Source organism: Globicephala melas, chromosome 1 (genome assembly GCF_963455315.2).
Source record: "Globicephala melas chromosome 1, mGloMel1.2, whole genome shotgun sequence".
NCBI lineage: Eukaryota > Metazoa > Chordata > Mammalia > Artiodactyla > Delphinidae > Globicephala > Globicephala melas.
In genome coordinates this window covers 66,597,497-66,669,400 of record NC_083314.1, presented here as the reverse complement: position 1 = coordinate 66,669,400, position 71,904 = coordinate 66,597,497, and positions in this window count along the sequence as shown.

The following is a 71,904-nucleotide window of genomic DNA, read 5'->3' as shown; positions in this document are numbered from 1 at the left end:
GACCGTTTCTGCCAGCCTAGATGCTCTGACCAGTAGTCTGCTCTTTCTTCAATTAGGCCCCTGAATTAACGTACAAACAGCACCAGGTGTCAGAGCCCTGCCCGCTCAACTCCCAGACAGTCCAGGGTCAGTGGTGATCAAGGACCATGATGGCCACTGAGTCAACAGCCTTTTGAAGTAAACAGGAGGCCAGCCGGTCTTATTGGCCACCATCATCACGGTGTCTGTAGGCTTTTCTATGGTGACAGTGTGATATACGGTTCCCCCGCCAAGAATATTAGCTTCCCTCTGGGTGCAGTAAGTCCTGCAAGCAGTAGTCTACTCCTTCGGGACACACTATTGTTGTTTTATGAGAGAAACTCCAGGTCAAGTGATGTTCACACGAGTCGTCATGGTGCCCTGTTGCCCCCGGTTATCTCTCTGGATGTTGGAGTTGGAGGGCCTCCTCACTCGAGGTCGGTGTGCCCACGGAGCGAACCCTGCAACTTCAGTGCATGTTTGGTGATTAGGATCACCACGTGGGGTCCTTTTCCGTTAGGAGGGAGGTGGCCTTTTGGGCTGCTGATTTCCAGGTTTTTAGATACCGCCAGTATCTTGGCCAGATATGGTAGTGGGCCAAGCCCCTTGGTGACTGTAGTTTATCCTACCTGGATGGCATTCTTGCATTGTTCCATTTCAAGTGGTCCCAGTTTTTGCACTAATTCTCCAATGGCGATTCACCTTTCACCGGGAACGTAAAGGTCAAAGGGTTTAGCTCAATTAGGGAGTTCCAGGGCAAGGGTCTGAATTGACTGCTCTTTCCATTCTTGAAAGGCCACTTCTGGATTCTGTTCAAAAGGATCATCATCTTTTCCTTTCAGTGTTTCATATAGAGGCCCAGCTAGTAGACTGTAGTTAGGGATCCAGAAGCAGCAAACCCTGGCCTCCCCAGGAACCCTTAAGCTGTCTTCTAGTTTTAGAAAGGGGTAAGGCTGCAAATGGTTTCTTCCCTTTCCTGGGATGAGCTTCTCCGACCTTGTGTGAGAATGAAGCCCAGGCAGGTCACTGCAGTCTGTGATATTTGAGCTTTATCTTGGACAACTTCTATCCTTTATTGGCTTGGTAGTTCAGAGGCCTCCTTAGTAGGGCTGGCGATCAGAATGTCATCTGCATATTGAAGGAGGGTTACCTTTTCCAGAGGTAGAACTTTTCGGTCTTTAGCTAAGCTTTCCCCAAAGATGGTGTGGGAATTTTTGAACCCTTGGGGCAAGACGACCCGGAAGTATTGTTTTAGTTGTATGTTGAGTCCTGCCACTCACAAGCCAAAATTTCTTGTGACTCTGGGACTAGTGGAATACAAAAGAAGGCATCATTGAAGACTAATACAGAATACCATGTCCTGGTGGTTGGTAGAATGACCAGCAGGGTGTAGGAATCAGGAGCAACTGGAAGTATATCCTCGGTGGCTTCACTGACTGTCCTGACATCCTTTACCAGGTCCCCAGCAGCCCATGGGGCTCTCGTGGTCAGGCCAATCCCAGGATATGGAGCTCTCCTGGGCAGGTACCCCACCCCCAACCCAGCCCACAGGGCTCTCATGGTCAGGCCCCTCCCAGGATACAGAGCTACCCTTGCAGGTACCGTGGCAGGGCTGGGCACACAGGAACCGTGCACATAGCCCTCATTGAAGAGCACCCCCAGCTCACCTGTCGCTCAGAGCTGACACAGAGCACCTCAGAGCAGGACTTGAACTAACAAACAGCAGCTGCGACAGGTCTGTGACCCTGGGCATCACTCTGTGTGGCCTCCCTCCACCTGGTCTTCCAGAGACTTCCACTGCACCCAGGGCACCAGGCCTCTGTCTCCAACCACCACACACCCCTCCTCTCCCTGACTCCTGGGTTCCTCTCATTAGGAGAGGGTTTTCCTGAAGTTGTCTCCCACTCATGGGCCAGATAAAATGATTAGAAAACAAGCCAAAGCTGCAGCCCCTTGTCTATCCTGACTCTCAGGAGCCCACACCTGTTCCTTGGACCTGGCCGGTTCAGCAAGTTCCATTTTCTGCAACTGTGAGCCCCTGAGGGGTGATGATTGGCTGACCTGGGCAGCCTTACCATGCCGGCCAGCCCTCCCCAGGTGTGCCTGGGTTGAGATCAATATAAATACCACTCCAGGCAGCAAGAGCCCCTGCAGCTGTGCCTGACGCCATTTTCTCTGCCCTGTCAGCAGTCTCGGGGCTGGGCTGGTGGGAGGGAGTGAGAGGCCACGGCTTTGTGGGTGGCCCAGTGTGAGTGGGGCTCTGCTGGACTTTCTGCAGCAGTTGCCAGGCTGCCACCTGCTAAAGAAGAGGATGTGTCACCCATACCTGCTGCTGGAATTTCTCCCTGGGCAGAGGTGAGGAAAGAAAAAAGCAGTGGGGGCAGGGACAGGACGGGTATCTCAGGCAGGGAAATGGAAATCTTCCAGAAGAGCACCCAGGGCCAGGACCATCCTGGCTGGCCTGCAGGCACCAAGTCAGCTGGCATGCTGTCACTCGTGTGGCTCCATGGCCCTTCCTCTAGGCTTTCAAGTCCTTGTATCTATTCAGGTGTTTTACCTGGGAAGGGTGGGAACAGTTCAGCAGCAACTGGCCTGGGGCTCAGCTCACGTTTACTCACAGATGCCTCGGCACGGTGCCCCAGTTTTGCAATGAGGACGCTTGTTGTGTGGGGGCTGCTGGCTGAATGGGAGACGATTCCCCACCACTGACCAACTTCAGAATTGTTTACAACTGGAGCAAGTGCCCTGATACGGTTTTCCTCTGAGTAACTGGTGGGTTCTGTTTTTTTTTTCTCTTTTTCGTTTTTGTTTCAAGGTAGATTTTATTCCTCTTTTTTGTATTTACAGATATAAACATGGAAATAATTTATTCATATAAATACATGTATGTGAAGGGAATAATTGTTTTTTCTGTTTTATTTTTTAAACTTTATTTCTTTTTAATTTTGAATTTTATTTTATATTTTTATACAGCAGGTTCTTATTGGTTATCTATTTTATACATATAAATGTTTACATGCCAATCCCAATCTCTCAACTCCTCCCACCACCACCCCCCCCAAGAGCTTTCCCCCCTTGTTGTCCATACGTTTGTTGTCTACATCTGTTGCTCTATTTATGCCTTGCAAAACGGTTAATCTGTACAGTTTTTCTAGGTTCCACATATATGCATGAATATACAAGATTTGTTTTTCTCTTTCTGACTTACTTCACTCTGTATGACAGTCTCTAGATCCATCGACGTCTCTACAAATGACCCAATTTCATTCCTTTCATGGCTTAGTAATATTCCATTTTATATATGTACCACAGCTTTATGCATTCGTCTGTCTGTGGACATTTAGGTTGCTTCCATTACCTCGATATTGTAAATAGTGATGCAATGAACATTGCGGTGAATGTCTCTTTTTGATTTATGGTTTTGTCTGGGTATATGTCCAGGACTGGGATTGCTGTATCATATGGTAATTCTATTATTAGTTTCTTAAGAAACTCCATATTGTTCTCCATAGTGACTGTATCAATTTATATTCCCAACAATAGTGGAAGAGGCTTCCTTTTCTCCACACCCTTTCCAGCATTTGTTGTTTGTAGATTTTCAGATGATGCCCATTCTAACAGGTGTGAGGTGATACCTCATTGTTGAGTCCATTTCGTTGAGCAAGGGGTAGGTCTAGTCTATTACATATTTGGCTTATGGAACGGTATCTGTGCTAATTTCAAACTCTGGTTTTATGCAGCACCCCAACTCACCTTTCCCCTTAAGCAAGCATAAGTTGGTTTTCTAAACTTGAGACCCTGTTCTGTTTTGTAATTCAGTTCATGTGTAGCCAAGTTTACATTCCGTGCATTAGTGATACCTTATGATGTTTCTTTTTCTGTGTGACTTATTTCACTTAGAATCATCGTGCCTCAATCCACTCATTATGCTGGTACAGGCCTGGTGACACAGATTTCATTGCTGAGTGGTATTCTGTTGTACGTAAGTACCGCAACTTCTTTATCAATTATTTGTTCTCTAGGATATTTAACTTGTACCATAGAAGAGGTTCCTGTAAACAGAGTCGTCCCAAATTTTGGGGTGGCTGTGTCTTTTTGATTTTAATTTCCCTAAGCTATAGGACCATAAGTGGAAATGCCCTAGACTCTGTTGCTTTGTTTTTCAGATGTATTAGGAAACACCATACACTTCTCCAGAGTGGCTGTTGGCAATGTACATCCCCCCATCAGCATAACAAGGCTCCTTTTTCCCCATGGCCTGTCTTGCCTTTCTGGATTTTACACTTTTCTCAGATGGCCCTTTAGACTGGGGGGAAGTGACACTTCATAGTAGTTCGGATTTCCATTGCAAGCTTGCTTGGTTTGCCAAAAAGGGCTTATGTGTTTTTTCCTGAATATATTCAGGAACAAACTCATACGCCCTCTTTTGCCAAGTGCATCATTGTCGATGTTCTGCCTCTTTTCCTATGCTTTAAATGCAAATCCAGTCTACCTCCTGAAATCGGTTTTCTGAAATTCTGCCCCACTTTCAAGTCCTCTTCGCAGCCTTACTTCAATATATTTTTGGACATTATCTGTCATTTATAACTCTGCAGGTTTGTGAATTACAGGGCCCCTGAGCTCCTTTCTTCAACTCGCTTTCTTGTGAGCTGGCCGCAAACCCACAAGACTGCTTCAGGCCCTAATCTGCTTCTGGCAGGACACGCTGAGCCTTTGGTTAATTCCTCTTCCTGGTGGGAAATGAGTGTTAAATATGCCCGTCCAGACACCTACCTCACTCTCAACCCCTTGGTGATGTGGGTCCTCTGGTTTGTGGCCACCTTTGCTGGGTTCCTCACCTTTCGATGATGTGGCCCCACTAGTGTGAGGACACTCCTGCCTGGTTCTCATCCACGTGGTTATGTGGACCCCCTGGTGAGAGTCTGTTCTTGGCTGTGTTCCTCACCCTTCTGTGAGGGAGACCCTCTGCTTATAGGTCACTCCTGCATGGCTGGCACACATTGCCTTGGTGAAGTCAGCCATGTGGTGGCAGTTGGAGCGTGCTGGGAATCTCCTCCCCCCGGTGATGAGGGCCCTCTTGCGTCAGGCCCTAACTGCTGGGCTCACCAACTTTTCTTAGTGAGCCCAGTGATGCTCGGGCACTCCTCTTAGGATCCCATCTCCATGGGGATGTGAGCCTTCTGCTCTGAGGTCCCAACGGCTGGGTTGTTCACATTTTCATGATGTGGGCTCTCTGGTGTTAGTTCACAGAGGCCTGGATCCCATAGCCTCTGTGCTCTTGGCCGCCTGCTGGGAGGTTCCAACTGCTGGATTCCTCACTTTTTTAATTTTTTGGGCCCTCTGTTGTGAGGATCCTCCTGCCTGCCTCACTCCCAGCCCCTTCGTGATGTGTGTCGTCTGGTTTGAGACCACATGTGCTGGGTTCCTCACCTTTCCATGATGTGGGACCAATGGTCTTAGGAGACTCCTGCCTGGTTCACATCCCCTTGGTGATGTGGGCCCTCTGGTGAGAGTCTGATCCTGGCTGGGTTCCTCACCCATCTGTGAGGTGGGCCGTCTGCTCTGAGGTCACTCCTGCCTGGCTTGCTCACGTCGCCTTGTGGACATGAGCCCTCTGGTGGCACTTGGAGTGTGCTGGGATCCTCCTCCCCTCGGTGATGAGGGCCCTCTGACGTCAGGCCCTAACTGCTGGGCTCCCCACATTTTGTGATGTGCGCCCAGTGGTGCGAGGACACTCCAGCCAGGTTCACATCTCCATTGGGATGTGGGCCTTCTGCTCTGAGGTCCCAACGCCTGGGTTGCTCACAGTTTCATGATGTGGGCTCTCTGCTGTTAGTTCACTCCTGCCTGCATCCCATAGCTTCTGTGCTCTCGGCCGCCTGCTGGGAGGTTCCAACTCCTAGGTTCCTCACCTTTCTTATTCTTTGGGCTCTCTGTTTTTAGGCTACTCCTGCCTGCCTCACTCCCATTCCCTTTGTGATATGTGTCCTCTGATTTGAGGCCACATGTGCTGGGTTCCGCACCTTTCGATGATGTGGCCCCACTCGTGTGAGGACACTCCTGCCTGGTTCCCATCCCCTTGGTGAGGTGGGCCCTCTGGCGAGAATCTAATCCTGGCTGGGTTCCTCAACGTTCTGTGAGGTAGGCCCTCTGCTGTGAGGTCACTCCTGCCTGGCTGGCACACGTCACCTTGGAGACGTGAGCCCTCTGGTGGCAGTTGGAGCGTGCAGGGTGCCTCCTCCTCTCGGTGATGATTGCCCCCTGGCGTCAGGCTCTAAATGGTGGGCTCCCCACATTTTCTGATGTGCGCCCAGTGGTGCGAGGACACTACAGCCAGGTTCCCAATCCCATGGGGATATGGGCCTTCTGCGCTGAGGTCCCAACGCCTGGGTTGCTCACAGTTTTATGATGTGGACCCTCTGCTGTGAGTTCACTGTGGCCTGGATCCCGTAGCCTCGGTGTTCTGGGCCGCCTGCTGGAAGGTCTAAATGCTGGAATCCTCACGTTTTTTATATTATGTGCCCTGTGTTGTGAGGCTACTCCTGCCTGCCTCACTCCAAGGCCCTTGGTGATGTGTGTCCTCTGGTTTGAGGACACATGTGCTGGGTTCCGCAACTTTCAATGATGTGGCCCCACTGGTGTGAGGACACTCCTGCCTGGTTCCCATCCCCTTGGTGTTGTGGGCCTTCTGGTGACAGTCTTATCCTGGCTGGGTTCCTCACTCTTCTGTGAGGTAGACCCTCTGCTATGAGGTCAATCCTGCCTGACTTGCACACATCACCTTGGCGACGTGGGCCCTCTGTTGGCACATGGAACCTGCTGGGAGCCTCCTGCCCTCGGTGATGACGGCCCTCTAGCATCAGGCCCTAACTGCTGGGCTCCCCACGTTTTCTGAAGTGAGCCCAGTGATGCCAGGACACTCCTGTCAGGTTCCCATCCCCATGGGGATGTGAGCTTTCTGCTCTGAGGTCCCAACGCCTGGGTTGCTCACAGTTTCATGATGTGGGCTCTCTGCTGTTAGTTCACTCCTGCCTGCATCCTATAACTTCTGTGCTCTCGGCCGCCTGCTGGGAGGTTCCAAATGCTGGATTCCTCACCTTTTTTATTCTTTGGGCCCTCTGTTTTTAGGCTACTCCTACCTGCCTCACTCCCATCCCCTTTGTGATGTATGTCCTCTGATATGAGCCCGCATGTGCTGGGTTCCTCACCTTTCGATGATGTGGCCCCACTGGTGTGAGGATAATCCTGACTGGTTCCCATCCCCTTTGTGATGTGGGCCCTCTGGTGAGAGGCTGATCCTGGCTGGGTTCCTAACCCATCTGTGAGGTGGGCCCTCTACTATCAGGTAACTCTTGCCTGGCTTGCTCACCTCGCCTTGTTGACATGAGCCCTCTGGTGGCACTTGGACCCTGCTGGGAGCCTCCTCACCTCTGTGATGAGGGCCCTCTGACGTTAGGCCCTAACTGCTGGGCTCCCCAACTTTTCTTAGTGAGCCCAGTGATGCTCGGGCACTCCTCTTAGGTTCCCATCTCCATGGGGATGTGGGCCTTCTGCTCTGAGGTTCCAACGGCTGGGTTTATCACAATTTCATGATGTGGGCTCTCTGGTGTTAGTTCACTGTGGCCTGGATCCCATAGCCTCTGTGCTCTTGGCCGCCTGCTGGGAGGTTCCAACTGCTGGATTGCTCACTTTTTTAATTTTTTAGGCCCTCTGTTGTGATGCTCCTCCTGCCTGCCTCACTCCCAGCCCCTTTGTGATGTGTGTCCTCTGGTTTGAGGCCACATGTGCTGGGTTCCTCACCTTTCCATGATGTGGGACCAATGGTCTTAGGAGACTCCTGCCTGGTTCACATCCCCTTGGTGATGTGGGCCCTCTGTTGAGAGTTTGAACCTGGCTGGGTTTCTCAACCTTCTGTGAGGTGGGCCGACTGCTGTGAGGTCACTCCTGCCTGGCTTGCTCACCTCGCCTTGTGGACATGAGCCCTCTGGTGGCACTTGGAGCCTGCTGGGAGCCTCCTCACCTCAGTGATGAGGGCCCTCTGGCGTCAGGTCCTAACGGCTGGGCTCCCCACATTTTGTGATGTGCGTCCAGTGGTGCGAGGACACTCCATCCAGGTTCACATCCCCATTGGGATGTGGGCCTTCTGCTCTGAGGTCCCAACGGCTGAGTTGTTCACAGTTTCATGATGTGGGCTCTCTTCTGTTAGTTCACTCTGGCCTGGATGCCATAGCCTCTGTGCTCTGGGCCGCCTGCTGGGAGGTTCCAACTGCTCGATTCCTCAACTTTTGTATTCTATGGGTCCTGTGTTGTGATGCTCCTCCTGCCTGCCTCACTCGCAACCACTTCGTGCTGTGGGTCCTCTTGTTTGAGGCCACATGTGCTGGGTTCCGCAACTTTCAATGATGTGGCCCCACTGGTGTGAGGACACTCCTGCCTGGTTCCCATCCCCTTGGTGATGTGGGCCTTCTGGTGACAGTCTTATCCTGGCTGGGTTCCTCACTCTTCTGTGAGGTAGGCCCTCTGCTGTGAGGTCACTACTGCCTGGCTGGCGCATGCCACCTTGTAGACGTGGGCCCTCTGTTGGCAGTTGGAACCTGCTGGGAGTCTCCTCCCCTCAGTTATGAGGGCCCCCTGGCGTCAGGCCCTAACTGCTGGGCTCCTAACATTTTCTGATATGTGCTAAGTGGTGTGAGGCCACCCCTGCCAGGTTCATATCCCAATGGGGATATGGGCCTTCTGTTTTGAGGTCCCAACGGCTGGGCTGCTCACAGGTTCATGATGTGGGCCCTCTGCTGTGAGTTCACTGCGGCCTGGATCCCATAGCCTCGGTGCTCTAGGCTGCTTGCTGGGAGCTTCCAACTGCTGGATTCCTCAACTTTTATATTCTATGGACCCTGTGTTGTGAGGCTGGTCCTGCCAGCCTCATTCCGAACCCCTTGGTGATGTGGTTCCTCTGGTTTGAGGCTACATGTGCTGGGATCCTCACCTTTCAATGATGTTGTCCCACTGGTGTGGGGACACTCCTGCCTGGTTCCCATCCCCTTGGTGATGTGGGCCCTCTGGTGAGAGTCTGATCTTGACTGTGTTCCTCACCCTTCTGTGAGGTGGGCCCTCTGCTGTGAGGTCACTCCTGCCGGGCTGGCACACATCGCCTTGGCGACGTTGGCCCTCTGGTGACAGCTGGAGCCTGCTGGGAGCCTCCTCCCCTCGGTGATGAGTGCCCTCTAGCATCAGGGCCTAACTTCTGAGCACCCCACGTTTTCTGATGTGAGCCCAGTGATGCCAGGACACTCCTGTCATGTTCCCATCAACATGGGGATGTCGGCCTTCTGCTCTGAGGTCCCAATGTCTGGGTTGCTCACAGTTTCATGATGTGGGCTCTCTGGTGTTAGTTCACTCCGGCCTGGATCCCCTAGCCTCTGTGCTCTGGGCCGCCTGCTGGGAGGTTCCAACTGCTGGATTCCTCACCTTTCTTATTTTTGGGCCCTCTGTTGTGAGGCTCCTCCTGCCTGCCTCACTCCCAGCCCCTTGGTGATGGATGTCCTATGGTTTGAAGCCACATGTTCTGGGTTCCTCACCTTTAGATGATGTGGCCCTACTCATGTGAGGACACTCCTGCCTGGTTCCAATCCATCTGGTGATGTGGGCCCTCTGGTGCGAGTCTGATCCTGACTGGGTTCGTCACACTTCTCTGAGGTGGGCCCTCTGTTGTGAGGTCATTCGTGCCTGGTTGGCACACATCGCCTTGGCGACGTCAGCCCTCTGGTGGCAGTTGGAGCCTGCTGGGAGCCTCCTTCCCTTGGTGATGAGGGTCCTCTGGCGTCAGGCCCTAACTGCTGGTCTCCGAAAATTTTCTGATACGTTCTCAGTGGTGCGAGGACACTCCTATCAGATTTCCATCCCCATGGGGATGTGGGCCTCCTGCTCTGAGGTCCCAATGCCTGGGTTGCTCAGTTTCATGACATGGACCCTCTTCTGTGAGTTCACTGTGGCCTGGATCCCATAGCCTCGGTGCTCTGGGCCGCCTGCTGGGAGGTTCCAACTGCTGGTTTCCTCAATTTTTTATTCTATGGGCCCAGTGTTGTGAGGCTACCCCTGCCTGCCTCACTCCGAGGCCCTTGGTGATGTGGGTCCTCTGGTTTGAGGACACATGTGCTGAGTACCTCACCTTTCGATGATGTGGCCCCACTGGTGTGAAGACACTCCTGCCTGGTTCCCATCCCCTTGGTGATGTGGGCCCTCTGGTGAGAGTGTGATGTTGGCTGGGTTTCTCACCCTTCTGTGAGGTGGGACCTCTGCTGTGAGGTAACTCCTGCCTGGCTTGCTCACGTTGCCTTGGCAATGTGAGCCCTCAGGTGGCAGTTGGAGCCTGCTGGGAATCTCCTCCCCTCAGTTATGAGAGCTCTGGATAAAACACATATGCCCTTTTATGCCAAGTGCATTATTTTCCAAGTTCTGTCTCTTTTCCTATGCTTTAAGAGCGACTCCCGTGTACCTTCTGAAATCGGTTTCCAGCAATTCTGCCCCGCATTCAAGTCCTCTTCGCAGCCTTACTTCAGTATAATTTTGGATGATAGCTGTCATTTATAACTCTGAAGGTTTGTGAATTACAGTGCCCCTCAGCTCCTTTCTTCAACTCGCTTCGTTGTGAGCTGGCCGCAAAACCACAGGATCTCTTCAGGCCCTAATCTAGTTCCAGCACGGCATGTGGAGCCTTTGGTTCATTTGTCTTCCTGGTGGGAAATGAGAGTTAAATTTGCCCGTCCAGACACCTACAGATAGTCTCCCATTGTTTCTCCTTATTCCTTTTCATCTTCCGAAGAAATTGCAAACTGGGCCAAACAGGAGGTTAAAGGCACTGACTCTACAAGTGGGGAGTGTGTTAGTAAAGCATTTGGAATGTTGCACCCGAGTACCAGGGGACGAAAACTGAGACACATTTGAACACATTTCCCGAACACACGGTGGATCATACTGTGGGTTCCACATGCATGTTTTAGCTGAAGGAAGAATCCCTTAAACCTGGAGAGTTGAGACCCATGGAATGGGTACCATGCAATATGACTTCAAAGGGTCTGCATTTGCTCACCAAACCTCACCAATCCTATCACTGCTGCGTTTATGCCGCTGTACACACGCTTGATTCTCTTTCAGAGACATATAAATCCATAGGTTTTAAAATTCTTACTAGTCAGGTATATTCTTAGGCGTTTAATATCGGGTGTTGAGTCCACTTCGTTGAGCAAGGAGTAGCTCTTGTCTATTACATATTTGGCTTATGAAACGGTATCTGTGCTAATTTCAATCTCTGGTTTTATGCAGCACCCCAACTCACCTTTCCCCTTAAGCAAGCATAAGTTGGTTTTCTACATTTGAGACCCTGTTCTGTTTTGTAATTCAGTTCCTGTGTAGCCAAGTTTACATTCCGTGTAGTAGTGATAACTTATGATGTTTCTTTTTCTGTGTGACTTATTTCACTTAGAATCATCTTACCTGAATCCACTCATTATGCTGCTACGTGCCTGATGAGATAGATTTCATTGCTGAGTGATATTGCATTGTACGTAAATACCACAACTTCTTTATCCATTTGTCGCTTTCTGTGATATTGGACTTGTACCGTAAACTAGGTTCTTGTAATCAGAACCATCCCAAACTTTGGGGTGGCTGTGTCTTTTTGATTTTAATTTCCCTAAGCTATAGGACCATAAGTGGAAGTGCCCTAGGCTCTGTTGCTTTTTTTTTTAGATGTTGAAGGAAACACCATACACTTCTCCAGAGTGGTTGTTGGCAATTTACATCCCGCCCATCAGCATAACAAGGCTCCCAGTTCTCCATGGCCTGTCCTGCCTTTCTGGATTTTACACTTTTTTCAGATGGCCCTTTTGACTGGGGGGCTGTGACACTTCATTGTAGTGTAGATTTCCTTTGCAAGCTTGCTTGGTTGGCCAAAAGGGCGTATGCTTTTTTTCCTGAATATATTCAGGAAAAAACGCATACGCCCTTTTTGGCCAAGTGCATCATTGTGGACGTTCTGCCTCTTTTCCTATGCTTTACATGCAATTCCAGTCTACCTCCTGAAATCAGTTTCCTGCAATTCTGCCCCGCTTTCAAGTCCTCTTGGCAGCCTTACTTCGATATATTTTTGGACGATAGCTGTCATTTATAACTCTGCAGGTTTGTGAATGACAGTGCCCCTGAGCTCCTTTCTTCAACTCGCTTTCTTGTGAGCTGGCCGCAACACCGCAGGATTGCTTCAGGCCCTAGTGTGGTTCCGGCACGGCACGCTGAGTCTTTGGTTAATTCCTCTTCCTGGTGGGAAATGAGAGTTAAATTTGCCCGTCCAGACACCTCCAGCTAGTCTCTCATTGGTTCTCCCTATTCCTGTTCATTTTCCACAGAAATTGCAAACTGGGCCAAACAGGAGGTTAAAGGCACTGACTCTCCAAGTGGGGAGAGTGTTAGTAAAGCATCTGGAATGTTGCGCCCGTGTACCAGGGGACGAAAACTGAGACACATTTGAACATATTTCCCGAACACATGGTGGATCATACTGTGGGTTCCACATGCATGTTTTAGATGAAGGAAGAATCCCTTAACCCTTGAGACTTGTGACCCATGGAATGGGTACCATGCAATATGACTTCAAAGAGTCTGCATTTGCTCATCGAACCTCACCAATCCCATCACTGCTGCATTTATGCCACTGTGCACACGCTTGATTCTCTTTCGGAGACATATAAATCCATAGGTTTTACGATTATTACTAGTCAGGTATATTCTTCGGCGTTCAATATGGGGTGTTGAGTCCACTTCGTTGAGCAAGGAGTAGCTCTTGTCTATTACATATTTGGCTTATGGAAAGGTATCTGTGCTAATTTCAATCTCTGGTTTTATGCAGCACCCCAACTCACCTTTCCCCTTAAGCAAGCATAAGTTGGTTTTCTACATTTGAGTCCCTGTTCTGTTTTGTAATTCAGTTCCTGTGTAGCCAAGTTTACATTCCGTGTATTAGTGATATCTTATGATGTTTCTTTTTCTGTGTGACTTATTTCACTTAGAATCATCGTACCTGAATCCACTCATTTTGCTGCTACGGGCCTGATGACATAGATTTCATTGCTGAGTGATATTGCATTGTACGTAAGTACCACAACTTCTTTATCTATTTTTCGCTTTCTGTGATATTGAACTTGTACCGTAAATGAGGTTCTTGTAAACAGAGCCATCCCAAACTTTGGGGTGGCTGTGTCTTTTTGATTTTAATTTCCCTAAGCTATAGGACCATAAGTGGAAGTGCCCTAGGCTCTGTTGCTTTGTTTTTTAGATATTTCAGGAAACACCATACACTTCTCCAGAGTGGCTGTTGGTAATTTACATCCCGCCCATCAGCATAACAAGGCTCCCAGTTCTCCATGGCCTGTCCTGCCTTTCTGGATTTTACACTTTTTTCAGATGGCCCTTTTGACAGGGGGGCAGTGAGACTTCATTGTAGTGCAGATTTCCTTTGCAAGCTTGCTTGGTTGGCCAAAAAGGGCGTATGCGTTTTTTCCTGAATATATTCAGGAAAAAACGCATACGCCCTTTTTGGCCAAGTGCATCATTGTGGACGTTCTGCCTCTTTTCCTATGCTTTACATGCAATTCCAGTCTACCTCCTGAAATCGGTTTCCTGCAATTCTTCCCCGCTTTCAAGTCCTCTTGGCAGCCTTACTTCAATATATTTTTGGACGATAGCTGTCCTTTATAACTCTGCAGGTTTGTGAATGACAGTGTCCCTGAGCTCCTTTCTTCAACTCGCTTTCTTGTGAGCTGGCCGCAACACCGCAGAATTGCTTCAGGCCCTAGTGTGGTTCCGGCACGGCACGCTGAGTCTTTGGTTAATTCCTCTTCCTGGTGGGAAATGAGAGTTAAATTTGCCCGTCCAGACACCTCCAGCTAGTCTCTCATTGGTTCTCCCTATTCCTGTTCATTTTCCACAGAAATTGCAAACTGGGCCAAACAGGAGGTTAAAGGCACTGACTCTCCAAGTGGGGAGAGTGTTAGTAAAGCATCTGGAATGTTGCGCCCGTGTACCAGGGGACGAAAACTGAGACACATTTGAACATATTTCCCGAACACATGGTGGATCATACTGTGGGTTCCACATGCATGTTTTAGATGAAGGAAGAATCCCTTAACCCTTGAGAGTTGAGACCCATGGAATGGGTACCATGCAATATGACTTCAAAGAGTCTGCATTTGCTCATCGAACCTCACCAATCCCATCACTGCTGCATTTATGCCACTGTGCACACGCTTGATTCTCTTTCGGAGACATATAAATCCATAGGTTTTACGATTATTACTAGTCAGGTATATTCTTCGGCGTTCAATATGGGGTGTTGAGTCCACTTCGTTGAGCAAGGAGTAGCTCTTGTCTATTACATATTTGGCTTATGGAAAGGTATCTGTGCTAATTTCAATCTCTGGTTTTATGCAGCACCCCAACTCACCTTTCCCCTTAAGCAAGCATAAGTTGGTTTTCTACATTTGAGTCCCTGTTCTGTTTTGTAATTCAGTTCCTGTGTAGCCAAGTTTACATTCCGTGTATTAGTGATATCTTATGATGTTTCTTTTTCTGTGTGACTTATTTCACTTAGAATCATCGTACCTGAATCCACTCATTTTGCTGCTACGGGCCTGATGACATAGATTTCATTGCTGAGTGATATTGCATTGTACGTAAGTACCACAACTTCTTTATCTATTTTTCGCTTTCTGTGATATTGAACTTGTACCGTAAATGAGGTTCTTGTAAACAGAGCCATCCCAAACTTTGGGGTGGCTGTGTCTTTTTGATTTTAATTTCCCTAAGCTATAGGACCATAAGTGGAAGTGCCCTAGGCTCTGTTGCTTTGTTTTTTAGATATTTCAGGAAACACCATACACTTCTCCAGAGTGGCTGTTGGTAATTTACATCCCGCCCATCAGCATAACAAGGCTCCCAGTTCTCCATGGCCTGTCCTGCCTTTCTGGATTTTACACTTTTTTCAGATGGCCCTTTTGACAGGGGGGCAGTGAGACTTCATTGTAGTGCAGATTTCCTTTGCAAGCTTGCTTGGTTGGCCAAAAAGGGCGTATGCGTTTTTTCCTGAATATATTCAGGAAAAAATGCATACGCCCTTTTTGGCCAAGTGCATCATTGTGGACGTTCTGCCTCTTTTCCTATGCTTTACATGCAATTCCAGTCTACCTCCTGAAATCGGTTTCCTGCAATTCTGCCCCGCTTTCAAGTCCTCTTGGCAGCCTTACTTCAATATATTTTTGGACGATAGCTGTCCTTTATAACTCTGCAGGTTTGTGAATGACAGTGTCCCTGAGCTCCTTTCTTCAACTCGCTTTCTTGTGAGCTGGCCGCAACACCGCAGAATTGCTTCAGGCCCTAGTGTGGTTCCGGCATGGCACGTTGAGCCTTTGTTTAATTCCTCTTCCTGGTGGGAAATGAGAGTTAAATTTGCCTGTGCAGACACCTCCAGCTAGTCTCTCATTGGTTCTCCCTATTCCTGTTCATTTTCCGCAGAAATTGCAAACTGGGCCAATCAGGAAGGTAAAGGCACTGACTCTCCAAGTAGGGAGAGTGTTAGTAAAGCGTCTGGAATGTTGAACCCGAGTACCAGGGGACGAAAACTGACACACATTTGAACACGTTTCCCGATCACACGGTGCATCATACTCTGGGTTCCACATGCATGTTTTAGCTGAAGGAAGAATCCCTTAAACCTGGAGGTTTGAGACCCATGGAATGGGTACCATGCAATATGACTTCAAAGGGTCTGCATTTGCTCACCGAACCTCACCAATCCTATCACTGCTGCATCTATGCCGCTGTACACACGCTTGATTCTCTTTCGGAGACATATAAATCCATAAGTTTTAAGATTCTTACTATTCAGGTATATTCTTAGGTGTTTATTTTTGGGTGTTGAGTCCACTTCGTTGAGCAAGGAGAAGCTCTTGTCTATTACATATTTGGCTTATGGAACGGTATCTGTGCTAATTTCAATCTCTGGTTTTATGCAGCACCCCGACTCACCTTTCCCCTTAAGCAAGCATAAGTTGGTTTTCTACATTTGAGACACTCTTCTGTTTTGTAAATCAGTTCCTGTGTAGCCAAGTTTACATTCCGTGTAGTAGTGATATATTATGATGTTTCTTTTTCTGTGTGACTTATTTCACTTAGAATCATCGTACCTGAATCCACTCATTATGCTGCTACGGGCCTGATGACAGAGATTTCATTGCTGAGTGATATTGCATTGTACGTAAGTACCACAACTTCTTTATCCATTTTTCGCTTTCTGTGATATTGAACTTGTACCGTAAATGAGGTTCTTGTAAACAGAGCCATCCCAAACTTTGGGGTGGCTGTGTCTTTTTGATTTTAATTTCCCTAAGCTATAGGACCATAAGTGGAAGTGCCCTAGGCTCTGTTGCTTTGTTTTTTAGATGTTTCAGGAAACACCATACACTTCTCCAGAGTGGCTGTTGGCAATTTACATCCCGCCCATCAGCATAACAAGGCTCCCAGTTCTCCATTGCCTGTCCTGCCTTTCTGGATTTTACACTCTTTTCAGATGGCCCTTTTGACTGGGGGGCAGTGAGACTTCATTGTAGTGCAGATTTCTTTGCAAGCTTGCTTGGTTGGCCAAAATGTGCGTATGCGTGTTATCCTGAATATATTCAGGAAAAAACGCATACGCCCTTTTTGGCCAAGTGCGTCATTGTGGACTTTCTGCCTCTTTTCCTATGCTTTACATGCAATTCTAGTCTACCTCCTGAAATCGGTTTCCTGCAATTCTGCCCCGCTTTCAAGTCCTCTTGGCAGCCTTACTTCAATATATTTTTGGACGATAGCTGTCATTTTTAACTCTGCAGGTTTGTGAATGACAGTGCCCCTGAGCTCCTTTCTTCAACTCGCTTTCTTGTGAGCTGGCCGCAACACCGCAGGATTGCTTCAGGCCCTAGTGTGGTTTCGGCATGGCACGTTGAGCCTTTGGTTAATTCCTCTTCCTGGTGGGATATGAGAGATAAATTTGCCTGTGCAGACACCTCCAGCTAGTCTCTCATTGGTTCTCCCTATTCCTGTTCATTTTCCGCAGAAATTGCAAACTGGGCCAATCAGTAAGGTAAAGGCACTGACTCTCCAAGTAGGGAGAGTGTTAGTAAAGCGTCTGGAATGTTGCACCCGAGTACCAGGGGACGAAAACTGAGACACATTTGAACACGTTTCCCTATCACACGGTGGATCATACTCTGGGTTCCACATGCATATTTTAGCTGAAGGAAGAATCCCTTAAACCTGGAGAGTTGAGACCCATGGAATGGGTACCATGCAATATGACTTCAAAGGGTCTGCATTTGCTCATCGAACCTCACCAGTCCTATCACTGCTGCATTTATGCTGCTGTACACACGCTTGATTCTCTTTCGGAGACATATCAATCCATAGGTTTTAAAATTCTTACTAGTCAGGTATATTCTTAGGCGTGTATATGGGGTGTTGAGTCCACTTCGTTGAGCAAGGAGTAGCTCTTGTCTATTACATATTTGGCTTATGGAACGGTATCTGTGCTAATTTCAATCTCTGGTTTTATGCAGCACCCCAACTCACCATTCCCCTTAAGCAAGCATAAGTTGGTTTTCTACATTTGAGACCCTGTTCTGTTTTGTAATTCAGTTCCTGTGTAGCCAAGTTTACATTCCGTGTATTAGTGATATCTTATGATGTTTCTTTTTCTTTGTGACTTATTTCACTATGAATCATCGTACCTGAATCCACTCATTATGCTGCTACGGGCCTGATGACAGAGATTTCATTGCTGAGTGATATTGCATTGTACTTAAGTACCACAACTTCTTTATCCATTTTTCGCTTTCTTTGATATTGAACTTGTACCGTAAACGAGGTTCTTGTAAAGAGAGCCGTCCCAAAATTTGGGGTGGCTGTGTCTTTTTGATTTTAATTTCCCTAAGCTATAGGACCATAATTGGAAGTGCCCTAGCCTCTGTTGCTTTGTTTTTTGGATGTTTCAGGAAACACCATACACTTCAACATAGCGGCTGTTGGCAATTTACATCCCGCCCATCAGTATAACAACGCTCCCAGTTCTCCATGGCCTGTCCTGCCTTTCTGGATTTTACACTTTTTTCAGATGGCTCTTTTGACCGGGGAGAATTGAGACTTCATTGTAGTGCAGATTTCCTTTGCAAGCTTGCTTGGCTTTCCAAAAAGTGCGTATGCGTTTTTTCCGAATATATTCAGGTAAAAACGCATATGCCCTTTTTGGCCAAGTGCATCATTGTGGACATTCTGCCTCTTTTCCTATGCTTTAATTGCAATTCCAGTCTACCTCCTGAAATCGGTTTCCTGCAATTCTGCCTTGCTGTCAGTGCCTCTTCATAGCCTTACCTCAATATACTTTTGGAAAATAGTTGCCCTTTATAACTCTGCAGGTTTTTGAATTGCAGGGGCCCTTAGTTCCATTTTTCAGCTCTTATTTTTGTGATCTTGCCTCATATCCACAGGATTCCTTCAGGCCCTATTCTTCTTCTGGGGCGCCTTGCTGTGCCTTTGGTTAATTCTTCTTCCTGATGTGAAATTAGAGTGACATGTGCCCATTGAAACCACTACAGCTATTTTCTCACTGGTTCCCCCTATTCCCATTCATCCTCCGCACTAACTGCAGACTGTGCGATACCGGAACTTAAAGGCATTGACTCTCCATGTGGGCATGTTGTTAGTAAAGTGGCTGGAATGTTGATCCGGAGCCCCAGGAGCGGAAAATGAGGTGCGTTTTAGAAACCTTTCCCGATCATATGGTATACCATCTGCTGGATTTTCCATGCATGGTTTAGCTGTAGGAAGATTCCCTTCAACCTGGAGTGTTGGGACCCTTGGAATGAGTAGCATGAAGTATTGCATTAAACTTTCAGCAGTTGCTCACCAAAGCTCACTAATCCTCTCAGCCCCAAGTGTCCAGCCTTATGTCTTATCCAGCTGTGGGTTTATATGTGGTCATTCCAGGTTGCATCACAGCCCCTGAGCGAATTTTGTAAGAATTTTTCTCTCTTTCATTGTTTTTGCGTTTTGGTTTTAAAATTTATTTCTATAATGGGGTTTAGCTCATTTTCACTGCTGTGTTTGTGCCACTCTGCACACACTTGATTCCCTTATGGAGATATATCAATACATGGGTTTTAAGATTCTTATTACTCAGATATATTTCTCTGCAGTGTATAGGGTGTGTTGAGGCCAGTTCATTGAGCAAGGTGTAGATCTTGTGTAATACCTATTTGGTTTATTGAACGGTATCTGTGCTAATTTCAAACTCTGGTTTTATGCATCACCCCACCTCTCCTTTCCCCTTAAGCTGACATAAGTGTGTTTTCTAAATGTGAGACACTGTTCTGTTTTGTAATTCATTTTTTGTGTAGCCATATTTATCCTCCCTCTATAAGTGATATCTTATGATATGTTTCTTTTTCTGTTTGACTTATTTCAAGTAGTATTATCGGACCTAAATCCACTCTTTATCCTTCTACTAGCCTTATTACATTGATTTCATGGTGAAGAGATATTCCATTGTACATAAGTACCAAATTTTCTTTATCCATTGTTCTCTTTCCTGGGATATTTAAGGTGTACTGAAGTTGAGGTTCTTGTAAACAGAGTAGCCCTAAACTGTGGTGTGCTTGTGTCTTGTTGATTTTTAGACTTCCTTAGATATACTCCCGTGATTGGAAGTGCCCTATGCTCTGTAGCTCTGTTTTTTAGATGATTTAGGAACCACCATACACTTCTCCAGAGTGGCTCTCGGCAGTTCACACACTGTCCATCAGCGTATAAAGGCTCCCTGTTCTCCATGGCCTGTCCTGCATTTCTGGTTTTTACAATTTTTTAGGATGGCCCTTTTGACCGGTGGGAAATGAGACTTCTTTGTTGTGCACATTTGCATTGCTTGCTTGCTTCGTTGCCCATAAAGTGCGTATGCGTTTTTTCCTGGATATAATCAGGAAAAAACGCATACGCCCTTTTGGGCCAACTGCATCATTGTCGAAATTCTGCCGCTTTTCATGTGCTTTAAAGACGAGTCCAATCTATCTCTTGAAATCTGTTTCTTGCAATTCTGTCTTGCGTTCAGATCCTCTTCTTTGCCTTATCTCAACATATTTTTGGACATTAGTTTTCATTTATAACTCTGCAGGTTTGTGAATTGCAGTGACCCTGAGCTCCATTTTTTAAGTTGCTCTTTTGTGAGCTGGCCTCAAAGCCGCAGGATTGCTTCAGGCCCTATTTTGGCTCCGGCGAGGCGGGCTGAGCCTTTTTTTAATTCTTATTCTTAATGGGAAATTAGAGTGACATGTGCCCGTCCAAACCCCTACAACTATTCTCTCATTGGTTCCCCCTCTTCCCGTTCATCCTCCTCACAATTTGCAAAATGTGTGAAACAGAAGTTTAAATGTGCTGATTCTCTAAGTGGGGAGATTCTAAGTAACGTGGCTGGAATGGTGAACAGGAGCACCAGGAGAGGATAAATGAGGTGCATTGTAGACACATCTCCTGATCACATGGTGTACAGTCCTCTGGGTTTTCCATGCATGTTTTAGCTGTAGGAAGATCCCTTGAACCTGCAGATTTGGGACCCACTGAATGGGTACCAGGTAGTATTACTTTAAAGGGTGTGCATTTCCTCACCCAACCTCACATTTTTCTTAGTGCGAACAGTTTCCAGCCTTATGTCTCATCCTGCTGTGGGTCTAGATGTGTTCAATCCATGTTGCATCACCGTCCCTGAGGAAAAGTTGTAAGAGGTTTTCTCTGTCTCTCTGTCGTTTATTTTTTTCAATTTATTACTATATTGGTTACAGCTGATTTTCAAAGCTCTGTTTCTTGCTGCTGTACATCCACTTGATTCACGTACAGAGAGACATCAATAAATTCTTTTTCAGATTCTTAACAGTCATAGATATTCTTTTCTGGTGACTTGAGTGTGCTGAGTGCAGTTCTTTTAGCTACCGTGTAGGCCTTGTTGATTATCAGTTTGGTATTTGGAATGGTACCTTTGCTAATTTCAACCTCCTGGATGATGCCTCACCCCTCCCCACTTTTCCCGTTTAGCAGCCTTACGCGTGTTTTCTACATATTTGACTATGTTTTTGTTTTGTAATTTATTTCATGTGTAGCCATTTTGGATTCCACCTTTAAGTGATATCTTATGATATGTGTCTTTTTCTTTTTGAATTATGTCACTTAGAATGATCATACGTAACTCCTCCGGAGTTGTTACAACTGGCCATATTTCATTGATTTCCAGGCTGAGTAATATTCCACTCTACATAAGTACCACATCTCTATCCATTTTTTCCCTCCAGAGACATTTAAGTTATATCCTAGTCGAGGATCTTTTAAACAGAGAGGCAGTAAACATTGGGGTGCCTGTGTCCTCTCGATTTTTGTTTTTCCCAAGATATACGCCCATGAGTGCAAGTGCCCTATGCTCTGTAGCTCATTTTTTAGATGCTTTAGTAAACACAATACACTTCTCCAGAATGGCCGTTGGCAATATACATTTCCACTATAAGCCTCACAGGGCTCCCTCTTCTCCTTGCCCTGTCCTGCATTTCTGGTGTTTACACTTTATGAGGATGGCTCTTCTGACTGATGCGAAGTGATATCTTTTGTAGTATTGATTTCCAGTGCCCACCTGTTTGGTTGGCTAAAAAAGTGTATGCCCTTTTCTTGAATATATACAGAAAAAAACGCATACAGCCTTTTTGGCCAACTGCAATGTTGTCAATGTTCAGCCCCTTTTCTTGTGCTTAATGGCGAGTCCTTTCTACCTCCTCAAATCCCTTTCCTGCCATTCTCGCTTGCTTACCAATCTTTTTCTCTGACTTTCCTCAAGACATTTTTCAGTGATGGATATTTTCAACTCTGCAGTTTCGTGAATCTTACTGCCCCTGAGTTCCATTGTTCAACTTGTGTTTATGGGAACTGGCCACAAAGCAGTGGGATTTCCTCAAGCCCTATACTGTTTCCATGGGCAACCCTAGCCTTTGGTCAATTCGTCTTCCTGATTGGAAATTAGAGTGACATGTGCCTGTCTGAACACCTAGGACTTGTCTCTCATTGTTCCTCATCCTTCCGCTTCATCCTCTGGACAAATTCCAAACTGTACGCAACAGGATGTTGACAGTGCTGACATCTCCAAGTGGGGAGACTGTTAGTAAAGACGCTGGAGGGGTGAACCCGAGCACCAGGAGATGAGGAGATGAGATGCCTTTTCTAAACTCTTCCCGATCAGACGGTATACCATCCTCTGGGTGTGACAGACATGTTTTAGCAGTAGGAAGAGTCCCATTCATGTAAGGAGAACACCAGGGCTTTTTCAAAATCAGTGTCTCCCCGAAACCCCAACTGGGGAATTTTTTAAGCTACGGCTACACATATGTTCATTAAGGGCCTTGGGAAGTAGGCAGAGTCCAAACTTTAGATGATTGAAGTCTTCAGGGTCAGAAGCACTCACCACCGGCTTCCCTTAGGTTACACTTTAACTGTCATTGATAGACGATGTCAATAAAAATATCTATTCTTTTTCCGATTATTTCCCCTTATAGGTTATTGCAAAATGTTGAGTGTAGTTCCCTGTGCTATACAGTAGTTCCTTGTTGATGATCTATTTTATACATAGCAGTGTGTATGTGTTAATTCCAAACTGTTAATTTATCTCTCCTCCCACCTTGCCCCTTTGGTAATAAGAAATTATAAGATTTTCTACTTCTCAGAAATGGGGGAGCTGAAAGAGAGGTATCATTTTCAATGGAAAAGCATTTAAAACAAGATTGAAGCTTTAACCAAGATTATTAGATGTACATCCTTGGAAAGAAATCACTTCATTTCTCTAATATTGACCTGACAAATAAGACAAACCTTTTCACTGAACTTGCTTATAATAAAGTGATGGAAATATCAAATGGAAGTGTTAGAAACATCTTATTTTACCCGAGCCTTATAAACTGTTCTATGTTAACTACAGTTTGGCTCACACATCTGTTCATTGAAGTTAAAATAGTCTCGATTTCTGTTACTGATCCTCCAGAGTGGACCCCAACAAGTGTCCCCCTGCCCAGTATCATTGGGGCCAACAGATCGAGACTGAGTTTGGTTCCCAAGCAAAGGAAACTTTATATTTTGATCAGAGAATGGAGAGGTGAGAGCATGCACTACCCTGTGGGCTGTGGGCTGGGCTGCTGTGTAGAGATCCTGTCAGAGTCAGTAGGAGGGAGGGGGCGGAGCTCTGGAGGGCCAGGTTGGCTGCAGCTCAGGCTCTATATCTCGGAGTCTGCACTGGGCCCCAGGAGCTGAGGTGTCGACCCAGCCATTCTGCACTAGGAAATCTGGTCTGAAGTGCCGGGTGTGGAACCTCTGCATGCGGGACCCTAGGAGCACGTGAAATTAGACAAATCACAAAGGATAAAAAAGGTCAGACTTGACTTTATTGCCCAGATTCTATTTTTATCTCCCAGGGATTTTTAATGGGCTTTGCTGGGGACAAACCCCTCCTCTGCCTTTTGTCCCGTTCCTCATTCTTGGAGTGCTGAGGGTGCAGATCCTTCTTCTGTAACTGCTGAGTGCTGAGTTGGGAGCCCTCATACCAGGGGACGAGGGTCAGAACTTCTCCCCAGCAGCCTCCAGGTGACGTTGATTGGCCCCAGGACCCCTGCCTCCCTGCTCGTCCGCCTGAGCACCAGCATTGGAAGTGTTATAGATTCTAATGACCTTTAAGGGTTCAGGAAAGAGATGTGCAGAGACGCTGTGGGGGCCGGTTTCACCCCGCCCCACATTTGTTCGGCCACCTTAGGCTGACCGTTTCTGCCAGCCTAGATGCTCTGACCAGTAGTCTGCTCTTTCTTCAATTAGGCCCCTGAATTAACGTACAAACAGCACCAGGTGTCAGAGCCCTGCCCGCTCAACTCCCAGACAGTCCAGGGTCAGTGGTGATCAAGGACCATGATGGCCACTGAGTCAACAGCCTTTTGAAGTAAACAGGAGGCCAGCCGGTCTTATTGGCCACCATCATCACGGTGTCTGTAGGCTTTTCTATGGTGACAGTGTGATATACGGTTCCCCCGCCAAGAATATTAGCTTCCCTCTGGGTGCAGTAAGTCCTGCAAGCAGTAGTCTACTCCTTCGGGACACACTATTGTTGTTTTATGAGAGAAACTCCAGGTCAAGTGATGTTCACACGAGTCGTCATGGTGCCCTGTTGCCCCCGGTTATCTCTCTGGATGTTGGAGTTGGAGGGCCTCCTCACTCGAGGTCGGTGTGCCCACGGAGCGAACCCTGCAACTTCAGTGCATGTTTGGTGATTAGGATCACCACGTGGGGTCCTTTTCCGTTAGGAGGGAGGTGGCCTTTTGGGCTGCTGATTTCCAGGTTTTTAGATACCGCCAGTATCTTGGCCAGATATGGTAGTGGGCCAAGCCCCTTGGTGACTGTAGTTTATCCTACCTGGATGGCATTCTTGCATTGTTCCATTTCAAGTGGTCCCAGTTTTTGCACTAATTCTCCAATGGCGATTCACCTTTCACCGGGAACGTAAAGGTCAAAGGGTTTAGCTCAATTAGGGAGTTCCAGGGCAAGGGTCTGAATTGACTGCTCTTTCCATTCTTGAAAGGCCACTTCTGGATTCTGTTCAAAAGGATCATCATCTTTTCCTTTCAGTGTTTCATATAGAGGCCCAGCTAGTAGACTGTAGTTAGGGATCCAGAAGCAGCAAACCCTGGCCTCCCCAGGAACCCTTAAGCTGTCTTCTAGTTTTAGAAAGGGGTAAGGCTGCAAATGGTTTCTTCCCTTTCCTGGGATGGGCTTCTCCGACCTTGTGTGAGAATGAAGCCCAGGCAGGTCACTGCAGTCTGTGATATTTGAGCTTTATCTTGGACAACTTCTATCCTTTATTGGCTTGGTAGTTCAGAGGCCTCCTTAGTAGGGCTGGCGATCAGAATGTCATCTGCATATTGAAGGAGGGTTACCTTTTCCAGAGGTAGAACTTTTCGGTCTTTAGCTAAGCTTTCCCCAAAGATGGTGTGGGAATTTTTGAACCCTTGGGGCAAGACGACCCGGAAGTATTGTTTTAGTTGTATGTTGAGTCCTGCCACTCACAAGCCAAAATTTCTTGTGACTCTGGGACTAGTGGAATACAAAAGAAGGCATCATTGAAGACTAATACAGAATACCATGTCCTGGTGGTTGGTAGAATGACCAGCAGGGTGTAGGAATCAGGAGCAACTGGAAGTATATCCTCGGTGGCTTCACTGACTGTCCTGACATCCTTTACCAGGTCCCCAGCAGCCCATGGGGCTCTCGTGGTCAGGCCAATCCCAGGATATGGAGCTCTCCTGGGCAGGTACCCCACCCCCAACCCAGCCCACAGGGCTCTCATGGTCAGGCCCCTCCCAGGATACAGAGCTACCCTTGCAGGTACCGTGGCAGGGCTGGGCACACAGGAACCGTGCACATAGCCCTCATTGAAGAGCACCCCCAGCTCACCTGTCGCTCAGAGCTGACACAGAGCACCTCAGAGCAGGACTTGAACTAACAAACAGCAGCTGCGACAGGTCTGTGACCCTGGGCATCACTCTGTGTGGCCTCCCTCCACCTGGTCTTCCAGAGACTTCCACTGCACCCAGGGCACCAGGCCTCTGTCTCCAACCACCACCCACCCCTCCTCTCCCTGACTCCTGGGTTCCTCTCATTAGGAGAGGGTTTTCCTGAAGTTGTCTCCCACTCATGGGCCAGATAAAATGATTAGAAAACAAGCCAAAGCTGCAGCCCCTTGTCTATCCTGACTCTCAGGAGCCCACACCTGTTCCTTGGACCTGGCCGGTTCAGCAAGTTCCATTTTCTGCAACTGTGAGCCCCTGAGGGGTGATGATTGGCTGACCTGGGCAGCCTTACCGTGCCGGCCAGCCCTCCCCAGGTGTGCCTGGGTTGAGATCAATATAAATACCACTCCAGGCAGCAAGAGCCCCTGCAGCTGTGCCTGACGCCATTTTCTCTGCCCTGTCAGCAGTCTCGGGGCTGGGCTGGTGGGAGGGAGTGAGAGGCCACGGCTTTGTGGGTGGCCCAGTGTGAGTGGGGCTCTGCTGGACTTTCTGCAGCAGTTGCCAGGCTGCCACCTGCTAAAGAAGAGGATGTGTCACCCATACCTGCTGCTGGAATTTCTCCCTGGGCAGAGGTGAGGAAAGAAAAAAGCAGTGGGGGCAGGGACAGGACGGGTATCTCAGGCAGGGAAATGGAAATCTTCCAGAAGAGCACCCAGGGCCAGGACCATCCTGGCTGGCCTGCAGGCACCAAGTCAGCTGGCATGCTGTCACTCGTGTGGCTCCATGGCCCTTCCTCTAGGCTTTCAAGTCCTTGTATCTATTCAGGTGTTTTACCTGGGAAGGGTGGGAACAGTTCAGCAGCAACTGGCCTGGGGCTCAGCTCACGTTTACTCACAGATGCCTCGGCACGGTGCCCCAGTTTTGCAATGAGGACGCTTGTTGTGTGGGGGCTGCTGGCTGAATGGGAGACGATTCCCCACCACTGACCAACTTCAGAATTGTTTACAACTGGAGCAAGTGCCCTGATACGGTTTTCCTCTGAGTAACTGGTGGGTTCTGTTTTTTTTTTCTCTTTTTCGTTTTTGTTTCAAGGTAGATTTTATTCCTCTTTTTTGTATTTACAGATATAAACATGGAAATAATTTATTCATATAAATACATGTATGTGAAGGGAATAATTGTTTTTTCTGTTTTATTTTTTAAACTTTATTTCTTTTTAATTTTGAATTTTATTTTATATTTTTATACAGCAGGTTCTTATTGGTTATCTATTTTATACATATAAATGTTTACATGCCAATCCCAATCTCTCAACTCCTCCCACCACCACCCCCCCCAAGAGCTTTCCCCCCTTGTTGTCCATACGTTTGTTGTCTACATCTGTTGCTCTATTTATGCCTTGCAAAACGGTTAATCTGTACAGTTTTTCTAGGTTCCACATATATGCATGAATATACAAGATTTGTTTTTCTCTTTCTGACTTACTTCACTCTGTATGACAGTCTCTAGATCCATCGACGTCTCTACAAATGACCCAATTTCATTCCTTTCATGGCTTAGTAATATTCCATTTTATATATGTACCACAGCTTTATGCATTCGTCTGTCTGTGGACATTTAGGTTGCTTCCATTACCTCGATATTGTAAATAGTGATGCAATGAACATTGCGGTGAATGTCTCTTTTTGATTTATGGTTTTGTCTGGGTATATGTCCAGGACTGGGATTGCTGTATCATATGGTAATTCTATTATTAGTTTCTTAAGAAACTCCATATTGTTCTCCATAGTGACTGTATCAATTTATATTCCCAACAATAGTGGAAGAGGCTTCCTTTTCTCCACACCCTTTCCAGCATTTGTTGTTTGTAGATTTTCAGATGATGCCCATTCTAACAGGTGTGAGGTGATACCTCATTGTTGAGTCCATTTCGTTGAGCAAGGGGTAGGTCTTGTCTATTACATATTTGGCTTATGGAACGGTATCTGTGCTAATTTCAAACTCTGGTTTTATGCAGCACCCCAACTCACCTTTCCCCTTAAGCAAGCATAAGTTGGTTTTCTAAACTTGAGACCCTGTTCTGTTTTGTAATTCAGTTCATGTGTAGCCAAGTTTACATTCCGTGCATTAGTGATACCTTATGATGTTTCTTTTTCTGTGTGACTTATTTCACTTAGAATCATCGTGCCTCAATCCACTCATTATGCTGGTACAGGCCTGGTGACACAGATTTCATTGCTGAGTGGTATTCTGTTGTACATAAGTACCGCAACTTCTTTATCAATTATTTGTTCTCTAGGATATTTAACTTGTACCATAGAAGAGGTTCCTGTAAACAGAGTCGTCCCAAATTTTGGGGTGGCTGTGTCTTTTTGATTTTAATTTCCCTAAGCTATAGGACCATAAGTGGAAATGCCCTAGACTCTGTTGCTTTGTTTTTCAGATGTATTAGGAAACACCATACACTTCTCCAGAGTGGCTGTTGGCAATGTACATCCCCCCATCAGCATAACAAGGCTCCTTTTTCCCCATGGCCTGTCTTGCCTTTCTGGATTTTACACTTTTCTCAGATGGCCCTTTAGACTGGGGGGAAGTGACACTTCATAGTAGTTCGGATTTCCATTGCAAGCTTGCTTGGTTTGCCAAAAAGGGCTTATGTGTTTTTTCCTGAATATATTCAGGAACAAACTCATACGCCCTCTTTTGCCAAGTGCATCATTGTCGATGTTCTGCCTCTTTTCCTATGCTTTAAATGCAAATCCAGTCTACCTCCTGAAATCGGTTTCCTGAAATTCTGCCCCACTTTCAAGTCCTCTTCGCAGCCTTACTTCAATATATTTTTGGACATTATCTGTCATTTATAACTCTGCAGGTTTGTGAATTACAGGGCCCCTGAGCTCCTTTCTTCAACTCGCTTTCTTGTGAGCTGGCCGCAAACCCACAAGACTGCTTCAGGCCCTAATCTGCTTCTGGCAGGGCACGCTGAGCCTTTGGTTAATTCCTCTTCCTGGTGGGAAATGAGTGTTAAATATGCCCGTCCAGACACCTACCTCACTCTCAACCCCTTGGTGATGTGGGTCCTCTGGTTTGTGGCCACCTTTGCTGGGTTCCTCACCTTTCGATGATGTGGCCCCACTAGTGTGAGGACACTCCTGCCTGGTTCTCATCCACGTGGTTATGTGGACCCCCTGGTGAGAGTCTGTTCTTGGCTGTGTTCCTCACCCTTCTGTGAGGGAGACCCTCTGCTTATAGGTCACTCCTGCATGGCTGGCACACATTGCCTTGGTGAAGTCAGCCATGTGGTGGCAGTTGGAGCGTGCTGGGAATCTCCTCCCCCCGGTGATGAGGGCCCTCTTGCGTCAGGCCCTAACTGCTGGGCTCACCAACTTTTCTTAGTGAGCCCAGTGATGCTCGGGCACTCCTCTTAGGATCCCATCTCCATGGGGATGTGAGCCTTCTGCTCTGAGGTCCCAACGGCTGGGTTGTTCACATTTTCATGATGTGGGCTCTCTGGTGTTAGTTCACAGAGGCCTGGATCCCATAGCCTCTGTGCTCTTGGCCGCCTGCTGGGAGGTTCCAACTGCTGGATTCCTCACTTTTTTAATTTTTTGGGCCCTCTGTTGTGAGGATCCTCCTGCCTGCCTCACTCCCAGCCCCTTCGTGATGTGTGTCGTCTGGTTTGAGACCACATGTTCTGGGTTCCTCACCTTTCCATGATGTGGGACCAATGGTCTTAGGAGACTCCTGCCTGGTTCACATCCCCTTGGTGATGTGGGCCCTCTGGTGAGAGTCTGATCCTGGCTGGGTTCCTCACCCATCTGTGAGGTGGGCCGTCTGCTCTGAGGTCACTCCTGCCTGGCTTGCTCACGTCGCCTTGTGGACATGAGCCCTCTGGTGGCACTTGGAGTGTGCTGGGATCCTCCTCCCCTCGGTGATGAGGGCCCTCTGACGTCAGGCCCTAACTGCTGGGCTCCCCACATTTTGTGATGTGCGCCCAGTGGTGCGAGGACACTCCAGCCAGGTTCACATCTCCATTGGGATGTGGGCCTTCTGCTCTGAGGTCCCAACGCCTGGGTTGCTCACAGTTTCATGATGTGGGCTCTCTGCTGTTAGTTCACTCCTGCCTGCATCCCATAGCTTCTGTGCTCTCGGCCGCCTGCTGGGAGGTTCCAACTCCTAGGTTCCTCACCTTTCTTATTCTTTGGGCCCTCTGTTTTTAGGCTACTCCTGCCTGCCTCACTCCCATTCCCTTTGTGATATGTGTCCTCTGATTTGAGGCCACATGTGCTGGGTTCCGCACCTTTCGATGATGTGGCCCCACTCGTGTGAGGACACTCCTGCCTGGTTCCCATCCCCTTGGTGAGGTGGGCCCTCTGGCGAGAATCTAATCCTGGCTGGGTTCCTCAACGTTCTGTGAGGTAGGCCCTCTGCTGTGAGGTCACTCCTGCCTGGCTGGCACACGTCACCTTGGAGACGTGAGCCCTCTGGTGGCAGTTGGAGCGTGCAGGGTGCCTCCTCCTCTCGGTGATGATTGCCCCCTGGCGTCAGGCTCTAAATGGTGGGCTCCCCACATTTTCTGATGTGCGCCCAGTGGTGCGAGGACACTACAGCCAGGTTCCCAATCCCATGGGGATATGGGCCTTCTGCGCTGAGGTCCCAACGCCTGGGTTGCTCACAGTTTTATGATGTGGACCCTCTGCTGTGAGTTCACTGTGGCCTGGATCCCGTAGCCTCGGTGTTCTGGGCCGCCTGCTGGAAGGTCTAAATGCTGGAATCCTCACGTTTTTTATATTATGTGCCCTGTGTTGTGAGGCTACTCCTGCCTGCCTCACTCCAAGGCCCTTGGTGATGTGTGTCCTCTGGTTTGAGGACACATGTGCTGGGTTCCGCAACTTTCAATGATGTGGCCCCACTGGTGTGAGGACACTCCTGCCTGGTTCCCATCCCCTTGGTGTTGTGGGCCTTCTGGTGACAGTCTTATCCTGGCTGGGTTCCTCACTCTTCTGTGAGGTAGACCCTCTGCTATGAGGTCAATCCTGCCTGACTTGCACACATCACCTTGGCGACGTGGGCCCTCTGTTGGCACATGGAACCTGCTGGGAGCCTCCTGCCCTCGGTGATGACGGCCCTCTAGCATCAGGCCCTAACTGCTGGGCTCCCCACGTTTTCTGAAGTGAGCCCAGTGATGCCAGGACACTCCTGTCAGGTTCCCATCCCCATGGGGATGTGAGCTTTCTGCTCTGAGGTCCCAACGCCTGGGTTGCTCACAGTTTCATGATGTGGGCTCTCTGCTGTTAGTTCACTCCTGCCTGCATCCTATTACTTCTGTGCTCTCGGCCGCCTGCTGGGAGGTTCCAAATGCTGGATTCCTCACCTTTTTTATTCTTTGGGCCCTCTGTTTTTAGGCTACTCCTACCTGCCTCACTCCCATCCCCTTTGTGATGTATGTCCTCTGATATGAGCCCGCATGTGCTGGGTTCCTCACCTTTCGATGATGTGGCCCCACTGGTGTGAGGATAATCCTGACTGGTTCCCATCCCCTTTGTGATGTGGGCCCTCTGGTGAGAGGCTGATCCTGGCTGGGTTCCTAACCCATCTGTGAGGTGGGCCCTCTACTATCAGGTAACTCTTGCCTGGCTTGCTCACCTCGCCTTGTTGACATGAGCCCTCTGGTGGCACTTGGACCCTGCTGGGAGCCTCCTCACCTCTGTGATGAGGGCCCTCTGACGTTAGGCCCTAACTGCTGGGCTCCCCAACTTTTCTTAGTGAGCCCAGTGATGCTCGGGCACTCCTCTTAGGTTCCCATCTCCATGGGGATGTGGGCCTTCTGCTCTGAGGTTCCAACGGCTGGGTTTATCACAATTTCATGATGTGGGTTCTCTGGTGTTAGTTCACTGTGGCCTGGATCCCATAGCCTCTGTGCTCTTGGCCGCCTGCTGGGAGGTTCCAACTGCTGGATTGCTCACTTTTTTAATTTTTTAGGCCCTCTGTTGTGATGCTCCTCCTGCCTGCCTCACTCCCAGCCCCTTTGTGATGTGTGTCCTCTGGTTTGAGGCCACATGTGCTGGGTTCCTCACCTTTCCATGATGTGGGACCAATGGTCTTAGGAGACTCCTGCCTGGTTCACATCCCCTTGGTGATGTGGGCCCTCTGTTGAGAGTTTGAACCTGGCTGGGTTTCTCAACCTTCTGTGAGGTGGGCCGTCTGCTGTGAGGTCACTCCTGCCTGGCTTGCTCACCTCGCCTTGTGGACATGAGCCCTCTGGTGGCACTTGGAGCCTGCTGGGAGCCTCCTCACCTCAGTGATGAGGGCCCTCTGGCGTCAGGTCCTAACGGCTGGGCTCCCCACATTTTGTGATGTGCGTCCAGTGGTGCGAGGACACTCCATCCAGGTTCACATCCCCATTGGGATGTGGGCCTTCTGCTCTGAGGTCCCAACGGCTGAGTTGTTCACAGTTTCATGATGTGGGCTCTCTTCTGTTAGTTCACTCTGGCCTGGATGCCATAGCCTCTGTGCTCTGGGCCGCCTGCTGGGAGGTTCCAACTGCTCGATTCCTCAACTTTTGTATTCTATGGGTCCTGTGTTGTGATGCTCCTCCTGCCTGCCTCACTCGCAACCACTTCGTGCTGTGGGTCCTCTTGTTTGAGGCCACATGTGCTGGGTTCCGCAACTTTCAATGATGTGGCCCCACTGGTGTGAGGACACTCCTGCCTGGTTCCCATCCCCTTGGTGATGTGGGCCTTCTGGTGACAGTCTTATCCTGGCTGGGTTCCTCACTCTTCTGTGAGGTAGGCCCTCTGCTGTGAGGTCACTACTGCCTGGCTGGCGCATGCCACCTTGTAGACGTGGGCCCTCTGTTGGCAGTTGGAACCTGCTGGGAGTCTCCTCCCCTCAGTTATGAGGGCCCCCTGGCGTCAGGCCCTAACTGCTGGGCTCCTAACATTTTCTGATATGTGCTAAGTGGTGTGAGGCCACCCCTGCCAGGTTCATATCCCAATGGGGATATGGGCCTTCTGTTTTGAGGTCCCAACGGCTGGGCTGCTCACAGGTTCATGATGTGGGCCCTCTGCTGTGAGTTCACTGCGGCCTGGATCCCATAGCCTCGGTGCTCTAGGCTGCTTGCTGGGAGCTTCCAACTGCTGGATTCCTCAACTTTTATATTCTATGGACCCTGTGTTGTGAGGCTGGTCCTGCCAGCCTCATTCCGAACCCCTTGGTGATGTGGTTCCTCTGGTTTGAGGCTACATGTGCTGGGATCCTCACCTTTCAATGATGTTGTCCCACTGGTGTGGGGACACTCCTGCCTGGTTCCCATCCCCTTGGTGATGTGGGCCCTCTGGTGAGAGTCTGATCTTGACTGTGTTCCTCACCCTTCTGTGAGGTGGGCCCTCTGCTGTGAGGTCACTCCTGCCGGGCTGGCACACATCGCCTTGGCGACGTTGGCCCTCTGGTGACAGCTGGAGCCTGCTGGGAGCCTCCTCCCCTCGGTGATGAGTGCCCTCTAGCATCAGGGCCTAACTTCTGAGCACCCCACGTTTTCTGATGTGAGCCCAGTGATGCCAGGACACTCCTGTCATGTTCCCATCACCATGGGGATGTCGGCCTTCTGCTCTGAGGTCCCAATGTCTGGGTTGCTCACAGTTTCATGATGTGGGCTCTCTGGTGTTAGTTCACTCCGGCCTGGATCCCCTAGCCTCTGTGCTCTGGGCCGCCTGCTGGGAGGTTCCAACTGCTGGATTCCTCACCTTTCTTATTTTTGGGCCCTCTGTTGTGAGGCTCCTCCTGCCTGCCTCACTCCCAGCCCCTTGGTGATGGATGTCCTATGGTTTGAAGCCACATGTTCTGGGTTCCTCACCTTTAGATGATGTGGCCCTACTCATGTGAGGACACTCCTGCCTGGTTCCAATCCATTTGGTGATGTGGGCCCTCTGGTGCGAGTCTGATCCTGACTGGGTTCGTCACACTTCTCTGAGGTGGGCCCTCTGCTGTGAGGTCATTCGTGCTTGGTTGGCACACATTGCCTAGGCCACGTCAGACCTCTCGTGGCAGTTGGAGCCTGCTGGGAGCCTCCTTCCCTTGGTGATGAGGGTCCTCTGGCGTCAGGCCCTAACTGCTGGTCTCCGAAAAATTTCTGATACGTTCTCAGTGGTGCGAGGACACTCCTATCAGATTTCCATCCCCATGGGGATGTGGGCCTCCTGCTCTGAGGTCCCAATGCCTGGGTTGCTCAGTTTCATGACATGGGCCCTCTTCTGTGAGTTCACTGTGGCCTGTACCCATAGCCTCGGTGCTCTGGGCCGCCTGCTGGGAGGTTCCAACTGCTGGATTCCTCAATTTTTTATTCTATGGGCCCAGTGTTGTGAGGCTACTCCTGCCTGCCTCACTCCGAGGCCCTTGGTGATGTGGGTCCTCTGGTTTGAGGACACATGTGCTGAGTACCTCACCTTTCGATGATGTGACCCCACTGGTGTGAAGACACTCCTGCCTGGTTCCCATCCCCTTGGTGATGTGGGCCCTCTGGTGAGAGTCTGATGTTGGTTCGGTTTCTCACCCTTCTGTGAGGTGGGACCTCTGCTGTGAGGTAACTCCTGCCTGGCTTGCTCACGTTGCCTTGGCAACGTGAGCCCTCAAGTGGCAGTTGGAGCCTGCTGGGAATCTGCTCCCCTCAGTTATGAGAGCTCTGGATGAAACATATATGCACTTTTTTGCCAAGTGCATTATTTTCCAAGTTCTGTCTCTTTTCCTATGCTTTACATGCAATTCCAGTCTACCTCCTGAAATCGGTTTCCTGCAATTCTGCCCCGCTTTCAAGTCCTCTTGGCAGCCTTACTTCAATATATTTTTGGACGATAGCTGTCATTTATAACTCTGCAGGTTTGTGAATTACAGTGTCCCTGAGCTCCTTTCTTCAACTCACTTTCCTGTGAGCTGGCCGCAACACCGCAGGATTGCTTCAGGCCCTAATCTGGTTCCGGCACGGCACGCTGGGCCTTTGGTTAATTCCTCTTCCTGGTGGGAAATGAGAGTTAAATTTGCCCGTCCAGACACCTCCAGCTAGTCTCTCATTGGTTCTCCCTATTCCTGTTCATCTTCCGCGGAAATTGCAAACTGGGCCAACAGGAGGTTAAAGGCACTGACTGTCCAAGTCGGGAGAGGGTTAGTAAAGCGTCTGGAATGTTGCACCCGAGTACCAGGGGACGAAAACTGAGACACATTTGAACACGTTTCCCGATCACACCGTGGATCATACTCTGGGTTCCACATGCATGTTTTAGCTGAAGGAAAAATCCCTGAAACCTGGAGAGTAGAGACCCGTGGAATGGGTACCATGCAATATGACTTCAAAGGGTCTTCATTTGCTCACCGAAACTCTCCAATCCATTCACTGCTGCGTTTATGCCCCTGTACACACGCTTGATTCTCTTTCGGAGACATAGCAATCCATAGGTTTTCACATACTTACTAGTCAGGTACATTCTTAGGCATTTAATATGGGAGGTTGAGTCCATTTCATTGAGCAAGGAGTAGCTCTTGTCTATTACATATTTGGCTTAAGGAACTTTCCCTGTGCTCATTTCAATCTCTGGTTTTATGTAGCACCCCAACTCTCCTTTCCCCTTAAGCAAGCATAAGTTGGTTTTCTACATTTGAGACCCTGTTCTGTTTTGTAATCCAGTTCCTGTGTAGCCAAGTTTACATTGCGTGTATTAGTGATATCTTATGATGTTTCTTTTTCTGTGTGACTTATTTCAGTTAGAATCATCATACCTGAATCCACTCATTATGCTGCTATGGGCCTGATGACATAGATTTCATTGCTGAGTGATATTGCATTGTTCATAAGTACCACATCTCCTTTATCCATTGTTCTCTTTCCTGGGATATTTAAGGTGTACTGACGTTGAGGTTCTTGTAAACAGAGTAGCCCTAAACTGTGGTGTGCTTGTGTCTTGTTGATTTTTAGACTTCCCTAGATATACTACCGTGACTGGAAGTGTCCTATGCTCTGTAGCTCTCTTTTTTAGATGATTTAGGAACCACCATACACTTCTCCAGAGTGGCTCTCGGCAGTTCACACACTGCCCATCAGCGTATAAAGGCTCCCTGTTCTCCATGGCCTGTCCTGCATTTCTGGTTTTTACAATTTTTTAGGATGGCCCTTTTGACCGGTGGGAAATGAGACTTCTTTGTTGTGCACATTTGCATTGCTTGCTTGCTTCGTTGCCCATAAAGTGCGTATGCGTTTTTTCCTGGATATAATCAGGAAAAAACGCATACGCCCTTTTGGGCCAACTGCATCATTGTCGAAATTCTGCCGCTTTTCATGTGCTTTAAAGACGAGTCCAATCTATCTCTTGAAATCTGTTTCTTGCAATTCTGTCTTGCATTCAGATCCTCTTCTTTGCCTTACCTCAACATAGTTTTGGACGTTAGTTTTCATTTATAACTCTGCAGGTTTGTGAATTGCAGTGACCCTGAGCTCCATTTTTTAAGTTGCTCTTTTGTGAGCTGGCCTCAAAACCGCAGGATTGCTTCAGGCCCTATTTTGGCTCCGGCGAGGCGGGCTGAGCCTTTTTCAATTCTTATTCTTAATGGGAAATTAGAGTGATATGTGCCCGTCCAAACCCCTACAACTGTTCTCTCATTGGTTCCCCCTCTTCCCGTTCATCCTCCTCACAATTTGCAAAATGTGAAACAGAAGTTGAAATGTGCTGATTCTCCAAGTGGGGAGATTCTAAGTAACATGGCTGGAATGGTGAACAGGAGCACCAGGAGAGGATAAATTAGCTGCATTTTAGACACATCTCCCGATCACATGGTGTACAGTCCTCTGGGTTTTCCATGCATGTTTTAGCTGTAGGAAGATCCCTTGAACCTGCAGATTTGGGACCCATTGAATGGGCACCAGGTAGTATTACTTTAAAGGGTGTGCATTTCCTCACCCAACCTCACTTGAGTGTGCTGAGTGCAGTTCTTTTAGCTACCGTGTAGGCCTTGTTGATTATCAGTTTTGTATTTGGAATGGTATCTTTGCTAATTTCAACCTCCTGGATGATGCCTCACCCCTCCCCACCTTTCCCGTTTAGCAGCCTTATGCGTGTTTTCTACATATTTGACTATGTTTTTGTTTTGTAATTTATTTCATGTGTAGCCATTTTGGATTCCACCTTTAAGTGATATCTTATGATATGTGTCTTTTTCTTTTTGAATTATGTCACTTAGAATGATCATACGTAACTCCTCTGGAGTTGTTACAACTGGCCATATTTCATTGATTTCCAGCCTGAATAATATTCCACTCTACCTAAGTACCACATCTCTATCCATTTGTTCTCTCCAGAGACATTTAAGTTATATCCTAGTCGAGGATCTTTTAAACAGAGAGGGGGTAAATATTTTGTTGCCTGTGTTCTCTCGATTTTTGTTTTTCCCAAGATATACGCCCATGAGTGCAAGTGCCCTATGCTCTGTAGCTCATTTTTTAGATGCTTTAGTAAAGACAATACACTTCTCCAGAATGGCCGTTGGCAATATACATTTCCACTATAAGTCTCACAGGGCTCCTTCTTCTCCTTGCCCTGTCCTGCATTTCTGTTGTTTACGCTTTATGAGGATGGCTCTGCTGACTGATGCGAAGTGATATCTTTTGTAGTATTGATTTCCAGTGCCCACCTGTTTGGTTGGCTAAAAAAGTGTATGCCCTTTTCTTGAATATATACAGAAAAAAACACATACACACTTTTTGGCCAACTGCAATGTTGGCAATGTTCAGCCCCTTTTCTTGTGCTTAATGGCGAGTCCTTTCTACCTCCTCAAATCCCTTTCCTGCCATTCTCCCTTGCTTACAAGTCCTTTTCTCTGACTTTCCTCAAGACATTTTTCAGTGATAGATATTTTCAACTCTGCAGTTTCGTGAATTTTACTGCCCCTGAGTTCCATTGTTCAACTTGTGTTTATGGGAACTGGCCACAAAGCAGTGGGATTTCCTCAAGCCCTATACTGTTTCCATGGGCAAACCTAGCCTTTGGGCAATTCGTCTTCCTGATTGGAAATTAGAGTGACATGTGCCTGTCTGAACACCTAGGACTTGTCTCTCATTGTTCCTCATCCTTCCGCTTCATCCTCTGGACAAATTCCAAACTGTACGCAACAGGATGTTGACAGTGCTGACATCTCCAAGTGGGGAGACTGTTAGTAAAGACGCTGGAGGGGTGAATCCGAGCACCAGGAGATGAGGAGATGAGATGCCTTTTCCAAACTCTTCCCGATCAGACGGTATACCATCCTCTGGGTGTTACAGACATGTTTTAGCAGTAGGAAGAGTCCCATTCATGTAAGGAGAGCACCAGGGCTTTTTCAAAATCAGTGTCTCCCCGAAACCCAAACTGGGGAATTTTTTAAGCTACGGCTACACATATGTTCATTAAGGGCCTTGGGAAGTAGGCAGAGTCCAAACTTTAGATGATTGAAGTCTTCAGGGTCAGAAATACTCACCACCAGCTTCCCTTAGGTTACACTTTAACTGTCATTGATAGATGATGTCAATAAAAATATCTATTCTTTTTCAGATTATTTCCCCTTATATGTTATTGCAAAATGTTGAGTGTAGTTCCCTGTGCTCTACAGTAGTTCGTTGTTGATGATCTATTTTATACATAGCAGTGTGTATGTGTTAATTCCAAACTGTTAATTTATCCCTCCTCCCACCTTTCCCCTTTGGTAATGATAAATTATAAGATTTTATACTTCTCAGAAATGGGGGAGCTGAAAGAGAGGTATCATTTTCAATGGAAAAGCATTTAAAACAAGATTGAAGCTTTAACCAAGATTATTAGATGTACATCCTTGGAAAGAAATCACTTCGTTTCTCTAATATTGACCTGACAAATAAGACAAACCCTATCACTGAACTTGCTTATAATAAAGTGATGGAAATATCAAATGGAAGTGTTAGAAACATCTTATTTTACCCGAGCCTTATACACTGTTCTATGTTAACTACAGTTTGGCTCACACATCTGTTCATTGAAGTTACAATAGTCTCAATTTCTGTTACTGATCCTCCAGAGTGGACCCCAACAAGTGTCCCCCTGCCCAGTGTCATTGTGGCCAACATATCGAGACTGAGTTTGGTTCCCAAGCAAAGGAAAGTTTATATTTTGATCAGAGAATGGAGAGGTGAGAGCATGCACTACCCCGTGGGCTGTGGGCTGGGCTGCTGTGTAGAGATCCTGTCAGAGTCAGGGGGAGGGAGGGGGCGGAGCTCTCGAGGGCCGGGTTGGCTGCAGCTCAGGCTCTATATCTCGGAGTCTGCACTGGGCCCCAGGAGCTGAGGTGTCGACCCAGCCATTCTGCACTAGGAAATCTGGTCTGAAGTGTCGGGTGTGGAACCTCTGCATGCGGGACCCTAGGAGCACATGAAATTAGACAAAGCACAAAGGATAAAAAAGGTTAGACTTGACTTTATTGCCCAGATTCTATTTTTATCTCCCAGGGATTTTTAATGGGCTTTGCTGGGGACAAACCCCTCTTCTGCCTTTTGTCCCGTTCCTCATTCTTGGAGTGCTGAGGGTGCAGACCCTTCTTCTGTAACTGCTGAGTGCTGAGTTGGGAGCCCTCATACCCGGGGGCGAGGGTCAGAACTTCTCCCCAGCAACCTCCAGGTGACGTTGATTGTCCCCAGGCCCCCTGCCTCCTTGCTCGTCCACCTGAGCACCAGCATTGGAAGTGTTATAGATTCTAATGACCTTTAAGGTTCCAGGAAAGAGATGTGCAGAGATGCTGTGGGGGCTGGTTTCACCCCACCCCACAGTTGTTCCGCCACCTTAGGCTGACCGTTTCTGCCAGCCTAGATGCTCTGAACAGTAGTCTGTGCTTTCTTCAATTAGGCCCCTGAATTAACGTACAAACAGCACCAGGTGTCAGAGCCCTGCCCACTCAACTCCCAGACAGTCCAGGGTCAGTGGTGATCAAGGACCATGATGGCCACTGAGTCAACAGCCTTTTCAAGTAAACAGGAGTCCAGCCAGTCTTATTGGCCACCATCATCACGGTGTCTGTAGGCTTTTCTATGGTGACAGTGTGATATACAGTTCCCCCGCCAAGATTATTAGCTCCCCTCTGGGTGTAGTAAGTCCTGCAAGCAGTAGTCTACTCTTTTGGGACACACTCTTGTTGTTTTATGAGAGAAACTCCATGTCAAGTGATGTTCACACGAGTCGTCATGGTGCCCTGTTGCCCCCGGTTATCTCTCTGGATGTTGGAGTTGGAGGGCCTCCTCACTCGAGGTTGGTGTGCCCATGGAGCGAACCCTGTAACTTCAGGGCATGGTTGGTGGTTAGGATCACCACGTGGGGTCCTTTTCCCTTAGGAGGGAGGTGGTCTTTTGGGCTGCTGATTTCCAGGATTTTAGATACCGCCAGTATCTTGGCCAGATGTGGCAGTGGGCCAAGCCCCTTGGTGACCGTAGTTTATCCTACCTGGTTGGCATTCTTGCATTGTTCCATTTCAAGTGGTCCCAGTTTTTGCACGAATTCTCCAATGGCGATTCACCTTTCACCGGGAATGTAAAGGTCAAAGGGTTTAGCTAAATTAGGGAGTTCCAGGCCAAGGGTCTGAATTGACTGCTCTTTCCATTCTTGAAAGGCCACTTCTGGATTCTATTCAAAAGGATCATCATCTTTTCCTTTCAGTGTTTCATATAGAGGCCCAACTAGTAGACTGTAGTTAGGGATCCAGAAGCAGCAAACCCTGGCCTCCCCAGGAACCCCTAAGCTGTCTTCTAGTTTTAGAAAGGGGTAAGGTTGCAAATGGTTTCTTCCCTTTCCTGGGATGGGCTTCTCCGACCTTGTGTGAGAATGAAGCCCAGGCAGGTCACCGCAGTCTGTGATATTTGAGCTTTTTCTTGGACAACTTCTATCCTTTATTGGCTTGGTAGTTCAGAGGCCTCCTTAGTAGGGCTGGCGATCAGAATGTCGTCTGCGTATTGAAGGAGTATTTCCTTTTCCAGAGGTAGAACTTTTAGGTCTTTACCTAAGCTTTCCCCAAAGACGGTGTGGGAATTTTTGCACCCTTGGGGCAAGACGGCCCGGAAATATTGTTTTAGTTGTATGTTGAGTCCTGTCACTCACAAGCCAAAATTTCTTGTGACTCTGGGACTAATGGAATACAAAAGAAGGCCTCATTGAAGACTAATACAGAATACCATGTCCTGGTGGTTGGTAGAATGACCAGCAGCGTGTAGGAATTAGGAGCAACTGGAGGTATATCCTCAGAGGCTTCACTGACTGTCCTGACATCCTTTACCAGGTCCCCAGCAGCCCATGGGGCTCTCGTGGTCAGACCAATCCCCGGATACAGAGCTACCCTTGCAGGTACCGTGACAGGGCTGGGCACACAGGAACCATGCACATAGCCCTCATTGCAGAGCACCCCCAGCTCACCTGTCACTCAGAGCTGACACAGAGCACCTCAGAGCAGGACTTGAACTAACAAACAGCAGCTGCAACAGTTCTGTGACCCTGGGCATCACTCTGTGCGGCCTCCCTCCACCTGGTCTTCCAGAGACTTCCACTGCACCCGGGACACCAGGCCTCTGTCTCCAACCACCACACACCCCTCCTCTCCCTGACTCCTGGGTTCCTCTCATTAGGAGAGGGTTTTCTTGAAGTTGTCTCCCACTCATGGGCCAGATAAAATGATTAGAAAACAAGCCAAAGCTGCAGCCCCTTGTCTATCCTGACTCTCAGGAGCCCACACCTGTTCCTTGGACCTGGCCGGTTCAGCAAGTTCCATTTTCTGCAACTGTGAGCCCCTGAGGGGTGATGATTGGCTGACCTGGGCAGCCTTACCGTGCCGGCCAGCCCTCCCCAGGTGTGCCTGGGTTGAGATCAATATAAATACCACCCCAGGCAGCAAGAGCCCCTGCAGCCCTGCCTGACGCCATTTTCTCTGCCCTGTCAGGAGTCTCGGGGCTGGGCTGGTGGGAGGGAGTGAGAGGCCACAGCTTTGTGGGTGGCCTAGTGTGAGTGGGGCTCTGCTGGACTTTCTGCAGCAGTTGCCAGGCTGCCACCTGCTAAAGAAGAGGATGTGTCACCGATACCTGCTGCTGGAATTTCTCCCTGGGCAGAGGTGAGGAAGGAAAAAAGCAGTGGGGGCAGGGACAGGACGGGTATCTCAGGCAGGGAAATGGAAATCTTCCAGAAGAGCACCCAGGGCCAGGACCATCCTGGCTGGCCTGCAGGCACCAAGTCGGCTGGCATGCTGTCACTCGTGTGGCTCCATGGCCCTTCCTCTAGGCTTTCAAGTCCTTGTACATATTCATGTGTTTTACCTGGGAAGGTTGGGAACAGTTCAGCAGCAACTGGCCTGGGGCTCATCTCACGTTTACTCACAGATGCCTCGGCACGGTCCCCCAGGCTTGTAATGAGGACACTCCTTGCGGGGGGGCTGCTGGCTGCATGCGAGACGATTCCCCACCTCTGACCAACTTCAGAATTGTCTACCACTGGAGCAAGTGCCCTGATACGGTTTTCATCTGTATAACTGGTGGGTTCTGTTTTGTTTTTTTCTTTTTTGTTTCAAGGTAGGTTTTATTCCTCCTTTTTGTACTTATGGATGTAAGCATGGAAATAATACATTCATATAAATACATGTATGTGAAGGGAATAACTTTTTTCCGTTTTTTAAAAAATTTTATTTTTCATTTTATTTTATTTATTTTTTATACAGCAGGTTCTTATTGGTTATCTATTTTATACATATAAATGTATACATGTCAATCCCAATCTCCCAACTCCTCCCACCACCAACCCCCCCATGGCTTTCCCCTCTTTGTGTCCATACATTTGTTCTCTACATCTGTGTCTCTATTTCTGCCCTTCAAACAGGTTCATCTGTACCATTTTTCTAGGTTCCACATATATGCATTAATATACAGTATTTGTTTTTCTCTTTCTGACTTACTTCACTCTGTATGACAGTCTCTAGATCCATCGACGTCTCTACAAATGACCCAATTTCATTCCTTTTTATGGCTAATAGTCCATTTTATATATGTACCACATCTTTATCCATTCGTCTGTCTGTGGGCATTTAAGTTGCTTCCATTACCTGGCTATTGTAAATAGTGCTGCAATGAACATTGTGGTGAATGTGTCTTTTTGATTTATGGTTTTCTCTGGGTATATGCGCAGTAGTGGGTTGCTGGATCATATGGTAATTCTATTTTTAGTTTTTTAAGGAACCTCCATACTGTTCTCCATAGTGACTATCAATTTACATTCCCACCAATCGTGGAAGAGGGTTCCTTTTCTCCACACCCTCTCCAGCATTTGTTGTTTGTAGATTTTCTGATGATGCCCATTCTAACAGGTGTGAGGTGATACCTCATTGTAGTTTTGATTTGCATTTCTCTAATAATTAGTGATGTAGAGCAGCTTTTCATGTGCTCCTTGGCCATCTCTACGTCTTTTTGGAAGAAATGTCTATTTAGATCTTCTGCCCATTTTTGTATTGGGTTGTTTGTTTTTTTAATATTGAGCTGCATCAGCTGTTTATATATATTGGAGATTAATCCTTTGTCCATTGATTCAGTTGCAAATATATTCTCCCATTCTGAGGGTTGTCTTTTTGTGTTTGTAGTTTCCATTGCTTTGCAAAAGCTTTTACGTTTCATTAGGTCCCATTTGTTTAGTTTTCTTTTTTATGTCATTACTCTAGGAGGTGGATCAAAAAAGATCTTGCTGTGATTTATGTTAGAGTATTCTTCCTATGTTTTCCTCTAAGAGTTTTATACTGTCCGGTCTTACATTAAGGTCTCTAATCCATTTTGAATTTATTTTTGTGTATGGTGTTAGGGGGTGTTCTAATTTCATTCTTTTACATGTAACTGTCCATTTTTCCCAGCACCACTGATTGAAGACACTGTCTTTTCTCCATTGTATAGTCTTGCCTACTTTGTCATAGATTAGTTGACCATAGGTGTGTAGGTTTATCTCTGGGCTTCTTTCTTTTTTATTTTCCTTTTACACCTTTATTGGAGTATAATTGCTTTACAATGGAGTGTTAGTTTCTGCTGTATAACAAAGTGAATCAATTATACATATACATATATCACCATATCCCCTCCCTCTTACATCTCCCTCCCACCCTCCACATCCCACCCCTTTAGGTGGTCGCAAAGCACCGAGCTGATCTCCCTGTGCTATGTGGCTGCTTCCCAGTAGCTATCAATGTTACATTTGGTAATGTATATATGTCCATGGCACTCTCTCACTTCGTCCCAGCTTACCCTTCCCCCTCCCCGTGTCCTCAAGTCCTTTCTCTCTGTCTGTGTCCTTAATCCTGTCCTGCCCCTAGGTTCTTCATAAACTTTTTTCTTTAGATTCCATATATCTCTGTTAGCACACGGTATTTATTTTTCTCTTTCTGACTTACTTCACTGTGTAGGACAGACTCTAAGTTCATCCCCCTCACTACAAATAACTCAGTTTTGTTTCTTTTTATGGCTGAGTAATATTCCATTTATATATGTGCCAGATATTCTTTATCCATTCATCTGTCGATGGACACTTAGGTTGCTTCCATGTCCTGGCTATTGTAAGTAGAACTGCAATGAACATTGTTGTATATAACTCTTTTTGAATTATGGTTTTCTCAGGGCAAATGCCCAGTAGTTGGATTGCTGGGTCGTATGGTACTTCTATTTTTAGTTTTTTAAGGAACCTCTATACTGTTATCCCTGGTGGGTATAGCAATTTACATTCCCAGCAACAGTGCAAGAACGTTCCCTTTTCTCCAGTAAATGCCTCTCCAGCATTTATTGTTTGTAGATTTTTTGATGATTGCCATTCTGACTGCTGGGAGGTGATACCTCACTGTAGTTTTGATTTGCATTTCTCTAATGATTAGTGATGTTCAGCATCCTTTCATGTGTTTATTGGCAATCTGTATATCTCCTTTGGAGAAATGTCTATTTAGGTCTTCTGCCCATTTTTGGATTGTGTTGTTTGTTTTTGTGATATTGAGCTACACGAGCTGCTTGTAAATTTTGGAGATTAATCTTTTGTCATTTGCTTCATTTGAAAACATTTTCTCCCATTCTGAGGGTTGTATTTTCGTCTTGTTTATGTTTTCCTTTGCTGTGCAAAAGCTTTGAAGTTTCATTAGGTCCCATTTGTTTATTTTTGTTTTTATTTCCACTTCTCTAGGAGGTGGGTCAAAAAGGATCTTGCTGTGATTTATGTCATAGAGTGTTCTGCCTATGTTTTCCTCTAATAATTTTATAGTGTCTGGTCTAACATTTAGATCTCTAATTCATTTTGAGTTTATTTTTGTGTATGGTGTTATGGAGTGTTCTAATTTCATTCTTTCACATGTAGTTGTCCAGTTTTCCCAGCACCACTTACTGAAGAGACTGTCTTTTCTTCATTGTATATCTTTGCCTCCTTTGTCATAGATGAGTTAGCCATAGGTACGTAGGTTTATCTCTGGGCTTTCTATCTTGTTCAATTGATCTATATTTCTGTTTTTGTGCCAGTACCATATAGTCTTGATTAATGTAGCTTTGTAGTATAGTCTGAAGTTAGGAAGTCTGATTCCTCCAGCTCTTTTAATTTCTCTCAAGACTGCTTTGGCTATTCGGGGTCTTTTGTGTCTCCATACAAATTTTAAGATTTTTTTGTTCTAGTTCTGTAGAAAATGCCAGTGGTATTTGATAGGGATTGCATTGAATCTGTAGCTTGCTTTGGGTACTATAGTCATTTTCACAATATTGGTTCTTCTAATCCAAGAACATGGTTTATACCTCCATATGTTTATATCATCTTTGATTTCTTTCAGCAGTGTCTTATAGTTTTCTGAGTACAGGTCTTTTACCTCCTTATGTAGGTTCATTCCTCCGTATTTTATTCTTTTTGTTGCAATGGTGAATGAGATTGTTTCCTTAATTTCTCTTTCTGATCTTTCATTGTTAGTGTATAGGAATGCAAGAGATTTCTGTGCATTAATTTTGTATCCTGCAACTTTACCAAATTCATTGATTAGCTCTAGTAGTTTTCTGGTGGCATCTTTAGGATTCACTATGTGTAGTATCATGTCATTTGCAAACAGTGACAGTTTTACTTCTTCTTTTCCAATTGTATTCCTTTTATTTCTTTTTCTTCTCTGATTACTGTGTCTAGGACTTCCAAAACTATGTTGAGTAATAGTGGTGAGAGTGGACATCCTTGTCTTGTTCCTGATCTTAGAGGAAATGCTTTTAGTTTTTCACTATTGAGAATGATGTTTGCTGTGGGTTTGTCATATACTGCCTTTATTATGTTGAGGTAGATTCCCTCTATGCCCACTTTTTGGAGACTTTTAATCATAAATTGGTGTTGAATTTTGTCGAAAGCTTTTCCTGCATCTATTGGGATGATCATATTTTTATTCTACAATTTGTTAATATGGTGTATCACATTGATTGATTTGTGTATATTGAAGAATTCTTGCATCCCTGGGATAAACCCCACCTGATCATGGTGCATGATCCTTTTAATGTGTTGTTCAATTCTGTTTCCTAGTATTTTGTTGAGGATTTTTACATCTATATTAATCAGTGATATTGGTCTCTAATTTTCTTTTTCTGTAGTATCTTTGTCTGGTTTTGGTATCAGGGTGATGGTGGCCTCATATAATGAGTTTGGGAGTGTTCCTTCCCCTGAAAAGTTCTGAAGAGTTTGAGAAGATTGGGTGTTAGCTCTTGTCTAAATGTTTGATAGAATTCACCTCTGATGCCATCTAGTTCTGGACTTTTGTTTGTTGGAAGATTTTTAATCACACTTTCAATTTCATTACTTGTGATAAGTCTGTTCATATTTTCTATTTCTTCCCGGTTCAGTCTTGGAAGGTTATACCTTTCTAAGAATTTGTCCATTTCTTCCAGGTTGTCCATTTTATTGGCATAGAGTTGCTTGTAGAGGTCTCTTAGGATGCTTTGTATTTCTGTGGTGTCTGTTACAACTTCTCCTTTTTCATTTCTAATTTTATTGATTTGAGTCCTCTCCCTCTTTTACTTGAGTCTGGCTACAGGTTTATCATTTTTGTTTATCTTCTCAAAGAACCAGCTTTTAGTTTTATTGATCTTTGCTATTGTTTTTATTTCATTTATTTCTGCTCTGATCTTTATGATTTCTTTCCTTCTATTAACTTTGGGTTTTGTTCTTCGTTCTCTAGTTCCTTTAGGTGTAGGGTTAGATTGTTTATTTGAGATTTTTCTGGTTTCTTGAGGTAGGCTTTTATTGCTATAAACTTCCCTCTTAGAACTGTTTTTGCTGCATCCCATAGGTTTTCAATCATCGTGTTTTTGTTGTCATTTGTCTCTAGGTAGTTTTTGATTTCCTCTTTTATTTCTTCAGTGATCTCTTGGTTATTTAGAAACGTATTGTTTAGCCTCCATGTGTTTGTTTTTTACGTTATTTTCCCTGTAATTGAGTTCTAATCTCATAGCATTGTGGTCGGAACAGCTGCTTGATATGATTTCAGTTTTCTTAAATTTACTGAGGCTTTATTTGTGACCCAAGATGTGATCTATCCCAGAGAATGTTCCGTGTACCATTGAGAAGAACTTGTAGTCTGCTGTTTTTGGATGGAATGTCCTATAAATATCCATTAAATCTATCTGGTCTATTGTGTCATTTAAAGCTTGTGTTTCCTTATTAATTTTCTGTCTGGATGATCTCCATTGGTGTAAGTGAGGTGTTAAAGTCCCTTGCTATTATTGTGTTACTGTTGATTTCCTCTTTTATAGCTGTTAGCAGTTGCCTTATATATTGAGGTGTTCCTGTGTTGGGTACATATATATTTATAATTGTTATATCGTGGATTGATCCCTTGATCATTATGTAGTGTCCTTCCTTGTCTCTTGTAACATTCTTTATTTTAAAATCTATTTTATCTGATATGAGTATTGCTACTCCAGCTTTCTTTTGATTTTCATTTGCATGGAATATATTTTTCCATCCCCTCACTTTCAGTCTGTATGTGTCCCTAGGTCTGAAATGGGTCTCTTGTAGACAGCATATATATGGATCTTGTTTTTGTATCCATTCAGTGAGCCTGTGTCATTTGGTTGGAGCATTTAATCCATTCATGTTTAAGGTAATTATCAATATGTATGTTCCTATTATTATTTTCTTAATTGTTATGGGTTTGTCTTAGTGGGTCCTTTTCTTCTCTTGTGTTTCCCACTTAGAGAAGTTCCTTTAGCATTTGTTGTAGAGCTGGTTTCGTGGTGCTGAATTCTCTTAGCTTTTGCTTGTCTGTAAAGCTTTTGATTTCTCCATCAAATCTGAATGAGATACTTGCTGGGTGGAGTACTCTTGGTGGTAGGTTCTTCCCTTTCATCACGTTAAATTTATCATGCCACTCCCTTCTGGCTTGTAGATTTTCTGCTGAGAAATCAGCTGTTAACCTTATGGGAGTTCCGTTGTATGTTGTCATTTTTCCCTTGTTGCTTTCAATAATTTTTCTTTGTCTTTAATGTTTTCAATTTGATTACTGTGTGTCTCGGCATTTTTCTCCTTTGGTTTATCCTGCCTGGGACTCTCTGCGCTTCGTGGACTTCGGTGGCTATTTCTTTTCCCATGCTAGGGAAGTTTTCAACTATAATCTCTTCAGATATTTTCTTGAGTCCTTTCTCTCTCTGTTCTCCATCTGGGACCCCTATAATGCGAATGTTGTTGCATTTAATGTTGTCCCAGAAGTCTCTTAGGTTGTCTTCATTTATTTTCATTCTTTTTCTTTATTCTGTTCCATGGCAGTGATTTCCACCTTTCTGTCTTCCAGGTCACTTATCCATTCTTCTGTCACAGTTATTCTGCTACTGATTCCTTCTAGTGTATTTTTCATTTCAGTTATTGTATTGTTCATCTCTGTTTGTTTGTTCTTTAATTCTTCTAGGTGTTTGTTCCTTAATTCTTCTAGGTCTTTGTTAAGCATTTCTTGCATCTTCTCAATCTTTGCCTCCATTATTTTTCTAAGGTCTTGGATCATCTTCACTATCATTATTCTGAATTCTTTTAATGGAAGGTTACCTATCCCCACTTCATTTCGTTGTTTTTCTGAGGATTTATCTTGTTCCTTGATCTGGTATAAAGTCCTCTGCCTTTTCATTTTCTCTATCTTTCTGTGAATGTGGTTTTCCTTCCACAGGCTGCAGAATTGTAGTTCTTCTTGCTTCTGCTGTCTGCTCTCCAGTGATTGAGTCTATCTGAGAGGCTTGTGCAAGCTTCCTTATGCGAGGGACTGGTGGTGGGTAGAGCTGGGTGTTGCTCTGGTGGAGCTTTAATCTGCTTGTCTGTGGATTAAATAAAAGTTTAATAAAAAGTTTAATCCGCTTGTCTGCTGAGGCATGGGGCGGGGTTCCCTCCCTGTTGGTTGTTTGGACTGAGGTGACCCAGCACTGGAGCCTACCTTGCTCTTGGTGAGGCTAATGGTGGACTCTGGGAGAGTTCACGCCAAGGAGTATTTCCCAGAACTTCTGCTGTCAGTGTCGTTGTCCCCATGGTGAGCCGCAGCCACACCCCACCTCTGCAGGAGACCCTCTAAAACTAGCAGCTAGGTATGATCATTCACCTATGGGGTGACTGCTCCTTCCCCTGGGTCCTGATGTGCACACTACTTTGTGTGTGTCCTCCAAGAGGGGAGTCTCTGTTGAGACTCTGAGTCTCTGAGTGCAGTTGAGACTCTGAGTGGAGTCGCGCAGACTCTGGGTCCTGTGAAACTTCAATGTTTTGTGGTTCTAGAAATCCTATAGGAGACGGTCCACAGCAGGTGAAGCTAATGCTGTCATAGAGGTGGTGAAACCAAAGATCTGCAGTTCCGACTAGAGGTGCTGATGTACAAACAGGACAAAATCATCTCATGTGAATGTAGTTCAGGCATGTTTAAAATGAATGCAGTCATGTTAATGCCTAACATCTTCTATCTTGTGCCTCTCCTCAAGGACCCCCTCCTCAGTTCCTGAGGCTCCTGTAAGTCATGTACAGGGGAATGGAGAGTGGGCTCTGTCCAGTCTGAGCCCTGAGTTATCCTGTGTGTATCTTAGGATACTTTGTATTTCTGTGGTGGCTCTTGTAACATCATCTCTTTCAGTTCTGATTTATTTGGGCCCTCTCTTTTAAAAAAAGTACTACTGTTGTCTTTTATTCTTTACAGAAGTTTAATAAGTGTTTGATCTACTACCCTTACTCTATGTATACTTTTTGCCGTGAGATTTTTACTTTTGTTTGTTTTCTTGTTACTGTCAATAATTAGTGAGAATTCTTTTAAGCTACCTTCAACATTGCTTATAAAGCTGCTTTATTAGTGATGACAGAGCTTTAATGGAAGTCGTGTTCTGGTTGTAAACTAGAATGCAATGTGCCAGCAAAAAGTCCCTTAAGTGTATGTCTCATTACTTCTTGTTCTTTTTTTTTCCTTTTTTCTCTCTTTTTTTTTCTTGTTCTTTTTTTAATTTTTATTTTTTATCAGAGCAAATTTGATTAAAATGTTTTGTTTGTTCTAGGTGTGTAAGATGTGGTTCTTTTACACATATACATGTATCTATACTTCTTCAGATCGTTTTCTCATGTAGCTTGTGACACAATGTTGAGTAGTCTTCTCTTGGTATTCCGTAGGTCTTTGGTGATTATATATTTCACATGTGTTCCTATATCTATGTTAACCCCAATATCCTAATGTATCCAGTCCTCACACCTTTCCATTTGGTGAACCTTAACTTTGTTTAATGAATCTGTGATTGCCTTTCTCTGTGGAAATATCTTCATTGGTATCAATTTTTAGCTAACACCTATAAGTGATATTATAGGATATGTGTCTTTTGCTGTCTGACTTAGTACAATTTGCCTGATTACCTCTAGAATCATCTACGGTGCTGCAAATGGCATTGTTTCATTTTTTTCCCTAGATAATATTCCATCTGTACATGTACCAGTTCTTCTTTGTCCACTCACCTCTTGATGGACTTTCTGGTTGCCTCCATGTCTTGGCTATTGTAATACTGCTGCACTGCACATTTGCCTGCCTGTGTCTTTCCAATTCTGTCTTCTTATGTTATAGGCCCAAGAGTGGGCCTCCTGTATCATATAGTATCTCAGGGTTTACCGTTTAAATGCACCATGATTCTGTGCTCATTAGTGGCTCTTTCCAGGTTACATCTCACTTAAAGTTGAGGGTATGCATTTCTCCACAACACCTTCAGCATTTATTTATTTATTTATTTTTAACATCTTTATTGAAGTATAATTGCTTTACAATGGTGTGCTAGCTTGTGCTTTACAACAAAATGAGTCAGTTATACATATACATATGTTCCCATATCACTTCCCTCTTGCGTCTCCCTCCCTCCCACACTCCCTCCCCTCCAGGCGGTCACAAAGCACCGAGCTGATCTCCCTGTGTCATGCTGCTGCTTCCCACTAGCTATCTACCTTACGTTTGGTAGTGTATATATGTCCATGCCTCTCTCTCCCTTTGTCACAGCTTACCCTTCCCCCTCCCCATATCCTCAACTCCATTCTCTAGTAGGTCTCTGTCTTTATTCCTGTTTTACCCCTAGGTTCTTCATGACATTTTTTCCCTTAAATTCCAGGTATATGTGTTAGCATACGGTATTTGTCTCTCTCTTTCTGACTTACTTCACTGTGTATGACAGACTCTAGGTTTATCCACCTCATTACAAATAGCTCAATTTCGTTTCTTTTTGTGGCTTCAGCATTTATTGTTTGTAGTTTTCTTGCTGATGGATATTCTGACTGGTGTGAGCTGATACCTCTTTGTGGTTGAATTTGCATATGACTCATAATCCTTTGAAATTGAGCTTTAAGGCATGTCCTTTTTATTTTTCAAACTGTGATTACAGCTTAGCTCTTCAAAGTGTTTTCTAAAGTATGTGTTACATTTTGAAATTTATTGGCCATTACCTCCCTCAAAACATTTTGAGGGCAGGTTTCATTTACAGCCCTGCAGTACTTGTTCACATGAAGTGACCATTAGCACAGGCTTTAAAGCTGCTTTTGCAGGTAACAGCCAGATTGCGGCAGCCTTTCTTTGTTCCCCATGCTGGTACTAGGGAAACAGAGCTTCCGGCCAGTGGTCTTCCTCGGTTATAAATTAGAGTGGAATGTGCCCGGATAAACCCCCAAAGGCTGATGTCTCCTTATTTTTGTTTGTTTTTTAAATTTAATTTATATTTTTATCGGAGTAATATTCCATTGTGTATATGGACCACTTCTTGGTGCATAGCTCTGTTGAGGGACATTTTCGTTGCTTCCAAGTGTTGGCTATATTAAATATTGCTGGAGTGCAAGATTGCCGGCCTGTGACTTTTTGATTCTCATTTTCTCAGGTGATAGGCCCAGCAGTGGGTGTGACTGATTGACTAGTAGCTCAATGTTTACCTTTTCAAAGCACCTCCATTGTGTTTTCATTAGTGGCTCTTACCATGTCTCCCTTAGAACCGAGGGTACGAACTTCTCCACAATCCCTTCAGCATTTATAGTTTGCAGCATTTTTGCTAATGGCCAATCTGACTGCTGTGACCTGATAGGTTTTTGTAATTTGGGTTGGCATGACTTTAAAAATTCCTAAAATTCATCATTTTCCACGCCTTTTTCCTTTCTGTTAAAAATCAAGTGTGAGCACAATATATCTCTTGAAGCTCTCTTCTTGGAAGGTTGCCCTCTTTTGAATTTTTGGTGGATATTCGACCCCAGGATTTTTTTGGAGGGCAGATGTCATTACAGAACTGCAAGTTTGGTTAATATTTAGTGACCATTAGCACTGGGTTTAAAGCTGCTGTTGTGGGAAACGGCCACAAGGAGGCAGCATTTGTCCTTTCCCAAATCTGAGTACTAGGGCAGCAGAGCCTTTCTGGAAGTTGTCGTCCTAGGTTTTAAGTTAGAATGGAATGTGCCAGGAGGAACGCCCATAAGTTTATGTCTCATTACATCTTGGTTTTTAAAATTTATTTAATCGGGGTAATGATTAGATATTGTTTGTCCAGATGTACACAATCTGGTTCATTTGTACAATATATATGTCTATTCATGTTCAGATCCTCTTCCCATGTAAAATATTACAGTGTTCCGTAGACCTCCCTTGCTATATGGTCCGTCTTTTTGCTATATGTTTATTATATGTATTTGTATACGTATGGTAACGTTAATCTTAATTTATCCATTCTGCCCACCTTTCCTTTTAGATAAGCATACTTAATTTCTAAGTCTGTGAGTGTCTTTCTCTGTGGAAATATGTTCATTTGTGTTAGTTATTAGATAACGCCTATAAGTGATATCATAGGATATAGGTCTTTTGCTTTCTGACTTACCTCATATTCTGTGATTATCTCCAAGCTCATCTATGGCACCTCAAATAGCAGTGTTTCATTGTTTTCCATGGCTAATATTCTATTGTGAACGTGGACCACTTCTTCTTCATCCATACATCTGTTGATGGACATTTTGGTGGCTTCACTGTCTTGGCTATTGTGAATAAGGCTGCAGTGTAGCTTTTGCAGCCCGCGTCTTCTCGATTCTGGTCTTCTCAGGTGAGAGGCCCAGTGGTGTGACTGCTGCATCGAATGGTATCTCAACTTTTAATCGTAGCTCCTTTCTGTTCTCATTATTGGCTCTTACCACGTTACATCTCACCAGCAGCTAGAGGGTACAAAGTTCTCTAAAACCCCTTCAGAATTTATTGTTTGTAGACCTTTTGCTGATGGTCAGTCGACTGGTGTGAGTTGAAACCTTTTTGTACATTAGATTTGCATGAGTCTAATAATTCCTGAGGTTGAGCTTTCACCCATTTTCCTTTTTTTAAACAAGAGAGTGAGTCAAACTTACCTCTTCATACTATCGTCTTGAAAAATTTGTCAGTTTTGAATTTTATTGTCCATTCCCTACCTCAGCACAGTTGTTTAGGGCAGGTGTCCTTTGCAGCCCTGAGTCCTTGTGAATGTTAAGAGAACATTAGCTGTGGGCTTAACGCTGCTCTTACGGAAAACGGCCACAAGGCAGCAGAATTTCTACATTTCCAACTCTGGGTTTTTGGGCAGCAGAGCCTTCCTGGAAATCGTGTTAGTAGGCTGCAAATTAGAGTGGAATGTGCCAGAGCACATCCCCAAGAGCTTATATCTCCTTACTTCTTGTTTGTTTTATAAATTTAATTTTTATTAATTATCAGAGCAAACTTGATAAAAATATTTTGTTTCTCCTAGGTGTACAGAATCTGGTTCATTATATCAATGTATCTGTCATTTATCTTTGCATTCTTTACCGTGTAGGTTATTACAGAGTGTTGCCTAGACCTCTCTTGGTATTCCATAGGTATTTTGTGATTATATATTTCATATGTATTAGTACATGTCTGTTAACCCTCATATCCTAATTCACACATTCCTTACACTTTTCCATTTGGTTAAACATAATTTTTTTTTCTAATCCATGCTTTTCCTTCTCTTGGAAATAAGTTCATGAGTATCAACTTTTAGGTAACACCTAGAAGTGATGTCATAGGATATCTGTGTTTCACTTTCTTTCTTTAATTTGAGTGATTATCTCTAGGTCCTTATATGGTGGTGCAAACGGCACTGTTTCATTGTTTTCCATGGCTAATATTCCATTGTTTACATGGACCACTTCCTCTTTGTGCATTTTTCTGTTGATGGACATTTTGGTTTCTTCCAAGTCTTGGCTATGTTAAATATTCCTGCAGTACAGGATTGCCAGCCTGTGTCTTTTCCGTTCTGCTCTGCTCAGGTGATAGGCACATCAAAGGACCTACCAGATCACATGGTAGCTCAATTTTTACCCTTAAACGCACCTCCATTATGTTCTCGCTACTGGCTGTTACCAGTTTACATCCCCCCCAGCAGCTGGAGGGTACACAGTTCTCTGAAACCCCTTCAGCATTTATTCTTTGTAGACTTTTTGCTGAAGAACATTCTGACGGCTGTGAGGTGAACATTTCTGTAATTGGATTTGCATGGCTTTATTCATTGCTGATGTTGCGCATTTTTCAATTTCCTTTTATTTTAAAGAGAAAAAAAAGAAAAGACAAAATGTGCGTAAAATATGCCTCTTGACATTGTCTTCTTGAAATGTTGACGTCTTTTGAATTTTCTGGTCGATTACGACCCCAGGACATTTTTTGAGGCCCGGTGTCCTTTACAGTGCTGCACATATTTTGAATATTAAGTGAACATTACCTCTTGGTTTAAAGCTGCTGTTGTGTGAAACAGCCACAAGGCGGCAGCATTTCTCCTTTACCAAATCTGGTTACCAGGGCAATAGAGCCTTAATGGAAGTCCTGTTCTAGGTTGAAAATTAGAATGGGATGTGCCAGGAAAAATTCCTTTCAGTTTATGTCTCATTATTTCTTGTTCATATTTTTAATTTAATTTTTATTTTTTATCGCAGCAAATTTGATTACAATGGTTTTTTTTTTGTTCTAGGTGTGCAAGATGTGGTTCTTTCACACACATACATATATCTATTCTTCTTTGGAACCTTTTCCCAGGTAGGTTATGACACAATGTTGAGTAGTCTTCTCTTGGTATTCCATAGGTCTTTGGTGATTATATATTTCACATGTGTTTCTATATCTATGTTAACCCCAATATCGTAATGTATCCAATCCTCACACCTTTCGATTTGGGGAACCATAAGTTTGTTCAATGAATCTGTGATTGCCTTTCTCTGTGGAAATATCTTCATTGTTATCAATTTTCAGGTAACACCTATAAGTGATATACGTTAGGTGTCTTTCGCTTTCTCACTTACTACAAGTTGCATGGTTACCTCTAGACTCATCTATGGTGCTGCAAATGGCATTGTTTCATTTTTTTCCCGAGCTAATATTCCATCTCTATATGTAACAGTTCCTCTTTGTCCACTCATCTGTTGATGGACTTTTGGTTGCTTCCATGTCTTGGCTATTGTAATACTGCTGCAGTGCAGATTTGCCTGCCTGTGTCTTTCCAATTATGTCTTCTTATGTTATAGGCCCAGGAGTGGGCCTGCTGGATCATATAGTAGCTCAATGTTTACCTTTTAAAGGCACCTCCACCCTGTTCCCATTAGTGACTCTTACCAGGTTACGTCCCACTTCAAATTAAGGGTATGCATTTCTCCACAACCTCTTCAGCATTGATCATTTGTAGTTTCTTTCCTGATGGTTATTCTGAATGGTGTGAGCTGATACCTCTGTGTGGTTGGATTTGCATGTGTCTCATAATCCTTTGAAATTGAGCTTTCAGGCATGTCCTTTTATTTTTCAAACGGTTATTACAGCTTAGTTCTTCAAATGGTTTTCTTGAAATATGTGCCACATTTTGAAATACTTTGGCCTTTACCTCCTGCAAAACATGATGAAGGCAGGTTTCCTTTACAGCCCTGCAGGACTTGTTCATATGAAGTGAAAATTAGCATAGGTTTTAAAGCTGCTTTTGCAGGTAATGGCCAGAGGGTGGAGCATTTCATAATTCTATGAAACGTAACTGAACACACAATATATATTTTTTCTTTTAAATTTCCATTGTTACTTTTTTAAAGTACAATTATAATTGAAGTTCTTTGTAACAAGTGAAATTTAAAAAATTAAAGGAAAAGATAATATTTTACCACTTGCCATCCTTTCCCATTTACTGAAACGACCAGCATAATGTGTAGAGTTCTCATTTTATCCAGGTGTTCTATACATCTGGAATATCATGCTTCTCACTGTAGAAAAACAGATTTAGCTCTCACACTTTTTATAGGCTACATAACAGTCCATAGAACAGAAGTACCAACTATTTCAGACTTAGCTTTTTGAGGGACACTCAGGTTACTTTCTGTTTTATTTTGTTGTTCTTTTTCTGGGGGGGGTAGGAGTTTATTATTTATTTATTTATTTTTGTTGTGTTGGGTCTGAGTTTCCGTGTGAGGGCTTTCTCTAGTTGTGGCAAGTGGGGGGCCACTCTTGATCTCGGTGCGCAGGCCTCTCACTATTGCGGCCTCTCTTGTTGCAGAGCACAGGCTCCAGATGCGAGGGCTCACTTGTTGTGGCTTATGGGCCTAGTTGCTCCATGGCATGTGGGATCCTCCCAGACCAGGGCTCGAACCTGTGTCCCCTGCATTAGCAGGCAGATTCTAACCACCGCACCACCAGCGAAGCCCCCTATTTTGTTGTTCTGCTAGTTTGTTTTAACCCAAGAAAATATTTTTTTAAATACAAAAAAACAAAATTAAGCTAGGGGTAAGGATTAGGGTTTAGGGTAAGGTTTAGGGTTAGGATACGGGTTAGGATTATTGTACAGCTTAGAGTATGGTTTAGGGTTATGGTTATGGTATGGGTTAGTGTTAGGGTACAGTTTAGGGTATGGCTATGGTTTAGTGTTAGGGTACGGGTTAAGGTATGGGTTAGTGTTAGGGTATGGGTTAGGATTAGGGTATGGTTTACATTCAGGGTTATGGTTAGGTTTAGTGTATGGGTTAGTGTTAGGTATGGGTTAGGGTAAGGGTTAGGGTTAGGTTTAGTGTTAAGGAAGGGGTACAGTTTAGGGTACAGTATAGGGAACAACAAAGGGTTAGGGTTAGGGTACGTGTTAGGGTACAGTTTAGTGTTAGTGTACGGGTTAGGATTAAGGTATGGTTTAGGGTAAGGTTTAGGGTTAGGGTTAGGGAACGGGTATGGTTTGGGGTACAGTTTAGGGTATGACCACGGGTTAGGAGTAGGGTAAGTGTTAGGGTATGGTTTAGTGTTAGTGTACAGGTTAGGATTATGGTACGGGATAGTGTAAGGGTTAGGGTTAGGGTTAGGGAATGGGTACAGATTAGGTTACAGGTTAGGGTATGACAACGGGTTAGGGTTAGGGTACGTGTTAGTGTATGGGTTAGGATTAGGGTACGGGTTAAGTTATGGGTTAATGTTAGGGGATGGGTTAGGATTAGGGTACGGGTTATGGTACGGTTTAGGGAAAGGGTTAGGATATGGGGTAGGGTAAGGATAAAGTTTAGTGTATGGCTATGTGTTACTGTTAGGGTACATGTTAGCGTACAGGTTAGTGTTTGTGTACAGCTTACAGTAAGGGTTAGGGTTAGGGAACGGGTACGGTCTCAGGTACAGGTTAGGGTACGGTAGCGGGATAGGGTTAGGGTACGTGTTAGGATGAGACTTCTTTGTAGTGCAGATTTGAATTTCCCGCTTGCTTGGTTGGCCAAAAAGGGCGTATGTGTTTTATCCTGAATATATTCAGGAAAAAGCGCATACGCACTTTTTGGCCAAGTGCATCGTTGCCGAAGATCTGCTGCTTTTCATATGCTTTAAATGCAATTCCAATCTACCTCCTGAAATCTGTTTCCTGCAATTGTGCCTTGTTTCAAGTCCTCTTCACAGCCATACCTCAATATATTTTTGGACGATAGTTGTCCTTTATAACTCTGCAGGTTTGTGAATTGCAGTGCCCCTGAGTTCCTTTTTTCAACTCACTTTCTGTGAGCTGGCCACAAATCAACAGGATTGCTTCAGGCCCTATTCTGGTTCCGGCACGGCACGCTGAGTCTTTGGTTAATTCTACATCCTGGTGGGAAATTAGAGTGAAATGTGCCCGTCCAAACACCTACAGCTAGTCTCTCATTGGTTCTCCCTATTCCCGTTCATCCTCCGCAGAAATTGCAGAGTGTGCCAAACAGGAAGTTACAAGCACTGACTCTCCAAGTGGGGAGATTGTTAGTAAAGCGTCTGGAATGGCGAACCCGAGTACCAGCGGATGAATAATGAGATGCGTTTTAGAAACCTTGCCCGATCACACTGTGGACCATCCTCTGGGTTTCCCACGCATGTTTTAGCTGTAGGAAGAATCCCTTAAACCTGGAGAGTTGGGACCCATGGAATGGGTAGCACGCAGTACTACTTCAAAGGGTTTGCATTTGCTCACCGAACCTCACCAATCCTCACAGCCCCAAGTGTCCAGCCTTATGTCTCTCCCAGCTGTGGCCACATGCATGTTTTAGCTGAAGGAAGAATACCTTAAACCTGGGTAGTTGAAACCCGTGGAATGGGTACCATGCAATATGACTTCAAAGGGTCTTCATTTGCTCACCGAACCTCTCCAATCCTATCACTGCTGCGTTTATGTCCCTGTACACATGCTTGATTCTCTTTTGGAGACATAGCAATCCATAGGTTTTAAGATACTTAAGAGTCAGGTACATTCTTAGGCGTTTAATATGCGGTGTTGAGTCCATTTCGTTGAGCAAGGAGTAGCTCTTGTCTATTCCATATTTGGCTTAAGGAACTTTATCTGTGCTCATTTCAATCTCTGGTTTTATGCAGCACCCCAACTCACCTTTACCCTTAAACAAGCATAAGTTGGTTTTCTAAATTTGAGACCCTGTTCTGTTCTGTAATTCAGTTCCTGTGTAGCCAAGTTTACATTCCGTGTATTACTGATATCTTATGATGTTTCTTTTTCTGTGTGACTTATTTCAGTTAGAATCATCGTACCTGAATCCACTCATTGTGCTGCTACGGGCCTGATGACATAGATTTCACTGCTGAGTGATACTGCATTGTACGTAAGTACCACAAGTTCTTTATCCATTTTTCACTTTCTGTGATATTGAACTTGTACGGTAAACGAGGTTCTTGTAAACAGAGGTGTCCCAAACATTGGGGTGGCTGTATCTTTTTGATTTTAATTTCCCTAAGCTATAGGACCATAAGTGGAAGTGCCCTAGGCTCTGTCTTTGTTTTTTAGAGGTTTCAGGAAACACCATACACTTCTCCAGAGTGGCTGTTGGCCATTTACATCCCGCCCATCAGCATAACAAGGCTCCCTGTTCTCCATGGCCTGTCCTGCCTTTCTGGTTTTTACATTTTTTTTCAGATGGCCCATTTGACCGGTGGGAAGTGAGACTTCATTGTAGTGCGGATTTCCATTGCACGCTTCCTTGGTTGGCAAAAAAGGCCATATGCGTTTTTTCCTGGATATATTCAGGAAAAAACCATGTGCATTTTTTGGCCAAGTGCATCATTGTCGAAGTTCTGCCGCTTTTCATATGTTTTAATGCAGTTTCCATCTACCTCCTGAAATATATTTCCTGCAATTGTGCCGTGCTTTCAAGTCCTCTTTGCAGCCTTACTTCAGTATATTTTTGGACGATAGCTGTCATTTATAACTCTGCAGGTTTATGAATTACAGTGCCCCTAAGGTCCTTTCTTCAACTCGCTTTCTTGTGAGCTGGCCGCAAAACCACAGGATTGCTTCAGGCCCTAATCTGGTTTCATCACGGCACGCTGAGCCTTTGGTTAATTCCTCTTCCTGGTGGGAAATTAGAGTGAAATGTGACCGTCCAAACACCTACAGCTAGTCTCTCATTGGTTCTCCCTATTCCCGTTCAACCTCTGCAGAAACTGCTAACTGTGCTAAACAGGAGTTTTAAGGCACAGACTCTCCACTTGGGGAGATTTTTAGTAAAGCATCTGGAATGGCAAACCCGTGTACCAAGGGACAAAAAATGAGATGCGGTTTAGAAACGTTGCCCGATCACATGGTGTACAATCCTCTGGGTTTCCCATGCATGTTTTAGCTGTAGGAAGAATCCCTTAAACGAGGAGAGTTGGGACCCATGGAATGGGTAGCATACAGTATTACTTCAAAGGGTCTCCATTTGCTCACCAAACCTCACCAATCCTCTCAGCCCCAAATGTCCTGCCTTATGTCTCACCCAGCTGTGGGTGTAGATGTGGTAAATCCAAGTTTCATCACAAGCCCTGAACGAATTATTTAAGAACTTTCTCTCCTTCACTGTCTTTGTTTTTGAAATTTATTTTAATAATGGGGTTTAGTTGATTTTCATGGCTGTGTATAGTGCTCTACACACACTTGATTCTCTTACGGAGACATATAAATACATATGTTTTAATATTCTTATTGTCAGATATATTCCTCTGCAGTGAATAGGCGGTGTTGAGTCTAATTCGTTGAGCAAGGAGTATATCTCGTCTATTACATATTTGGCTTATGGAATAGTATCTGTGCTAATTTCAATCTCTGGTTTTACGTAGCACCCCAACTCATCATTCCCCTTAAGGAAGCATAAGTTTGTTTTCTAAATGTGAGACTCTGTTCTGTTTTGTAATTCAGTTCATGTGTAGCCAAGTTTACATTCCCTCTATAAGTGATATCTTATGATAAGTTTCTTTTTCTGTGTGACTTATTTCCTTTGAATCATTGTACCTAAATCCATTCATTATGCTTGTACGGGCCGGACGACATTGATTTCATTGCTGAGTGATGTTCCATTGTACGTAAGTATGAAAACTTCTTTATCCATTTCTCTCTTTCAAGGATATTTAATTTGTACCATAGTCGAGACTCTTGTAAACAGAGCAGCCCTAAACTTTGGGGTGGTTGTTTCTTGTTATTTTAATTTTCCTGAGTTATAGTGTTATAAGTAGGTTTAGGTTTAGGGTTAAGGTTAGGGTTAGGGAACGGGTATGGTTTAGGATGCGACAATGGTTTAGGGTGAGCGAAAGTGTTAGGGTACAGGTCAGTGTTAGTGTACCATTTAGGATTAGGGTAAGTGTTAGGGTAATGCTTCAGGTTAGGGTTATGTTTAGGGAATGGGGACGTTTAGGGTAGAGGTTAGGGTACGACAACAGTTTAGGGATAGCGTACATGTAAGGGTAAGTGTTAGTGTTAGCGTACGGGTTAGGATTAGGGGACGGGTTAGGGTAAGGCTTCGGGTAAGGGTTAGGGTTAGCGTTAGGGATAGGGGACGGTGACCATTTAGGGAACAGGTTAGGGTATGACAATGGTTGAGAGTCAGCATTCGTGTTAGGGTATGAGTTAGAGTTAGCGTATGGGTTAGGATTAGGGGACCGGATAGGGTAAGACTTCGGGTAAGGGTTAGGGATAGGGTTAGGGGACGGGGAAAGTTTAGGGTACAGGTTAGGGTACGACAAGAGTTTAGGGTGAGCGTACATGTTAGGGTATGGGTTAGTGTTAGAATACGGGTTAGAATTAGGGGACGGGTTAGGGTAAGGCTTCAGGTAAAGTTTAAGCTTAGGATTAGGGGACTGGGAAGGTTTAGGGTACAGGTTAGGGAACGACGATGGTTTAGGGTGAGTGTACATGTTAGGGCATGGGTTAGTGTTAGCATACGGGTTAGGATTAGGGGACAGGTTAAGGTAAGGCTTCGGGTAAAGGTTAGGGTTAGGGTTAGGGGACGGGGAATTTAGGGTACAGTTTAGGGTACGACAGTGGTTTAGGGTGAGTGTACGTGTTAGGGTACGGGTTAGTTTAGCGTACGGGTTAGGATTAGGGGACGGGTTAGGGTAAGGCTTCAGGTAAGGGTTAGGGTTAGGAGAGGGGGACAGTTTAGGGTACAGGTTAGGGTGTGACAGCAGTTTAGGGTGACCGTACGTGTTAAGGTATGGGTTAGTGTTAGTGTACGGGTTAGGATTAGGTGACGGGTTAGGGTAAGGCTTCAGGTAAGGGTTAGGGTTAGGGTTAAGGGACGGGGACGGTTTAGGGTACAGATTAGGGTACTACAACGGTTTAGGGTGAGTGTACGTGTTAGGATATGAGTTAGTGTTAGCGTACGGGTTAGGATGAGGGGACAGGATGGGATAAGGCTTCGGGTAAGTGTTAGGGTTAGGCTTATGGGACAGGGACGGTTTAGGGTACATGTTAGGGTACAACAACGGTTTAGGGTGAGCATAGGTATTAGAGTACAGGTTAGTGTTAGGGTATGGCTTAGGATTAGGGGACGAGTTAGGGTAAGGCCTCGGGTAAGTGTTAGGGTTAGGGGACAGGGTCGGATTAGGGTACAGTTTAGGGTACGACAATGGTAAAGGGTGAGCGTACATGTTAGGGTACAGGATAGTGTCAGCGTACGGGTAAGGATTAGGGGAAAGTTTAGGGTACGGCTTCCAGTAAGGGGTACGGTTAGGGTTAGGGAATGGAGATGGTTTAGGGCACAGGTTAGGGTACAACAACAGTTTAGGGTGAGCATAAGTGTTAGGGTATGGGTTAGTGTTAGCGTACGGGTTAGGATTAGGGGACGGGTTAGGGTAAGGCTTTGGGTAAGGGTTAGGGTTACGGTTAGGGGACGGGGACGGTTTACGGTACAGGTTAGGGTACGACACAGGTTTAGGGTGAGGCGTACGTGTTAGGGTATGGGTTAGTGTTAGCATACGGGTTAGGATTAGGGGATGGGTTAGGGTAAGGCTTCGGGTAAGGGTTAGGGTTAGGGGAAGGGGACAGTTTAGGGGACAGGTAAGTGTACGACAATGGTTTAGGGTGTGCGTAAGTGTGAAGGCACGGGTTAGTGTTATCGTACGGGTTAGGATTAGGGGACAGGTTAGGGTAAGGCTTCGCTAGGGGTTAGGGTTAGGTAAGGGTTAGGGTTACTGTTAGGGTTAGGTGGACAGGGATGGTTTTGGGTACAGGTTAAGGTACGACAATGGTTTAGGGTAAGCATACGTGTGAGGGCACGGGTTAGTGTTAGCGTAGGGTTAAGATAAGGGGACGGGTTAGGGTTAGGGGACGGGGACGGTTTAGGGGACAGGTTAGGGTACAACAACGGTTTAGGGTGAGCTTACGTGTGACGGCACGGGTTAGTGTTAGCGAACGGGTTAGGATTAGGGGATGGGTTAGGGTAAGGCTTCGGGTAAGGGTTAGGGTTAGGGTTAGGGTTAGGGGATGGGGATGGTTTAGGGGACAGGTTAGGGTACGACAACGGTTTAGGGTGAGCGTACGTGTGAGGGCACGGATTAGTGTTAGCATACGGGTTAGGATTAGGGGATGGTTTAGGGTAAGGCTTCGGGAAAGGGTTAGGGTTAGGGTTAGGGAACGGGGAAGGTTTAGGGGACAGGTTAGGGTACGCCAACAGTTTAGCGTGAGTGTACGTGTGAGGGCACGGTTTAGTGTTAGCGAACGGGTTAGGACTAGGGGATGGGATAGGGTAAGGCTTCGGGTAAGGGTTAGGGTTAGGGTTAGGGGATGGAGACGGTTTAGGGGACAGGTTAGGGTACGACAACGGTTTAGGGTTAGAGTACGTGTGACGGCATGGGTTAGTGTTAGCGAACGGGTTAGGATTAGGGGACAGGTTAGTCTAAGGCTTAGGGTAATGGTTAGGGTTAGGGTTAGAATTATGGTTAGGGTTAGGTGATGGGGACGATTTAGGGGACAGGTTAGGGTATGACAATGGTTTAGTGTGTGCGTACGTGTGAAGGCACGGGTTAGTGTTAACGTACGGGTTAGGATTAGGGGACGGGTTAGGTTAAAGCTTCAGGTTAGGTTTGGTTAGGGGACGGTTTAGGAGACAGGTTAGTGTACGACAACTGTCTGTGGTGAGCGTACATGTGAGGGCACAGGTTAGTGTTAGCGTACGGTTTGGGATTAGGAGACGGGTTAGGGTAAGACTTCTGGTAAGGTTAGGGTTAGGGTTAGGGTTAGGGGATGGGGACGGTTTAGGGGAGAGGTTAGGGTACGACAATGGTTTAGGGTGAGCGTACGTGTGAGGGCATGGGTTAGTGTTAGCATACGGGTTAGGATTAGGGAACGGGTTAGGTTAAGGCTTCGGGTAAGGTTTAGGGTTAGGGTTAGGGGACGGGGACGGGGATGGTTTAGGGGAGAGGGTAGGGTACGACAACGGTTTAGGGTGAGCGTACGTGTGAGAGCACGGGTTAGTGTTAGCATACGGATTAGCATTAGGGGACGGGTTAGGGTTAGTGTTGGGGTTAGGGGACGGGGATGGTTTAGGGGACAAGTTAGGGTATGTCAACGGTTTAGGGTGAGCGTACGTGTAAGGGCACGGGTTAGTGTTAGCATACGGGTTAGGATTCGTGGACGGTTTCAGGTAAGGCTTCGGGTAAGGGTTAGGGTTAGGGCTAGGGTTAGGGGACGGGAACGGTTTAGGGGACAGGTTAGGGTATGAAAACTGGTTAGGGTGAGTATACGTGTGAGGGCACGAGTTGGTGTTAGCATATGGGTTAGGATTAGGGGACGAGTTAGGGATAGGATTAGGGTTAGTGTTAGGGGACGGGGACGGTTTAGGGGACAGGTTAGGGTACACCAACGGTTTAGGGTGAGCGTACGTGTGAGGGCACGGTTAGCGTACGGGTTAAGATTAGGGGACGGGTTAGGGTAAGGCTTCGGGTTAGGGTTAGGGTTAGGAATTGGGGATGGTTTAGGGGACAGTTTAGGGTACGACAACGGTTTAGGGTGAGCGTACATGTGAGGGCACAGGTTAGTGTTAGCGTACGGGTTGGGATTAGAGGACGGGTTAGGGTAAGGCTTCTGGTAAGTGTTAGGGTTAGGGTTAGGGTTAGGGGATGGGTATGGTTTAGGGGACAGGTTAGGGTACGACAATTGTTTAGGGTGAGCGTACGTGTGAGGGCACGGGGTAGTGTTAGCGTACGGGTTAGGATTAGGGGACGGGTTAGGGTAAGGCTTTGGTAAGGTTTAGGGTTAGGGTTAGGGATCGGGGATGGTTTAGGGGACAGGGTAGGGTATGACAACGGTTTAGGGTGAGCGTACGTGTAAGGGCATGGGTTAGTGTTAGCGTACGGGTTAGGATTAGGGGACGATTTAGGGTAAGGCTTCGGGTAAGGGTTAGGTTTAGGGTTAGGGTTAGGGGACGGGGACGGTTTAGGGGACAGGTTAGGGTACGACAAAGTTTTAGGGTGAGTGTACTTGTGAGGGCACTGGTTAGTGTTAGCGCACGTGTTAGGTTTAGGGGATGGTTTAGGGTAAGGCTTCGAGTAAGTGTTAGGGTTAGGTTTAGGGTTAGGGTTAGGGTTAGTGGATGGGGACTGTTTAGGGGAAAGGTTAGGGTATGAAAATGGTTTAGGTTGAGCATACGTGTGAGGGCACAGGTTAGTGTTAGTTTACGGGTTAGGATTAGGTGACGGGTTAAAATAAGTCTTTGGGTAATGGTTAGGGTTAGGGTTAGGGGACGGGGACGGTTTAGGGGACAGGTTAGGGTACGACAACGGTTTAGGGTGAGCGTACATCTGAGGGCATGGGTTAGTGTTAGCGTATGGCTTAGGATTAGGGGACGGGATAGAGTAAGGCTTGGGGTATGGGTTAGGGTTAGGGTTAGGGTTATGGTGAGGGTTAGGGGACGGGGACGGTTTAGGGGACAGGTTAGGGTACGACAACGGTTTGTGGTGAGCGTACGTGTGAGGGCACAGGTTAGTGTTAGCGTACGGTTTGGGATTAGGGGACGGGTTAGGGTAAGACTTCTGGTTAGGGTTAGGGGACGGGGACGGTTTAGGGGACAGGTGAGGGTACGACAACGGTTTAGGGTGAGGGTACGTGTGAGGGCACGGGTTAGTGTTAGCTTACGGGTTAGGATTAGGGGACGGGTTAGGGTAAGGCTTCGGGTAAGGGTTAGGGTTAGGGTTAAGGGACGGGGATGGTTTAGGGGACAGGTTAGGGTACGACAACGGTTTAGAGTGAGCGTACGTGTGAGGGCAGGGGTTAGTGATAGCGTACGGGTTACGACTGGGCGACGGGTTAGGGTAAGGCTTCGGGTTAGGGTTAGTGTAAGGGGACGGGGACGGTTTAGGGAACAGGTTAGGGTACGCCAATGGTTTAGGGTAAGCGTACGTGTGAGGGCAAGGGTTAGTCTTAGCGTACGGTTTAGGATTAGGGGGCGGGTTAGGGTAAGGCTTTGGGTAAGTGTTAGGGTTAGGGTTAGGATTAGGGTTAGTGGACGGGGACGGTTTAGGGTACAGGTTAGTGTATGAAAACGGTTTAGGGTGAGGGTACGTGTGAGGGCACGAGTTAGTGTTAGTGTATGAGTTAGGATTAGGGGACGAGTTAGGGTTAGGATTAGGGTTAGGGTTAGGGGACGGGGATGGTTTAGGGGACAGGTTAGGATATGACAACGGTTTAGGGTGAGCGTACGCGTGAGGGCACGGGACAGTGTTAGCATACGGGTTAGGATTAGGGGACGGGTTAGGGTAAGAGTTAGGTTTAGGGTTAGGGTTAGGGGACGGGGACAGTTTAGGGGACAGGATAGGGGACGACAACAGTTTAGGGTGAGCGTACGTGTGAGGGCACTGATTAGTGTTAGCATATGGGTTAGGATTAAGGGACGGGTTAGGGTAAGGCTTTGGGTAAGCGTTAGGGTTAGGTTTAGGTTTAGGGTTAGGGTTAGGGAATGGGGACGGTTTAGGGGACAGGTTAGGGTACGTCAATGGTTTAGGGTGAGAGTACGTGTGAGGGCACGGGTTAGTGTTAGCGTACGGGTTAGGATTAGGTGACGGCTTAGGATAAGGCTTCGGGTAAGGGTTAGGGTTAGGTTTAGGGTTTGGGTTAGGGGACGGGGACGGTTTAGGGGACAGGTTAGGGTACAACAACGGTTTAGGGTGAGCGTATATCTGAGGGCATGGGTTAGTGTTAGCGTACGGGTTAGGATTAGGGGACGGGTTAGAGTAAGACTTTTTGTATGGGTTAGGGTTAGGGTTAGGGTGAGGGTTATGGTGAGGGTTAGGGGACGGGGATGGTTTAGGGGACAGGTTAGTGTACGCCAACGGTATAGGGTGAGTGTACGTGTGAGGGCCCGGATTAGTGTTAGCGTACGGTTTAGTAATAGGGGACTGGTTAGGGTAAGGCTTCAGGTAAGGGTTAGGGTTAGGGGACGGGGACGGTTTAGGGGACAGGTTAGGGTATGACAACAGTTTAGGGTGAGCGTACGCGTGAGGCCACAGTTTAGTGTTAGCGTAAGTGTTAGGATTAGTGGACGGGTTAGGTTACGTCTTCGGGTAAGGGTTAGGGTTAGGGTTAGGGTTAGGGGATGGGGAGGGTTTAGGGGACAGGTTAGGGTACAACAAGGTTTTACGGTGAGCGTACGTGTGAGGGCATGTGTTAGTGTTAGCTTACGGGTTAGGATTAGGGAACGGGTTAGGGTAAGGATTCCGGAAAGGGTTAGGGTTAGGGTTAGTGGATGGGGACGGTTTAGGGGACAGGTTAGGGTACGACAATGGTTTAGGGTGAGCGTACGTGTGAGGGCACGGGTTAGTGTTAGCGTATGGGATAGGATTAGGGACGGGTTAGGGTAAGGCTTCGGGTAAGATTTGGGTTTAGGGTTAGGGTTAGGGTTAGGGTTGGGGGACGGGGACAGTTTAGGGGTCAGGTTAGGGTACGACAACGGTTTAGGGTGAGTGTAAGTGTGACGGCACAGGTTAGTGTTAGCGTACGGGTAGGATTAGGGGACGGGTTAGTCTAAGGCTTAGGGTAAGGGTTAGGGTTAGGGTTAGGGTTAGATTTAGGGTTAGGGTTAGGGGACGGGGACGGTTTAGGGGACAGGTTAGGGTATGACAATGGTTTAGGGTGAGCGTACGTGTGAGAGCATGGGTTAGTGTTAGCGTAATGATTAGGATTAGGGGACGGGTTAGGGTAAGGCTTTGGGTAAGGTTTAGGATTAGGGTTAGGGTTAGGGTTCAGGGATGGTTTAGGGGACAGGGTAGGGTAAGACAACGGTTTAGGGTGAGAGTACGTGTGAGGGCACGGGTTAGTGTTAGCGTACGGGTTAGGATAAGGGGACGCGTGAGGGGAAGGCTTCAGGGAAGGGTTAGGGTTAGGGTTCGGGCTGGGGTTACGGTTAGGGGACGTGGACGGTTTAGGGTCCAGGTGAGTGTATGACAACGGTTTGGGGGGGCGTACATGTGAGGGCACAGGTTAGTGTTAGCCTACGGGTTAGGATTAGGGGACGGGTGAGGGGAAGGCTTAGGGGTAGGGTTAAGGTTAGGGTTCGGGCTAGGGTTAGAGTTAGGGGACGGGTCGGTTTAGGGTCCAGGTGCGGGTACGACAACGGTTTAGGGGGAGTGTACGTGTGAGGGCATGGGTTAGTGTTAGCGTACGGGTTAGGATTAGGGGAAGGGTGAGGGGAAGGCTTCGGGTGTTAGGGTTAGGGTTCGAGCTAGGGTTAGGGTTAGGGGACGGGGACCGTTTAGGGTCCAGGTGAGGGTACGAGAACGCTCTGGGGTGAGCGTGCATGTGAGGGCGCAGGTTAGTGTTAGCGTACGGGTTAGGATTTGGGGACGGTGAGGGGAAGGCTTCGGGTGTTAGGGTTAGGGTTCGAGCTAGGGTTAGGGGATGGGGACCGTTTAGGGTCCAGGTGAGGGTATGACAACGCTTTAGGGGGAGCGTGCGTTTGAGGGCACGGGTCAGTGTTAGCATACGGGTTAGGATTAGGGTACGGGTGAGGGTCAGGCTTTGGGGAATTGTTAGGGTTAGGGTTCGGGCTAGGGTTAGGGTTAGGGGATGGGGACGGTTTAGGGTCCAGGTGAGTGTACGACAACGCTTTAGTGGGAGGATGCGTGTGTGGGCTCGGGTTAGTGACAGCGTACGGGTTAGGATTAGGGGACGGGTGAGTGTCAGGCTTCGGGGAAGGGTTAGGGTTAGGGTTCGGGCTAGGGTTAGGGGACGGGGACGGTTTAGGGTCCAGGTGAGGGTATGGCAACGAATTTGGTGAGCGTACGTGTGAGGGAGCGAGTCAGTGTTAGTGTACGGGTTAGGATTAGGGGACGGGTGAGTGTCAGGCTTCGGGGAAGGGTTAGTGTTAGGGTTCGGGCTAGGGTTAGGGTTAGGGGATGCGGACGGTTTAGGGTCCAGGTGAGGGTACGACAACGCTTTAGGGGGAGGGTGCGTTTGTGGGTGCGGGTTAGTGTTAGCGTACGGGTTAGGATTAGGGGACGGGTGAGGGTCAGGCTTCGGGGAAGTGTTAGGGTTAGGGTTCGGGCTAGGGTTAGGGGACGGGGACGGTTTAGGGTCCAGGTGAGGGTACGAGAACGCTCTGGGGTGAGCGTGCATGTGAGGGCGCAGGTTAGTGTTAGCGTACGGGTTAGGATTTGGGGACGATGAGGGGAAGGCTTCGGGGAAGGTTCAGGGTTAGGGTTCGGGTTGGGGTGCGGGTTAGGGGGCGGAGAGAGTTTAGGGTCCAGGTGATTATACGACAACGGTTTAGGGGGAGAGTACGTGTGAGGGCATGTGTTAGTGTTGGTGTACGGCTTAGGATTAGGGGATGGGTGAGGGAAAGGCTTCGGGGAAGGGTTAAGGTTAGGGTTCGGGTTAGGGTTAGGGTTAGGGGACGGGGATGGTTTAGGGTCCATCTGAGGGTACGACAACGCTTTAATGGGAGCATGCGTGTGAGGGCGCTGGTTAGTGTTAGCGTACGGGTTAGGATTAGGGGACGTGTGAGGTTCAGGCTTCAGGGAAGTGTTAGGGTTAGGGTTCGGGCTAGGCTTAGGGTTAGGGGATGGAGACGGTTTAGGGTCCACGTGAGGGTACGACAACGCTTTAGGGGGAGCGTTCGTGTGAGGGCGCGGGTTAGTGTTAGCGTACGGGTTAGGATTTGGGGACGGGTGACGGTCAGGCTTTGGGGAAGTGTTATGGTTAGGTTTCGGGTTAGGGTTACGGTTAGGGGACGGGCCGGTTTAGGGTCCAGGTGAGGGTACGACAACGGTTTAGGGTGAGCGTGCGTGTGAGGTCAGCGGTTAGTGTTAGCGTACGGGTTAGGATTAGGGGACGGGTGAGGGTCAGGCTTCGGGGAAGGGTTAGGGTTAGGGTTCGGGCTAGGGTTAGGGTTAGGGGACGGGGACGGTTTAGGTTCCAGGTGAGGGTACGACAACGCTTTAGGGTGAGCGTGTGTGTGAGGGCACGGGTTAGTGTTAGCGTACGGTTTAGGATTAGGTGACGGGTGAGGGTCAGGCTTCGGGGAAGGGTTAAGGTTAGGGTTCGGGCTAAGGTTAGGGTTAGGGGACAGGGATGGATTAGGGGCAAGGTGAGGGTACGACAACGCTTTAGTGTGAGAGTTCGAGTGAGGGTGCAGGTTAGTGTTAGCGTAAGGGTTAGGATTAGGGGACGGGTGAGGGTCAGGCTTCGGGGAAGTGTTAGTGTTAGGTTTCAGGCTAGGGTTAGGGTTTAGGGACGGGGACGGTTTAGGGTCCAAGTGAAGGTACGACAACGCTTTAGGGTGAGCGTGCGTGTGAGGTCGCGGGTTAGTGTTAGTGTACGGGTTAGCATTAGGTGACGGGTGAGGGTCAGGCTTCAGCGAAGTGTTAAGGTTAGGGTTCGGGCTAGGGTTAGGGTTAGGGGACGGGGACGGTTTAGTATCCAGTTGAGGGTGCGACAACGCTTTAGGGTGAGCGTGCATGTGAGGGCGTGGTTTAGTGTTAGCGTACGGGATAGGATTAGGGGACGGGTGAGGGTCAGGCTTCGGGGAAGGGTTAGAGTTAGGGTTCGGGCTAGGGTTAGGGTTAGTTGACGGGGACGGTTTAGGGTCCAGGTGAGGGTACGACAACGCTTTAGGGGGAGCGTGCGTCTGTGGGCTCGGGTTAGTGTTAGCGTACGGGTTAGGATAAGGGGACGTGTGAGGGTCAGGCTACGGGGAAGGGTTAGGGTTAGGGTTCGGGCTAGGGTTAGGGTTAGGGACAGGGACGGTTTAGGGTCCAGGTGAGCATACGAAAACGCTTTAGGGTGAGCGTGCGTGTGAGGGCGCTGGTTAGAGTTAGCGTACGGGTTAGGATTAGGTGACGGGTGAGGGTCAGGCTTTGGGGAAGGGTTAGGGTTAGGGTTCGTGCTAAGGTTAGGGTTAGGGAACGGGGATGGTTTAGGGTCAAGGTGAGGGTACGACAACGCTTTAGGGTGAGCGTTCGTGTGAGGGTGCGGATTAGTGTTAGCGTATGGGTTAGGATTAGGGGACAGGTGAGGGTCAGGCTTCGGGGAAGGGTTAGTGTTAGGGTTCAGGCTAGTTTTAGGGTTAGGGGATGGGGACGGTTTAGGATCCAGCTTAGGGTACGACAACGCTTTAGAGGGAGTGTGCATTTGAGGGCGCGGGTAAGTGTTAGCGTACGGTTTAGGTTTAGGGGACAGGTGAGGGTCAGTCTTCGGGGAATGGTTAGGGTTAGGGTTCGGGCTAGGGTTAGGGTTAGGGGACGGGGACGGTTTAGTGTCCAAGTGAGTGTAGGACAACGCTTTAGGGGGAGCGTGCATTTGAGGGCGCGGGTTAGTGTTAGCGTACGGGTTAGGATTAGGGGACGGTTGAGGGTCAGGCTTCGGGAAAGGGTTAGGGTTAGTTTTCGGGCTAGGATTAGGGTTAGGGGACGGAGACGGTTTAGGGTCCACGTGACGGTACGACAATGCTTTAGGGTGAGCGTGCGTGTGAGGGCACGGGTTAGTGTTAGGGTACGGATTAGG